This window comes from Erythrolamprus reginae, chromosome 1, assembly GCF_031021105.1.
Source record: "Erythrolamprus reginae isolate rEryReg1 chromosome 1, rEryReg1.hap1, whole genome shotgun sequence".
NCBI lineage: Eukaryota > Metazoa > Chordata > Lepidosauria > Squamata > Dipsadidae > Erythrolamprus > Erythrolamprus reginae.
The window spans coordinates 266682520-266747458 of NC_091950.1; the positions used below are offsets into that span (position 1 = coordinate 266682520).

At 43.0% G+C, this 64939-nt stretch overlaps 2 protein-coding genes across 2 annotated transcripts; one reads left to right on the plus strand and one right to left on the minus strand.

Annotated features, from left to right (window-relative positions):
• Nucleotides 1–18467: 18467 nt before the first annotated feature.
• On the minus strand, nt 18468–29011 carry CMPK2 (cytidine/uridine monophosphate kinase 2). Its single transcript, XM_070738810.1, has 5 exons — nt 28096–29011; nt 26198–26312; nt 23158–23359; nt 20183–20416; nt 18468–19041 (listed from the first exon to the last, which is right to left on the minus strand). Exons 1-5 carry the CDS (start codon nt 28768–28770, stop codon nt 18918–18920), a joined length of 1350 nt encoding a protein of 449 aa, XP_070594911.1. The 5' UTR covers nt 28771–29011; the 3' UTR covers nt 18468–18917.
• A 1497-nt stretch (nt 29012–30508) lies between these two features.
• Nucleotides 30509–57431, plus strand: RSAD2 (radical S-adenosyl methionine domain containing 2). Its single transcript, XM_070738823.1, has 6 exons — nt 30509–30904; nt 36621–36782; nt 38221–38450; nt 52186–52335; nt 54070–54102; nt 56292–57431. The coding sequence occupies exons 1-6, from the start codon at nt 30619–30621 to the stop codon at nt 56454–56456; spliced, it is 1026 nt and encodes a 341-aa protein (XP_070594924.1). The 5' UTR covers nt 30509–30618; the 3' UTR covers nt 56457–57431.
• The last annotated feature ends 7508 nt before the right edge of the window (nt 57432–64939 follow it).

Below are 64939 nucleotides of genomic sequence, written 5' to 3' on the forward strand. Positions count from 1 at the left end.
TTGAATGTAGTTGCACATTCAAAGATTGGTACTGAGACCTTCTAGAATAGCTGTGAATCCAGAACCCATTGCCTGCTTCTCATGCTGAGATATAGTGAGTAGCCTAGGCACAAAGTAACCCAGTTAGCTTTGTGCCTAGAGTTGGACTAGAATTCTAGCCTGATGTTGTAATCAGTGCATTAATAAGTGAAAAAGTACAGACTCTTCTGACACCACATAATCCAGATTTTTGGAGTACCAAATATTACAGCCATACCTTCTCCCTCTTTATAAACCCACACACGTAATAGGGTACTCAGCGTTCTGGGTTACTAAATATATCCAGCTGCAGACACGTTCAATTTTCCTTTCTCTCCCCACCCTGTTTTCCCCTTCCTTTAAGAAAATGTCCTCCAGAACTGGGTTATTACACTAGTTAATCTTTTTAACCAGAGGCGAAACCAGAAATCCGATTTGGAATGTTGCTAGCTGTATTAAACGGCTAACTTAAAAGCTGTACTTTTGCAACAACTTTCCTTGGAAAAACACATGCACCTCCTCATGTCCTCCAGATGTGTTTGACTATAGCTCCTATCATCTCCACTGGGTGCCTCAGGTAGAAAAATTAAATAATAATAAAATCATGATGCCATGACAAAAAATAAAAGACGAGCAGGACATGTTCACACCATAGGTAGATGCAAATAGGGAGGAATGCTTGGCTGCATAGCTAGAGGTATAACAAGCAGGAAGAGGGAGATTATGATCCCGCTATATAGAATGCTGGTGAGACCACATTTGGAATACTGTGTTCAGTTCTGGAGACCTCACCTACAAAAAGATATTGACAAAATTGAACGGGTCCAAAGACGGGCTACAAGAATGGTGGAAGGTCTTAAGCATAAAACGTATCAGGAAAGACTTAATGAAATCTGTATAGTCTGGAGGACAGAAGGAAAAGGGGGGACATGATCGAAACATTTAAATATATTAAAGGGTTAAATAAGGTCCAGGAGGGAAGTGTTTTTAATAGGAAAGTGAACACAAGAACAAGGGGACACAATCTGAAGTTAGTTGGGGGAAAGATCAAAAGCAACATGAGAAAATATTATTTTACTGAAAGAGTAGTAGATCCTTGGAACAAACTTCCAGCAGACGTGGTAGATAAATCCACAGTAACTGAATTTAAACATGCTTGGGATAAACATATATCCATCCTAAGATAAAATACAGAAAATAGTATAAGGGCAGACTAGATGGACCATGAGGTCTTTTTCTGCCGTCAGACTTCTATGTTTCTATGTTTCTATGAATGCAATTACAGTGGTACCTCTACCTAAGAACACCTCTACTTTCTAGATAAGAACCAGGTGTTCAAGATTTTTTTGCCTCTTCACAAGAACCATTTTCCACTTACAAACTGGAGCCTGCAAAACTGTAACTGGAAAAGGCAGAGAGAAGCCTCCGTAGGACCTCTCTAGGAATCTCCTGGGAGGAAACAGGGTCTCCACCCTCCCTGTGGTTTCTCCAATTGCATGCATTATTTGCTTTTACATTGATTCCTATGGGAAAAATTGCTTCTTCTTACAAACTTTTTTACTCAAGAAACTGGTCACAGAACGAATTAAGTTTTTAAGTAGAGGTACCACTATATTCTATTGTTCCTAGTTGTTCCAGCTCTACTAAGTGACAGTACTACAACTCCTTCCTTGGCCCTTATGGGACTGATGTTATTGTCCATTGTGGTAGCTGGAGCTGCTTTTCGTTTTGCTTTTTGTTTCCGACAATTTTGACACTTTGGGATGAATGCCTTTAAGAATGAAAGAAGCATCTTTATCATATGGTTGAGGATGCTCAAAGAAATTTCTTTTGCAAAAGGAAGTACAATAGCTGCTTAAGGAGAATAAACAATGTATTCTTTCTGATTATAATCTTATCATTTCAAAGTCTGTCCTGTAGAGAAAAGCAGAAATACCATTTTAGAAAATTATAGCCTAGAAACATGCATTTTTAAATATCCTGCTTTAGACTTCTATTTGGACCCCAGCCAAATAGATGACATTCTGGCCAACTACCATATTATTTACATAAACCCAGTTTTATGCTATTAATAGCCTGCCCCACATTCTCCTAGGAAGACCTGGCTGAATTAATAATTAATTTTAATTCATACTTTTTTACGCGTGATTCATTATGGTTTTAGGGTAATTAACAGTTAATTAAATGGTGCAGTCACACCAGGTAGAAAGGTGGCACCCTCAGCTTCCAAATTGCCCAAATAATTTAAGCACTATTTGACAACTGGGAGGCTGGGAAAACAAAGAAACAGTGGAACTCAGCACTTATTTTTAAAATAATAATAATAATACAATGGGGGAGAAATAGGAAGTTATTCGGAAGGGGGGTGGAATGGAGCATTAGCATCCCAGGCTGGAAAACTATAAGCAATATGTGGTATCTGAAACAGAATATGAAACTCTTTGCAGGAAAGTGAAGGAATACAAAGAGGCAAAGTAGGTTAAATTCCACAGAAATTAGTGGAAAGGTATTTAAATTGCTTTCTTTTTAAAAAAACTGAGTCCCTCCTGTCCCGTCCCCCCCCCCCCATTTTCCTCAGAACTGGAAATGTCCAAAGATACTTCACCAGAAGAGCCCTTCACTCCTCCACTCGAAATAGAATACCCTATGAGACTAGACTTTCAATCCTGGGCCTAGAAAGTTTAGAACTAAGACGCCTTAAACAAGATCTAAGTATTGCCCACAAGATCATATGCTGCAACGTCCTGCCTGTCGGCGACTACTTTAGCTTCAACCACATCAACACAAGAGCACACAACAGATTTAAACTTAATATTAACCGCTCCAAACTTAACTGTAAAAAATATGACTTCAGTAACCGAGTTGTCGAAGCGTGGAACTCATTACCGGACTCCATAGTGTCATCCCCAAACCCCCAACACTTTATCCTTAGATTATCGACGGTTGACCTATCCAGATTCCTAAGAGGTCAGTAAGGGGCGAGTACAAGTGCACTAGAGTGCCTATTGCTCTCCTATATCTCCTATACCTTTCTTCTATTCCTATATCTCTTCTTCTATTCTTTCATTGATACGTTCTATTACTATATCTTCTTTTCTATTCTTTCTTAGATATATTTTACTATGAGTATCTCCTCTATAACCTTCATCATGTATTTTACTATGTGTATATATATATGTGTGTGTGTGTGTGTTTTCGTAGATTTTCAAGGGTATATGTACGTAAAATGTTCTGAGTTCGGGTTTTGCCCCGTGTAATATTTTGCATGTCTATGCGACGTTTCAATGAAATCACATTCACCATCATCAGGCTGAAGTTGTAAGCTTCGAGCTGCTGTAAATATAGTTTTTTTATATTTACAGCAGCACAAAGCTTACAACTTCAGCCTGATGATGGTGAATGTGATTTCACCGAAACGTCGCATAGACATGCAAAATATTACATGGGGCAAAACCCGAACTCAGAGCATTCTGCATATATATATTCGACACAAAAATATGTAACCCTTCCCTGGTACAGAGCTGAAGGGATTGGATACTGTAGCCTAGAGGATAATTCTCTGCCTTACAAGGCAAAGGTTGCAGGTTCAAGTCCCAGTGGGTATGGCTAGCTGATGAGGCCAAAATAAGGCTGAAATAGATCTATCCTAGTATCCCTTGATTTTCAAATTCAGCAAAAAAACACGTGACACATACAGATAGAATTGTCGGCTATCAATAAAATTAACTGCCTTGGAAATGGCCCTGGGTTGGGCCGAGAGGCAAATATGGAGCTGTGATGTTCTTTCAATGCACCAGGGTGATCTGACCCAAAAATATGTAACCCTTCCCTGGTGCAAAGCTGAAGGGATTGGATACTGTAGCCTAGAGGATAATTCTCTGCCTTACAAGGCAAAGGTTGCAGGTTCAAGTCCCAGTGGGTATGGCTAGCTGATGAGGCCAAAATAAGGCCGAAATAGATCTATCCTAGTCTCCCTTGATTTTTAAATTCAGCAAAAAAAACATGTGACATATATATAATAATAATGATGATGATGATGATGATGATGATGATAATAATAATAATAATAATAATAATAATAATAATAACAACAGCTCACGTGCCACCTGTGACACCCTTGACATAGGTTCGCCAGCACTGGCTTATAGTGTGCTTACTACTAAAAACTACATGAAATATGGGGCCGTGTTATACACAGAAAAACATGGCACATATAGTCATCTCAATCAGTAGATGGATTGCATGCATCCCAGCTGAATTGCAAGTACCACGGGGAGATATTTGACAGATTGGCAGGACCTGATCTTATGTGAAGATAGAGACAGTTTCATTGGTGTGAGAGCTGTGAGATTTGTGGGGGATTGTGTCTGCAGGCTCGGCACAGTAAGAGCAAAAGAAACAAGCCTTCGCTTCAAGTAAAGTCAAAACCATTTAGGGCAGGGACACTGCTCAAAAAATATCCTTTACTACTAAGGGTAAACTGGTCTGGCCATTTAAGTTGCTTAGGTGGTAAGCATAGATATGGAGAGCGTGAAAGCAAGAGAGCAGAACATGTGTACATAGCTCTGAGTCGTTTGGCATGAGAGGAGGCCATAAATGTGATGGATGCAAGAGAAAAAAAGCTGCAGAGCACTGGAAACATTATTTGTGAGCTGTAGTGGTTGAGGGTCTGAAATAATGGCGCTGTGTGTTTGATTTGCCACTGGACCCTCCTTTTTTTGTATAGTGTTTCCATCACCAGGTCCTTAAACTACACTGAAGAAACGATACACCAATCACTCTCCATCCAGGATACACCTTCTCTCACTAATTTAACTGCAAAGATAAAATACAGGTAGACTCTGATTCATGATCACACTTGAGCCCAAAATGTATGTTGCTAAGTGAGATAGTTCACTGAGTTTGGCACCACTTTACTAGCTTTCCTGCCACTGATGTTAAGTGAATCCCTGCGGTTTTTAAGTTAATAATGTGGTTGTGAAGTGATTCCGGCTTCTTTGTTGATTTTGCTTGTCAGAGGGTGTTGTGGCTCACCAGCAGCCTGTGCAGCTGATAGCGGATCCCTTTCAAGAGGAGACCAACTTGGTGATGCGCCAGCAGCCCATGCAGTTGGCATCCGAGTTGGATAGTGAGAATGGCAAGGATTCAGTGCTAGAGGCAGAGGTTCAGCCAGGGCCTTCAGAACCTCCAGCACCTCAGAGCAGTGATGAGGAAGAAGAGGTCTCTCCTTTTCTTGATGCAAGAGTCCGCAGAGCTCCCAAGAGACAGGAATGGTTACTCCAGAAGAGGTTTCTTCAAGAGTAAGACTGGGGGCTAATTGGCCACTCCTCTAGTCTACTGAAGAACAATAGAGGAAGCTGAAAGGGTGCAGGAAACAACCGTTGACTTTCATGTATCTGTCGTGAATTGTCTTGTGAATCCATTTCTCTAATCCCGATTTCTTATCAAGGAAGACTCCTGGGAATTTTGCCAAGCCCTTGCCTATTACAAGAACTAACTGCATTGTTTTGAGTTAAGACTGTCTGAATTTACATCAGCTGCTAATGAAGATTAAACTGATTTTCTGTAAGAAAGGATTGCTTTCTGATTTGTGTGTGTGTCTCCAGTGTTAAGCCAGTTATTAGCAGTGGTTCATTAATTAAACTAAGTTCATTCAAACGGTGTTTGTGATACGTTCGGATAACTGGAGGAGAACAGAGGTTCACAAAGGATGAACACATAACTCCAGGACACTACAACCTTTATAAATACGAGCCAGTTGCCAAGTGGCTGGATTTTGATCACATGACCAAGGGAGAGGCTGAAATGGTTGTAAGTATGAAAAACAGTCATAAATCATTTTTTTCAGTGCGGTTGTAACTTTGAATGGACACTAAATATAGTAAGCTCAGGATTATGTGTAGAAGTCTCTTCTTTTAGGTACGGAATGGCTTCAGACTGATAGAGACCCCAAACTGATTAAACCTATGCTGTCATTCTCCATTTGACAGACGTTAGTTAAATTAGTGACATTCTTCAAAAAGGATCGAAGAAATATGGAACCCCATGTGTTTGGAAGTTCTAAGGATATTTGGATTCAGAGATCCAATCAAATCCTTTACCCAAAGCTCTTTTATTCCTGGAGCCAATGTCAGCTAAAGACTATATTTAACCTGGCACAAAAGATCACATCAAAAAATAACATTGAATGCATATTGTATTAACAAATTTGTGGTAGAATCTAATGCCTTCTACCGCACGAATCCCAGCGGATGATAAGGTCCCACAGAGTTGGCCTTCTCCAGGTCCAGTCGACCAAACAATGTTGCTTGGTGGGCCACAGGGGAAGAGCCTTCTCTGTGGCAGTCCCAGCCCTCTGGAATCTACTCCCCCCGGAGATTAGAACGGCCCCCACCCTCATCTTTCACAAATTACTCAAGACCCACCTTTATCGCCAGGCATGGGGGAACTAAGACATGTCCCCCAGGCTTTTATATTTTATGTTTGGTATGTATGTGCTGTATGGTTTTTAATTATTGGGGTTTTATATATCTTTTTATTATTAGATTTGTTCTATTGTTCTATTGCCTTTGTATTACTGTTGTGAGCCGCCCCGAGTCTTTGGAGAGGGGTGGCATACAAATCTAATTAATAATAATGATGATGATGATGATGATGCAGGTTAAGCTGCATTGATACAGAATTTCAATAGTAAGATTTTGGAGATGTTCCAAATTTTGAAACCGTATCTAATCTATAGAAGTGTGATGCCCTTTAAATAAATGCCAAGCATCCTAGCCTGTATGCACAAAAGATATGAATCATGATGTTGCACACAAGCATACACATACACAATGATGATAGGTCCCCTCAAAGTGGAAGATCACCTCCAGGGCAATGTAAAGAGGGATGAATGCAGGTCATAATTCAATAGACTTACAGGTTACAGGCTGTTATATTAGAACAAAATTCAATTTCCCAAGAAGCTCATATTTATATAACCAGTTTTCACCCCTTTACGGCTGTAAACACATGCTGTAAAATAAATACACTTGTGGTTGTAACTCAAGGGTGAAAACTCGAATGCTCACACTCACCAAAACATTATTGGTGGCCTTTCATCACATAGAAATTGTGCTGAAATTTGGTAGCAAAGTGCCCAGATTTCAAGGGGCATTTTATTTTCCAGAATGAAAGATTGAAAAAAAAAACATTGGGTTTTTCCTTATTTTAAATTTTAAAACGTGCCCCCGTCATCACTCCACAGACCCCTGAAGGGGCACCCCGCTATTTGAGAACCACTGCTTTAAGATGAGTATATATTAACATTCAACTTCATGCCTATTATACACCAGCAGAGTAGAGACCCATCATGCCAAGGAATTGAGTTTATTTTCCATTGCCGTAAGGCAGAGGGTAAGAAAAAGTAGGTGGGTCCCACTTCCGGGTGTCTCAGGATGCTTCTGGGGATGGCCACAATAGCAGAAGCAACAGCAATGCAAAAAAAATATAGTAACAAATAAATGAACTGAATGTCAACACTCACTAAAATAATAAATAGGTAATGAAATTTAGTCTATTAGTGGATGCTATGATCCCCAGTGGATCAATGTTGTTATTTTTCTCTCTGCAAGAAAACAGGCATACACAATAAACATACAAAGGGATTGCTCCATTGCAACGTGTAATTTTATATAAGTGTTGATGACTTTTTACATGAATAAACAAACAAGACTTTGTTGCTTCTTCCGTCCATCTCCCTTCTATGCACTTCCACTCATGTGCCCACGTGTTCTCCAGCAAGTGGAGACCAAGTTAAATATGAGAAGTATTTTCCCAAAATAGCTCCTGTCAGATTCGTTTTCAAGAAAGCAACAGCATTTTTCTCTACAATTTTATTTTATTTTTTTTAAATACCCCTGCCAAAAAATAAAACAACCGAGGACTATCTGGTATGCAGAACTGGCTATGTTTTCACATATTTCTATATTAAGGTCTGAACTTCCCATAAACCATTTTAAAGCACTGATTGAAATTTAATGTGGTGTAAATTATGTGTTTCCTGTTTGATTAATAGCAAGACTGATTTGTTCTCTTATTTGAATAAGTTTTAAAGTCAGAACTAATTCATCCTTTCGTTAATGCAGGTGCTAATTTATGCTAAGAACAACCCTCCCTTCCATCCAGATCTTTGGAAGGAAAATCATGGATCTGTACCTCCTGAGTCCTTATTTAAATAAAACTGAAGCTTCTTGGAGCTGGGCTGGAATGGGGGAATGCCTCTTAAAACTTTCCCATACGAAACAATGGTCAGCTGTAGTCAGAAAAGTGTATTTATGTATTTAGGCTTTTTATACCAACGTGTACTAAAATTTCTTGGCAGTATGTGGCACAAATTAAAAAAAAACCAAGAATATTAAATATCTTATTAAAGCCTGATTAAAAGCCAAAAAAAATTCACCCAGGCCAGGAACACATTTCCAAGATTAGGAATGGCTGCAGCTCATCCAAGAATCCCCATTATATAAAACCTGCAAGTGAATTTCTTCATTTGACTTTGGTGCTATCATTTTGTAACTTTAATCCTTGCAAAATTCATTCAGCTGACTTCAGTAATGTGGTAACTTTCATCCTTGCAGTGTATCTAGCTTCTTTATCTTTTCGGGACATTCCTTCCTTATGAAGCAAGGAATCAGGAGTTCAAGTTTCATTTGTATGTATGTTTGTTTGTTTATATGTCACACAACCTGAGTGGCATTTACAGTATTGTTTCATGTAATTCAACATATGAGAACCATGTCTGGCATTGTTCTTGCTCATTTTATGAAATTGGACTTGTGTAACAGCTTTGTAATAGCTTCAATGACTAAGCAGCCCACCAATGACTACTTCTGCTGAAATACACAAAAGTACTGAGTAACGTTGTTACGTTATATATAGGCTAACTTGTTTGAATAAAAACTGCTGTTGTCAACCAAGTGCAATTGCTTTTTAGATCTCGATTCTCATCCTGGTTTGTTAATCGACAGTAGGCTTCTTAGTATAACAGCTGGTTTCATTTTTATTTTTCCAGGGAACTCTCCACAATTCCTCTGCCTTTCCAGAAATAACCCTTTGTTCTCTAGTACCAATGTCCGTGGGCTCATCGGGCATCACAGGAGACAAGGCATTGAATCTTAATACAGTGGTACCTCATCATACGAACTTAATTGGTTCCAGGAGGAGGTTCGTAAGGTGAAAAGTTCGTAAGATGAAACAATGTTTCCCATAGGAATCAATGTAAAAGCAAATAATGCGTGCAAATCCTTCAGGAAAATCCCAAACTTTAGAAGGGAGGCGAACAGAGGGCAGGGAGGAGCAGCTAAAGGGGACGGGTGGAAGAAGCCAGGCTAGGCTAAAGGGTGAGTGGGAAGGAAGAAAGGCAAGGGGGGCGCCCCTCCCTTTTCTTTCTTAAAAAGACACCCTTTCAGTTCCTTTGCAAGCATGTTGTTCTCTGCAAAATGTTTCCTCCCCCAAGCTGCCCCTCCCTCCTCCCTTTTCTTTCTTAAAAAGACACCCTTTCCATTCCTTTGCAAGCATTGTTCTCTGCAAAATGTTTCCTCCCCCAAGCTGCCCCTCCCTCCTCCCTTTTCTTTCTTAAAGACACCCTTTCCGTTCCTTTGCAAGCACGTTATTTTCTGCAAAATGTTTCCTACTCCAAGCAGCCCCTCCCTTTTCTTTCTTCAAAAAAGGGGAAAAAAAGAAACCCTTTCATCCCAGCAGCAGCTGCTTGGGTTCGTAAGGTGAAAATAGTTCGGAAGAAGAGGCAAAAAAATCTTAAACACCAGGTTCGTATCTTGAAAAGTTCGTTAGAAGAGGCGTTCGTAAGATGAGGTACCACTGTACTTATATGTCGAATGTCATATTCAGGAACCTGCTTACAGCAGCAGCACCCTTTATTGATATGGCACTGCTAAAATAAGTTGTGTTATTGCAGATCAGAAAGATCATACATGAAGAAAAGATTTAAATCTTGCAGAACCCAGAAATCAAGACATACAATATAAATCTAGGTGTTATACAGATAAATTCTGGGCTTTTGCCCCCCACCTTTTTTGAATCAAATGGCTTATATCTGTTGTTTCTCCAGCATTGAGAATCACATTTTTTGTTTGTTTGTTTACCTGACAGTTCTAGAGTGCTGCCTGCGCTTGTTGTTTGAGTATTGATGCTTTTGAATATTGGTGTTGGAGAAGGCTCTTAAGATCACTGATAATCAACAAGACAAATAAACAGATCATCAAATAAATCAACTGAAGAGTTCTCAATTTAGGCAAAACTGACCAAGCTCAAATTATGCTACGTCAGATCAGAGGGTTCCACTTACCTTCGCCACCAGTTTTCATGTCAATGTTTTGCGCATGTGTGTAAGTGGAGCGAGCGCACATGCACATCAGGCAGGGTTTGCAAAATAGCTCCACTACCGGTGCGGATCCGCGTGTAGCTCCCGGTGACCAGTGGGCGCGTGTGCTCATTGGAGCAAGATTTGGCTTCTGTGCATGAACAGGAAGCAAATCTTGCGAGAAGACACTTGGGCGCATGAGATTTCAGATTTTTTTTGCTTCCGCATGCACGGAAACAAAATAATCACCAAAAATCACTGAAACCTTGTGCACCCCCACATCCTGTCACAAGATTTTGCTTCTTGCGCATGCACAGAAGCCAAATCTCCTTCTGACGTGCATGCCTGCTTGCCAGTCTCCCGGAACTGTTCATTCAGCTCCATTGTTGTTCCAGAACACCGTCCCCCTCCCAGTTAGGAACCCAATACTGATACACATTTCCCCTCATGCAATTCTGCTTCCGTGCATGCTCAGTAGCTATAATCAGCCCGAAACATAGCGGAGGAGCTGATCAGCTGTGTTTTGGGAGAACGAATAAAGGCAGTGATGGGCTCCTATGGGCACGGTCAGGTACGCAGTATCGGTAGCAAAATTTGTAGCTCCATTCCGGAGCACCCAATTTGCACTGAAAGATGCTGAAACAAAATGCATAAGCCACACCCACAGTGTGGTAATAAAAATTTTGGTAGCCCATCACTGAATAAAGGTAAGTATAAACCCGGAAGTAGCAGGAGGAGCTTTTTCCAAGCAGCAGCAGAGGAAAAAACTTCCAAACAGGAAAAAAAAATAGGAAAAAATCCCCCCCCCCCCAAAAAAAAATGGCGACACTCACAGACCAGCACCAACCAAACCAGATCTATGATGCCATCATGACACACTAGTGGGCTGCTACCAGTTTTAGTGATCTGGTCCAAACCGGAAGGAACCCACCCCTGCCTCAAGTACATTATGTGAACAAAGTCCTAGCTCTCTCGAGTAAACTATAATGCTGATAAAAGTAGAAGGAAAGAGAAGAAGAGTATGATCAACAGTATCAATGGGTACGCCATTGTATGAATGAACAGTATCAATGAACAGTATCAATGAACAGTATCAATGGGTACGCCATTGTATGAATGAACAGTATCAATGAACAGTATCAATGGGTACGCCATTGTATGAATGAACAGTATCAATGAACAGTATCAATGAACAGTATCAATGGGTACGCCATTGTATGAATGAACAGTATCAATGAACAGTATCAATGGATACGCCATTGTATGAATGAACAGTATCAATGAACAGTATCAATGAACAGTATCAATGGGTACGCCATTGGGACATTTGAAGGCCACATTAGGGTTAGATTGTCGTGGAGAAAATGAAGGCACAAAAGTAAGCAAGCAATCTCAACTACCAAGCTGCAAGTGAGCTTTTTGTCCTAGGTTCCAGGGTTCTAGGTCAAAAAATAACAAATTCCTAGCCAAAGAGAAAATAAAACTCTTTCAGGATTACATTATTATGGAGCACATGTCTTTTCCTTAATGAACCAATTTGGCTTTTTAAAAAATGCTTTAAGGCATTCATAAAAGCTTTAAAAACAGCAGATCCTCTGGTGTATATTATTATTAATTGGAGTTATATGCCGCCTCTCTCTGTGGACTCAAGTTGCAGTCAATAGAGACATTTGATTGACAATCGAGAGGGGGAATAATTTGCCACACCCCTCATTATACCAGTAAAAGCAAAATCCATTATAAATACATCAGAGACCCAAAGCCTTTTATATTATCGAGTCACAGGAATGGACCTGCTATTTATTGCATAGTTTAAGAGTTCCAAGGACCTTCATTTCTCCAGGCTGAATTAAAAAAAAAAATATAGAACTAGTTGAAAATGGGAATGGAGAAGAACAGACCGCTACAGGAAGGCTTTAAACAAGAATTGAGTAGAAGATTTCTATATATAAACCGACAGGTCTATGAACATAGCTATTACCCGTTCCTAGGAAAACTTGAATATAATCTGTGCACATATGCCTAGGAAAAAGGTAAGTGTTTGAAATAGACACAGGTCCCCTATATAGCAACTCTGCATATATATTGTTATATTTAATATTGTACTGAGTCACCTCAAGAAGGGCGGCATAGAAATATAATAAATAAATCAATATATTTGTATAGGACAATTTGTATGTAGAGATGCAAAAGAAGGCTAGCTTTGAAAGGGAATCTACAATCTCTTGATCTTTCTATTTCTGAATTTGTATTTTAACATTTTTGAATAAAATAAAATGATTACACACACACACACACATTATGAGCCTTGGTAGAGTGCAGTACTGCAAGCTGCTTTTGCTGACTGTTGGCTGTAGTTCACCAGTTCAAATCTCACCAAACACAAGGTTGACTCAGCCTTTCATCCTTCCGAGGTGGGTAAAATGAGGAGCCAGATTGTTGGGATCGATAGGCTGACTCTGTAAACTGCTTAGAGAAGGCTGTAAAGCACTATGACGTGGTATATAAGTCAAATGTTTATTGCTATAATATCTCTTGACATTTCATAATGGAGTTTAGCTAATTCACCTGACATGTTCCTATCTCTGATTACACCTCTCACTTTCTCCTTGGTCAGATGGTGTTTTTTAGGTGAGGCTAAGGGTCACATCTGGCTTTAGACTAGCATACCAACTTAAAACCAACATTTGATAGAAATTAAGTACAGTGTTTAAATTATCTCCTTTCTCGTAAAATTACAATCTGGCCGCACTTTAGGTACGTCGAACTCGTGCTAAATGGGGAGACAATGGGAAATGTTTGAATACATCCAGAAGATGCTATATTAAAGATAGCTGTTTTCACATTCCTATCCAACAATATAAAGATGATCGTGTTAAATTCAATTTCTGATGATTTGTAGACACAATAATGTCATTTTGCGAGCAATGGTGTCTCAGTATTTGATCACTTTCTATCAGGATGTTTTGACTTCCTAATCCTAGCATAAAACTTTCAATAAGTTTGAAATGGGCATGCATTCTCTGTGCATGCACTCTGTTGTTATTTTTATTATAATTTCTGGAGGCTTTTGGAACAAAACCCTTGAAGATTTCAGTAGCTTTACAGTAAAAAGTGGTCTTCAAATTGTTTCACCCACCCCTGGTGCCGTTTTTGGGCCTCAACTTATTATGATCTCTACGCCAACCAAAAATTAGATTCTTAAAAGTGTAAGAATGAAATGAAAGGGAAAAAAAATCAGGAAAAGGATGGTTGGTAAGGTCTTGCTGCAGACACTTTCATCATAAACTGTAATGGAATGTGTGGGTGACCTGGATAGTTTCAAAAGACAAAAAGAAAAATTAAAGGTCAACATAGTATCTCTAATGTTAAAGGCCACATCGCTCTCAATTCCAGTTTCTGGGACATGTAGGTGGAAGGGCACTAATGCACTTTTATCTACTGATAAAGGATAATGCTTGTAGCTCAGGGTGGAAATGAGGTCTCCTTGGTACTCTCTGAATCAGGAGTGTGTTCCTCCTAGTTCGGATCGCTTCACCCAAACTAGTAGCGACCTGCTGGTGATGTCATGATGTCACAGACCCAATTCAGTTGGTGCCGCTCCATGGGCACCACCATCTCTCTGTTTAATTTTTTTTTTGAATTTTTTCTTCTTCTAAGCATGCGCAGAAGCTGAGTTTTTGGCACTGTGCATGTGGTCACCATCTTGTTTTTGGCTTTTTTATTCTGGCTTTTTTGGCACTGAGCATGCGCACCCATGTGACGCATGAGAAAGCGAACCGGCAGCGAGATAAGTTAGAACCCACCCCTGCTCTGAACCTGCAAAAAAATAGCCAAGCTGAGACACCTCCCAAGGACTCTACACATTCTTGACAGGCTTCTAGGAGGCTGACCACAATGGGACTAGATTGCTGTGTCACGCTGAATATTGCCAGCCACAGAGACATTCAGTAATTAAAGAGTTAACATGTGTGCCTTGTCATTAATCACTCCCATATTTTATGTAACATCCTCCATGTCACTTCCGTCCTCTTGTCATTTTATGCTTTCCCTGTTGTTCTTAAGATTCCATGATGTGAGCTGTTTATTTTCTACTTTTATAATAAAAGAAAGCTTGTTTTGAAATAACAATGCTTGGATCTCTTAAATCCATCACCTCCACGATGTAAAGTTCAAACGGACTTTTACATTCGTGACATGCTGGACCAGACAAATCCAGCTCAGTTTTAATGTTGTCATTAATTCTCAGCATTAGTATTGAAAAGTGTAAACCATCCCAAATTCAGATATTTTAGATTGGAGGCTCTATTTATAACAGCTGAGACTCTGTTTATAATAGCTGGCACAGTGGTTAGAGTGCAGTACTGCAGATTACTTCAACTTACTGCTAGCTGCAGTTCTGCAGTTCAAATCTCACTAGCTCAAGGTTGAGCCACCATCCTTCCATCCTTCCAAGGTGGCTAAAATGAGGCACCAAATTGTTGGGGGCAAAATGCTTTCTCTGTAAACTGCTTAGACAGATCTGTAAGTCTAAGTGCTATTGCTACAGTATTTTCTTCCAGACCTGGGTAAAGGCTTTGGCAAATGATTTTTTTAAATAATTAGAGCCAACTTTAAATCGCAAAGATTTCCGCTGACCATAAGACTTTAACCATTACCATTATTCAATAATTGGAATGTATCATGTTTTTTTTAAATGTTGACAAAAAAATCTTTCAAAAAATTTTCTGGCCAATGTGCAAAAGTGTGCATGATGTTCTGAAACATAGGCACAAAGCCTCAAAAAGGACATAATTTCCAATAAGTATTTTGCATGGTTGTTGTTTTTTTGTTTACTAATTATAATTATGTGGCCTTTGAGCAAAACAGAGACTAAAAGGAAATGCTTTCAAGTCAGAGCATTTCATTTTAGAAACTTGGCACAGTTTGTCTAAGTTTCTCATGTTGTTTATTTTATTTTTATTTTATTCATTTGTCCAATACACAAATACATAGGAAGAAAAAGAGACATGTGGTAATATATATAAGGGTAAAAGTGAACTTAGAGGAGAGGATATATGAAAGGAAGAGAATATATACGATATATATATGTGATAGGTGAAAGAAAAATCTTCCTAGAATTGTGCCAGGCTCATCTTCTTGTTTGGTAGCATGACCCAGAGTCCTACAGTGAATGGGATACTTTTTGTACATCTGAACCTTCTAACTCTTGTCATTTACCCTCCAAGGGAAGGGCAGAAAATATTTGTTAGAAGGCAACTGCTGTTGTCTGAATTATTAGATACTGACATGGCTAGTTCTGTCCTGCCCTCTAGTGGGCTTATTTACAAATTTATATAAATTCAAAGACAACTGGGGTGCTTTTAACTGTTTCGTATTATTATTGCTTATTATATTGTTTATTATTGTTTATTTTGTATTGTATTATTTATGACTGTACAGTGCCCAGAGTCCACAATAAGTTGGGTGGCTTAAAAATTAAATAAATTTAATTAATTAAATAAATTAAATCCTTTATATGTACTAATCTGACATCCTCCACTTTTGTTCTGCTTTGAAGCTAATTCATGACAGCCATTTCCAAACCACAGAACAAACTGCATCAAGAATTGCAAAACTTAGAATTGCAATTGGATTGTCAATTCTATAGATACTTGTATGACGTTCAAAAAAGTATAAACACTCTCGTTTTTAGCAACCACAATTGGCATTGCCAGCTTGGTTATCAAGGTAAGTGAAACTGCAACTGTGCTTGCAATCTTACTTTAGCTTTCTTTTGCTTTACACACCTGCTGAGGTCATAAATGTGAGGACTAATTGTAAAGTTACTTCTCCATCACTGTGATACCTGCAAATAGTCACTAAACAAGGACTACCTGTAACTCGTATTGTACTTATAAGCTTATTCTCAGCAAAGTAAAATATGGAGTTGCTAAGTTAATTGCCTTGTTACAATGCAGCACAACTGTTAACCTTGTTCATTTATAAACTGTGGAATGTTGATGGTGGAAACTAATTAAAGGGAGACAGTGACAATCTGAGTTTGCTCTATTAGAAGAAAACATTCAACACATAGGTGCGACCAGTAGAATCTCTCTAAGTAAGGTATTCTAGGCACCTACCAGTACATTTATTATCTTTTATGCACAAAAGGCATTTATATTCTATCACTTGTTTAAAAGTGGTTAATGTGCCACCACTTGTGGCCATTCTGTTTCTGTTTAGGTTTTTTCCGTTTTATCTTTGAAACAATGACCCAGCAGGCCACAGGTTATCTAATAATAATTAATCCTTTTAATCTTAAAACACATAACATCTTCACAGTACGCTAGAACTTATTTAAAATTTTGCACAGGTGTTCCTCTACGCAAATTCTTCCTTTTAAAAATGAGAACCTGCACTTCTTTCTCCTTCCTGCCGTGTGAAGTATTTTCAACAAATATAGCAAGAAAATGGAAGGACTCAGGGATGGGTTCCTTCCGGTTTGGACCAGATTGCTCGAACTGGTAGCGATCTGCTGATGACATCACTTAATTGGATTGCCCAGTGCCAGTCCTTGTGCACTGCCATCTTTTTTTTTTTTGTTCAGCTGCTCAAAAAAGGGCCCTCCCACTCTCCCCCGAGTTAATACTTACCTTTATTAATTCTTCACCCAAAGCACAGCTGATCAGCTTGTGTGGAAGACAAATTGCATGTAAATATCATGATGCGAGCCAGTGGGAAAGCTAATGTAGGAAGTTAGCACCTATCCCCTTCCTACAGGAATAAAATATTTTAGGAAATATTAAAAAGGCAGATTACTATATACCATGCCCGACTGAGAAACATGCTTTCAGGCAAGAAAAAGACTCACTCTTAGTAGCCCCCACATTTGTCAATATGCCATCAAGGAATGGCCCAGCTCATTTATCCCCACCCCCTTTGTTAATAGCGTGGACTAGTCTATTCTACATAACAAAGATCTACCTCTTTCAGGCAGACCTATACAGTGGTACCTCGACATACAACTCGACTCCCCCCGGAGATTAGAACTGCCCCTACTCTCCCTGCCTTCCGTAAAGTTCTTAAAACCCACCTTTGTCGTCAGGCATGGGGGAACTGAAACACCTCCCCCGGCCACGTACAATTTATGTATGGTATGTTTGTGTGTGTGCTTGTTAATATAGTGGGGTTCTTTTTAAAACTATTTTAAATACTTAAATTTATTGAATCAATTTGGATTTGTACGATTGTTTATATTTTTGTTGTGAGCCGCCCCGAGTTCGCGGAGAGGGGCGGCATACAAATCTAAATAATAAATAAATAAATAATAAATAAATAAATAAATACAAGTTTAATTCGTGCCAGAGCAGAGCTCGTATGTCGATCAATTCGTATCTTGAACGAATGCATTTAGATTTGGCTTTTCGCGCCAAGATAACTGGACGCTCGGCTCGTATCCCGAATTTGAGCTCGGGTGTCGAACAGACATTTTGCTCGCGTCTCAGCTCGTAACTTGGAATACTCGCATGTGGAGCAGCTCATATCTAGAGGTACTACTGTATTAAGAATTCCCAAAGTCCTTTCTGTTAAGTCCTCTCACAGTTATGACCGCTCTGCTGCTAGTTGAGTGGGGACTTGGAGCTCTGTCATTGGTCGAGAGTTTGACAGCTCCAGTATAAAAGGAGATTTCAAGTCGCCTGTTCTCTGTTCTGTTTCTGTGGTGTTGAAATAAAAGTTGATGTTTTCTGTTCATTTCTGAAGTCTGCCTCCGTTCCTGTCAACTTCACCCACCGATTTAATGCTTTCATTACACCAACACCCTGGCTCAGCCAAACCTGAACTCAAAAACACAGCCTACAGAGTTCCCCCTGCATAGCCCCATGGGAGTCTGACTACCAGAGTGCATTTCTTATACAGGAATAGGAAACTCTGGGGCATAAAACCAAGGGACTCAGCAGCTTTTTTGCTTTTTTTCTCTTCACCCAATATCTGGAAGCATGTGATTCACCTTTCCTGTTCAGGAGCTCAAGCCATTTGGAACTTTATTTCCTTACAACAGTAAGTGGAACCCACCCCTAGAAGGACACAAAAAGACACCTGGACAGCATTTATTTTTCATTTTGATTCAGGATTTTATTTCCAGTGACAATAATAATTTACGTTCAAGTGCTTAATTTGTCTACCTTTTGATAAGAACACTTCATTAAAAATTCACTATAATTTGTCTATGTGATACTGTTACAAAGTTATTTCAGACTGAGAACAAGAAGAATATTTTGGAAAATCTGCACAAATTTAGCACTAATACAATCAAAGTTTGCATCATGAAAGTGAACGTAGATATATATTTTTTTAGTTATGAAGAGTAACAATTACATTCCTTTAGCAGTAGTACATTGCAGTATGATTACGTATTTTTAAAATTAGTGTGTCCATATTAAAAATTATTATCTTGCATATGCCTTATGCTTCTCATTTGTTCAGAAAATATTAACATCTGTTTTCTTTGGGAAATTTTGATTCTGATAGTTATTGACAATAGTGTATACACAAACAGCTATGGGAAATGGCAGTGATTTTTAATCACATTTAGAGCAGCATTGGCAACATCTTCTTGAGGAGGATTGGCATCAAGGATATAACATATTGGATTTTCCATTCTTCTATAAGACTCTTCAACTCTATTTAAAAAAGTACATAGCATTACCAAGTTTAGAAAAACTTTGCATTCTACTAAATGTCTATGCAAAACTTTCAGTATAGTACAGTGGTACCTCTACTTACGAACTTAATTCATTCCGTGACCAGGTTCTTAAGTAGAAAAGTTTTAAGAAGAAGCAATTTTTCCCATAGGAATCAATGTAAAAGCAAATAATGCGTGCCATTGGGGAAACCACAGGGAGGGTGGAGGCCGTTTCCTCCCAGGAGATTCCTAGAGAGGCCCTACAGAGGCTTCTCTCCACCTTTTCCGCCCCTATTTCCTCCCAGGAGATTCCTAGAGAGGCCCCATGGAGGCTTCTCCCTGCCTTTTCCAGTTACAGTTTTGGAGGCTCGGCTCTTTAAGTGGAAAATGGTTCTTGAGAAGAGGCAAACAATCGTGAACACTGGGTTTTTATATAGAAAAGTTCATAAGTAGAGGCATTCGTAGGTAGAGGTACCACTGTATATATTTCAGAAGCTATGAATTGTCATTTAAATACTGCACTAGAAGGATTCAGATAGCCATTAATCCAAAACTAAAATCCCAGGTTGTCCAAAACGGAGATTTTTAATAGGGCTTTCTGATCTGAAAGTGAGCCAAATTGCCTCCTTGGAACTGAATGCATCAATTAACTTCAAATCAATTCAAACATTTCATGAAGTTTTATAAATATGCATAGACACAATTATTAAAAAGAATCTCTGAATCAGAGCTTGGCTTAGTTTTTGTACTTCATATATTTGGATATGCTATGGAGTCCAGCTAAGAACCTAAGATTTCACATCCAGCTACAATTACTATGGAGCACAATTGCATCTAAAGATACAAAGACTTATCTTACTGAAGCAGTTACTATTTGCAGCTAGTCTACCTGGTATTTTAGGACCCCTTATACAAGGCAGCAGACTCTGCAAAGTGCAATGTCACATAGGTACCCTTTTAAGGGTCTTCTTTGTTCACCCAAACCAGCACATAACTCTCTTCCCTAAAATATTCATAATTAATTTCCCATAATTAATCAACCTCCCGTTACACTTTTACCTTAACATAAAAAGAGCAACATTTGCATGGTTTGCTAACAAGGAATATAGTGGGGGCACGTTTTGCATTTTAGTACCTACTTTTGACGGAAGGCATCATTTGCTTCCAAATCTACCTCTTCTCTTGTTTTCTCAATTCCACGTCCCCGTAACCTCTGGACTCTTTCTTCAGGGCTAACAGTCAACAGCAAGACGATATCTGGACTCAAAAGATCATCAGGCCAGTGATACACCAGGTGATAAGGTGGAGGAAGATTTTGCACGTTCCCAGTTATTTCAGTTGCAATTGCGTATGCTGCAGTGCTATGCCAAAATCTGTCCAAACAAAGGTATTAATGTGAGTTTCAGACCAAGATTGTCAATTTATCATTCTTTGCTTCTAGAACCACCAATTTTTGCATATGAAATGAACTGTGAAGACAACTCTGCCTCCCACAAAATGGTTATAGGGAAGGGTGGGCTCTTCCTGGGTTCTTTCTCTTATAGGATGTCATCTTCAGGGATCAGAGGACAGGTCTTCTCAGCTGCAATTCCATTTTTCTGGAACATAATTCCAAAGACTAGAATTCACACTACTCACTTTTCCAAAAGCTAATTAAATTAGTTTTACTGGAGTCCTTAGAGAGCAAAATGATAATGATGGGGAAGCCTCTTATTGTATTGTGAGTGTGACTATGATGTGGGATATTGGAATTTTAATGTTGCTTTTTTGTAAGCTGCCTTGTTGGATGGATCAGTATGTACATTTTAACTTTTCATTTGATCTGAATGGTTTTAAGAAACTTAAACTCTCACTTTCTCTTCACAAGGTTCTTTTCATACAGAGCTAACTAAGCAAAATGATTTTCTCAAAACACAAACTAAGCTCTGTGAAGACTTGGGGTATTTCGCAGCACCATCAACTTTTCCTTAAAATTTTATCAGAAAATAACAGACTCAGTTGTATAGGTACTTTTCTTCAGACCTCAGTATGAACACCAGCCCCAAACTCAAAGTGATACAAGAATACAATCCATAAATATGGGGAGATCTTTAAAAGTTCATTTTCTGATATTTTAAAAAAATCATTTTTCTTGTAATATTAAGTTATTTGAATGTAATGTGTATGAGTGATTCACAGATACAAACGCCTACAGACACGATAAATTACATAAAGATCAGAATTGGCTATTCTGAGTAAGCAAGACTGAAGAAGATAAATGGTTTTAAGTCCTCTTGTATCTCTGCTACTGAATTTATCTCTCCAGCCAATTGATAAACAAATACCACATTAAAATATTTTCTTACAATTCAATTTTTCTTTTTTGTTTTGTCAATTTAAAGGATGAGTCATTCTGTGATTCACTAAGTTTTGAAAGTTAAAGTATTGAAAGATCAGGCACGGTTTTTTTTTTTCTTTCTTTCTTTCGAAAATGTATATTGTTGCCTATTCACACATGGTGACTCAAAGAGTATCTGTATTTTGACTTATCTGTATCTTATCCATATAGATGCCAATATAATACTAATATTAAATATAGTTACCCTTTTCATGACTGATGAAAAAAATAATTTGGATGGCTGATATATTTTAGAAATAAATTGAGCTCTGCATTCTCAAACGAGGTCTAAAAATTTACTCCTTTAAAAATAATTTGAAAATTTTAAAGAGTCCAAAGGAGCCAAATTCAAGGTATCAGCTGAAGAGCCATTATATCCTAATTTTAATAACACACATATGGTAATCACAGCATCCATTATATCACTGGTTGCTTTGGAAGTTCCTCAGTTTCATTCAATACGGGAGCACAAATTAAAAGCACAAATACAATCAGCAAAGTCCAGAGTTGCTTTGGTCCCATTAATTGAAAATTAAGAGTGATACTTTTCTGCTACTGATCATTCTCCTCCTTCAAGTAGCTTTTTTTTTTGGAGGGGGTTTCTTTCACTCTGACCCCATAGGACTGCGTAGATTAGTCCCTGCAGTCTTCTTGACAAGACTTTTCAGAAGTGGTTTGCCATTTTCTTTTTCTAGCATATACATACCCACTGATTATTCCAAAGGTTCTGAGCTGTGATAGAGTAAAATAACCATAGGCAATGGACCATTATAATTCATGATAACTTTCCATTTCAATCTTTTTTAAAATACAGTGATACCTTGTCTTACAAACTTAATTGGTTCTGGGACGAGGTTCTTAAGGTGAAAAGTTTGTAAGACGAAACAATATTTCCCATAGGAACCAATGGAAAAGCAATTAATGCGTGCAACTCCAAAATTCACCCCTTTTGCCAGCCGAAGCACCCGTTTTTGCACTGCTGGGATTCCCCTGAGGCTCCCCTTCATGAGAAACCCCACTTCCGGACTTCTGTGTTTTTGCGATGCTGCGATTTCACTGAGGCTCCCCTCGCTGGGAAACCCCACCTCCGGACTTCCGTTGCCAGCGAAGCGCCCGTTTTTGCACTGCTGGGATTCCCCTGCTGGGATTTCCCTGCAACATCACAAAAACACAGAAGTCCGGGGGTGGTGTTTCCCATGGAGGGGAGCCTCAAGGGAATCCCAGCAGCGCAAAAATGGGTGCTTTGCTGGCAATGGAAGTCCGGAGGCGGTGCATCACAGTGGTGGCGGTGGGTTTGTAAGGTAAAAATAGTTTGTAAGAAGAGGAAAAAAATCTTAAACCCTGGGTTGGTATCTCGAAAAGTTTGTATGATGAGGCATTTCTAAGATGAGGTATCACTGTACTAGAAACACAACTTATACAATTAACGAGGTGGCACATTTTTCAACAAAGACACTTTATTTTCGTTGAGTCCTTGATGCTTTCTGAGCTTGGTTGTTTTCTTGCAATCGCTTTATTTATTTAAGCCGCTCACTTCAAAAGGACTCTAATGCTTCATTATCCATCTATGTAACATCATCTATGTAGGCAAATGTGGACTTTGCTCCTTGTTTATATGGAGTAGCTTGTCTAGCTAGTTTTGAAACATACTGCAAACAACCAAGCTCAAATAGTCCCAAGGACATCACAGTTAATCTGTGAGCTACATTTTCTTCCATTGGGAATATTTTTGCAAACCTGTCTAGAATCACTGGGGACTTAGAGGATTCTTCGGCTATTTCAGAAGCCACAATGTAGTTACTCAGTGCATAGAATGCTCTCCGTATGAGTGGTGGTTCATCGTCAAAAATCTTCCGCCACTGGCTAACGCAAGATGGAGGAGTCCTCAAGAGCACAGCATTCAGTGAGTCTTTCAAAAAACGAGTCACTGTTGTTTTGCCTACATGTGGTATAGGAAGGAAAATCACCCTTAGTTATGACGCAACAGGGGGATTGATCAAGTTTGCAAGAATTTAGTTTAGAACGTTGGTATCTTAGGCAATAGTCCCTTGTGTTTCGATCACTCCCTGTCTTCTCTGCAGATAAAGCACAGTTTTGTGGAGAACTATCAGCCATTCTCTTGGCAGAGCCATGGTGGCGTGGTGGTTACAATACATTATTGAAGGCTAATTCTACCAACTGCCAGCAGTTCGATCCTTATCGGATCAAGATTGACTCAGCTTTCCCTCTTTAAAAGGTCGGTAACATGAAGACCCAGGTGGTTGGGGGGCAACATGCTGACATTGTAAATCACTTAGAGAGGGCTGTAAAACACTATGAGGCAATATATAAATGCTATTGCTAGTTGCTGTGATTCAAATGAATAAGAGTTGAGGATGGAATCCCTTATTTCCTTGGTAACACTGCCTCATAGCTGCCACCAATTCTGCTGTGAAAATATGTCATGAAGGCAAGAAGCAATTTTCTTGTACCTGCACTGAATGAACTGGGATTAAGATAGACAGGATCTAAACGTCCCAACAGAGTTTAATCCACTATCTGCATGAATCCACCAGCTTCATTCACAAATCACACATTCTGCTAAGCCATAAAATGATCATATTTGCTTTAATATGCAATGTGCAACCAATCATGGTTTTTCACAAATTATAAATGTTCAAATTCAGCCATGGTATTATTCAATAAACCATGATCAAATAAACTATGGCATACTGCAATGAAGTACTAGAATGCATTATCTACATATTGTTATAAACAGCAAGCATCAGATGAATTACTAAACAAGGGGAAAAGAATGCTTAGTCACCTGACATTACTTTATGAATTAAAACAGATTAATGTATGTCAGCCTTCCTCACTCTGTGCCCTTATGCTATGTTGGCTTACAATTCTTACAATCATCACAAAAATGGCAAGGGAGCTCTGAGGGAGGTAGAAAGATGGCTGGCTATACAGTGACCCCTCGATTTTCGCGAGTTCAAACTTCGCGAAACGGCTATACCACGGTTTTAAAAAAAATATTAATTAAAAAATACTCCACGGTTTTTTTCTATACCACGGTTTTTCCCACCCGATGACGTCATAGATGTCATCACCAAGAGTCACTTCTTTCTCTCTTTCCTGTCATTCTCTGCTTCAATCATTTTCTCATTTCTCTTTTTTTCTCCCCTTTTTTCTATCATTTCTCCCCCCCTCTTGCTCTCTCCACTCTCCCCCCTCTTGCTCTCTCTCTTTCTCACTCTCTCTGTCTCCTTTCTATCTCGCTCTGTCTGTTGCTCTCTCTCTGTGAGAATGCCTGCCCCACCTCTCCTGCAGCCCCCTCGCTGAAGCTGGGACGAAAGCGCTCTCAGCTAAGGGACTGCAAGAGGGGTGGGGCGGGCATTCTCAAAGCGCTCAGAGCGGCTAGCGGCCAAATGAGGAGGACGAGAAGCCGTAGCCACCAGCGCTGCTGCAGGAGGACCTGTGCCCCAAGAAAGCTGGTGAGAGGGGCAGATCGGCTGACGGGTGTAGTGGCGAGGGGGGCAGAGGCGCTGGGGGCGGGGGCTGCCGACATTCAAAACAATCTTTGCCGGCCTCCGCACTTTCCTCACTCCCCACCCCCAACTTCAAGCCCGGCTCCTTGCACGGCCTTGGAAAAGGGTGCGCTGGGGTAGTTTTTGGCTCTCCATAGCCAAAAATTGTGTTTTTACTTCCGCATCTCTACTTTGTGGAAATTCGACTTTTACGGGCAGTCTGGGAATGCAACCCCTGTGAAAATCGAGGGATCACTGTATTTGCAGACTATATTTAATCCATACAGTCAGCTATCCAACTCTGTCATATGACAAAGATTTCTGTTTTCTACTAACCTTAATGACTGTTCACTAGTCCTCAAATTACTATCAAATAAGCTTCACTTTTATTTCATTTGTTACCATTTTATTTTCTTGTTAATTTGGACCTCTAATTATCTACAAAATAACTAATCACCTGCAAACAATTCTGGGCAGTATGTCACTTGCATGCCTTATTTGTTTATTGCTGTGGCACAATTAAAATGTATTTAAAAAAGATCCATCACTCTCAAGCCTGGTGACATTGTTCTAAGGGCAGTGGTGAAAAAGTAAACGAGTACATATAAGAGCTAAACTGCTGGTATTTTCAAAGGGAAGAATTACTTTTTAAGCAAGTTAACCCAAATGTATTCTATTTAGAAATTGAGGTCCTATTCATTAGGATCTGCAACAAATTAGGATTGCATGTCAGATTGTCAATCCACATCCCCCTTAGGAAGCTATATTGTTGGTTACACAAAAAAGGAGACACTCTAGTCTCTCCCCTCTGCTGAAGAGAGAAAATAACTGGTCTTTTTAAGACAAAGGGAAGAACTCCACTGATCTGTTGAACTGGACTTGAAAAAAGCATGGAGCTTTTGATTGTCAAGAGGCTTCTGAGTACAATTTAAAATAGTTGTACTAAACTATAAAATCTTACTAAATTATCATGGACTGTGTGAATAATCTTGAGCAGGGGTCCCCAAACTTGGCAACTTTTAAGACTTGTGGACTTCAACTCCCAGAATTCTCCAGCTAGACAATAAAACATAGTAATGTACTCAATTGTCTGATCTTAAACTTGATTTTTATTCAGTTTTAAGATGTTGCACAAACCCTAACCTGTTTGCTTTCACTTAGGTGCAAACCCACAAAGTAAGTTGATTTAATATTATTTGAAATGTGACAGTCAAAGAAAAGCTTGTGCCGTCTTAAATATATACATATAAAATATGTTTTCTTACCTGTTGCATCTAGTCCTTCAATAACAATTACAGGAAAATTTCCTTTCTTGGGATGCTTAGGACACTTATCCACAAGTTCTAGAATCAGTCTGGATTCAGGAAGTATTGAAGTGCACTGTAATGAGAATATACATTGATTCTGAAGGACTAGAAGCAGAACCTAAGCAACAATGCTTGTGAAGTCCACTTGAAATGCCAAACAGATTAAAGAACAAGACTCCTACATCCTGAGCAACATTTCTGTCACCTGATAGAAATTCAGATGACATTCACAAGAGGCAGATACTGAAATTTCTGTCTTCCATACAGGAGCTATACCTTGGCAATTCAGCAGGTAGATCATAGGAAAGCAACACTTAAAAAGACTTAAGTCGATTGGCCTAATTTAAAACATATTGTTCAATTAAACATGCACATTTTACAAGTTTCTTTGGAATATGTATCTATGTCCCCCCCTTTATCCATTTTTTTCTTCAAGAAAACATACATAACCCCTGTTCAAACTCTAGAGTACAAACAGAATTGAAAAACAAAGTTTGATCAACGTGGTATCATTTTCTACATAGCGGTAATGATACACAATTTACATTCTCCACAAGGATTGTTCATACATTTTCCCTTTAAATAAACAGTTTATTCTTCAAAAACAAAAATCAAAAGGCCTTGGTAAAGTATACTATTCTAACTGTTTTAAAAACATACCATGGCAATGAAGCTAGCCCATTACAGCTGTAAGTCATGATGAATGTAAAGGCAGGTCATTCACACCGCTAACCCAATTTTATGACCCTTTTTACAGCATCATAAAGCAACCACTGTGGTCATAAACAAAATCCCATGGCCCTTAAATAACCTCCACAAATTAAGCCAAAGACAAGTGTTTGCTATGGGGCATTTTTGTGTAGAATTGGAAGTGAAAAATGGTTTCTCATAAAAATGGTCTAAATCACAGTCATGTGACTGCAGGACATTGCAACTGGTTTTAAATGTGGGCCAATTGCCAAGCACTCAAAATGCAGTCATGTGGTGTTGAGAGGGAACAGCCTTTAGAACTGGGTCATACATACATTCTTGGGGGAGCCATTGTATCTTCAAATGGTTGCTAAGCAACCAAGGATAACTTATGCACCAAACTGGCTCTCATAATGTATTGGGGAGCATACAAAAGTCAATTAACTCCAGAAACCAAGAGAGACAACTTTAGCTTACAACAGAGCCAGAACCAAGTGTGAAATGCTCCTGGTTCGCTCGTGCCTGTCAGTCATCTAAGAAGAGCCAGTCGGGAAGGGAAAATCATTAAGTGTTGTACCTCACGATTCTTGACAAATGTGCATGTTCTTTTATGTACACTGAGAGCACATGCACCAAGACAAATTCCTTGTGTGTCCAATCACACTTGGCCAATAAAGAATTCTATCTATCTGTCTCTCTGTCCGTCCATTTATCTCTATCTCTCTATCCCTATCAACCTACCTACCTACCGAAGTTGACCTCAGCTTATGACCAAAAGTTTTGCTGCCAAGTAAGAGTCATTGAGTGACATTTACCCTGTTTTATGACCTTTCTTTCCCAGTTGTTAAGTGAATCGTTACAGTTAAAATTAGTAGATTGGTTGTAAAGAAAATCTGGCTTTCCTTTCAGACCTTCAGAACTTTCAGAAAGTTGCCAAAAGTTGTCACATGAGCTTTGAACACTGCTATACGAACCAGTTGCCAAGCTCCTGAATTCACCTGACTCTTAATGGTCCTAAGTGTGAAACAGAAGTCATTTTTCAATGCCGTTGTAACTTTGAACCAGTCACTAAACGAACTGCTGTAAATCAAGGACCAACTGGGCTTCAGCTATGTCCAGAAAAAGAGGCCTGGTTCTGCTGAGCTCCTCTTTATCCTAACACTTACTTCTTCCAGCACTTGCTGTGCAGCTTCCCGAGACCTGAACACTGTGTTGCCCAGAAGGTGAGGAACGGCAGGGTGGAATTCCGCTTCTTCCGCGGCCATCACATCAGCTCTGCCCAGCAGCTCGCTCTCCTTTCCCGCCCCCTTCAAGTCCCACAAGGCGCAGCCGAGCCGGCCGCCTTCGCCTTGCTCGTACACCCAGAGGTGGGCCGGCGCTGGAAGGAGGCCCCGCAGGAGCTCTTCCAAAAAGGCCTGCGTCTCCCTCAGGCCTCGCTCGTCCTGAACTAAGAAGCCCTTCTCCAGCAGGGCTCCGCCGCGGCGGCTGTAGCAGAGGAGCGGCAGGACCCGGCCCCGAGCGCCCCACGGCGCCTGCTCGAGCCGGCGCTGCAAAGTCCCCTGCAGCCGGGCAGCCCGTACGCGCTCCCGCAGGGTTGGAGCCACGGGGACGCCGAAGGAATAGCATCTGCCCGGAGGGGATAGAAAGCACCGGGGCCTTGCGCGGTTGGCTGGCTGCTGCTGCTGTTCTGCGGCGTCGCTCAAGGCGAAATAGACCACCTCCGCCCCGGACGATTCGGCCGCGAAGGAGCGCTCGAGCCAGCCCATGGGGGACGCAGAGAGTAGCTTGTCCACGGCGAATTGCTGTAGCCGGAGGGAGCCGGCGCCGCCGCGGGGCAGCATGAGGAGAAACGAAACTGGGGAAATGTTTTTGAGAAGCCCGCCAGGGGGCGGGGCCCATTCGGCCGCGGGGAAACCAAAACCGACCGCCGGGCGCTGTGCTGTTATCGCCAGGAGGAAACCGAAAGCGACCTGAGGAGAAACGAAACCGAACCGCCGCGCCTCCTCTTTGCCTCTCCCTTTTTGCGACCTTGCGTAGCAAACCAAAACGGGAGGCAGTTACCATGGAAAAAAAACTGTGTCCAAACGTCTATAGAAAAGGAAACCGAGATTTGGGAAATGAAGGCGACTTTCACGAAAGCGAACGTTTAGAGAGTTCTGAGTAATATCTTAGAGTATGTTAATACTATTAATATTAATAATAAGAGAAATAAATAATAGTAATAATAATATTAATTATTATATTAAGATAAGTATTAATCAGTGGTTCTCAACTTGGTGGTCGAGACCCTTTTGGGGGTCAAACGACCGTTTCACAGGGGTTGCCTAAGACCATGTGAAAAGACAAAAGCTTCTATTCTGGTGCCTTGGAGCATACAGTATATTTACATTCTGATCAATCAGGCGTTTACAGTGGGGGTGTCCCTCTGACGTTCCTGCTAATCACCTTAAAGCTCTCTTGGGAGAATTAGCACTAGACTTATGGTTGGGGTCACCACCATGTGGGGAATTGTATTTTAAGGGGTCCTGACATTAGGTTGAGAATCACTGTTTTAGAGTGTCTACAGTCGACCTCACTGCATTCCTAAGAGGTCTCTGAGGGGTGTGAATAAGCACACCTTTGTTTCCACCCTCGCTATCTTCCTGTCCTAATTGTCCTAATTTACCTGTACCTACTTTGTATGTTTATGTATATACCAATACTTTCTATCTTGTGTGAAAAATAAATAAACAAATAAATAACCGAAGCAAATGCAAATAAATTGTTATGGGAGTGAGTTTGGGAGATGGTACAACATTATTTGGTGGGGTTTGTTGTGCACATCGGTTTAATGTTTGTATATTCTAGAGAAAACGTTAACATACAAAATAAAAAAGTTATGTTTTTATACACAGGTGTTTATTTGAATTAGTGGCCAAACTGCCATGGACACTGATAGGCAAATAAACATTATTCTTCTTCACAGCAACATCTGCAACTATATATGCCTAAAAGGCCATAGTCATAGATGGGAAAAAGAATCCCTGTGGAACTTGATTTATGACCAATTTCTGCTAAATTGAGATCAGGTGGATTTCCAGCTTGGTGGTTAGGCATGTTGAGTGTTGTGTTTTTACTTGATTGGTTGCCAACACAATACATTTACATTTTTTTAAAAAAATTCTTAAAACAACTTCCAATCTGGCTCTTATCCTAAGTAAGTAAATGGCTTGTTCTGCAAATACAGTATACAGTATATCAATAAAATATATTGTACAGCCTCAATAAAATGGAAGTCTCCAATACTTTAAAAAAGCAGGAGTAAGCAAGCTGGACCTCAGGAAGAGCAGTTTCCCAGTTCATTTTCTGTGGAACCCTCCCCACCAACTAGAGATATTTTAAAACTGAGATCCTATAATAGATGAAACAGCAAAGAAACCAAACAAGACTTTACTCCAAATATTCAGGAAAGCCTATTTGCCATTTCCCCTAGTATTTGCTCTGGGAGCTCCGCCTGGCAATAAACACACACTCACACAATAACACACGCAGTGTCACACATCTTGGACCGAGCAATTTCTTCGTAAAGGAAACAGAAACTTTGCTCAGCCGAGCGGTGTTCCCATGGCACGCCGTTATCTCACCGTTCAAAAGCCGCGCTCCCCGCCCGAGCGCCGCAATCTCGAAGCAGCAGGAGAGCCGTGAGAACCATGAGTTTGCCTCCCCTCCAGCTCTTCGGTCTCCTGCTCCGGGCTCTGGCGGCTCTCTGCAGCCGGCTGGCCATCCTCTGCCCTTGGGGCCCGTTTCGCCGCCGCGTCTCCCCGGGCTCAGCTCCGGACGCGGGCGCCGTTCCCCCGCCGGTGCCGCTCAGCGTCAACTATCACTTCACCCGCCAGTGCAATTACAAGTGCGGCTTCTGCTTCCACACCGCCAAGACCTCGTTCGTCCTGCCGCTGCAGGCGGCTAAGAGGGGGCTCCGGTTGCTGAAAGAAGCGGGTGAGTGAGCCTTTTCCCGGCCGCGGCAGGGGATGGGGGTTGAGCCGAGGGCGGAAGGGTTCCTTTTCTCGCTCTGCTCGTTGGGGATAGTAGAGTGCAATAGTCATCCCAAATAGAGCTGATTTTGGAGGACATAAGATAGCCTCTATCTTTGCTTCAGGTTTGTAGGGTACCAAACTTCTTTCTTTCTTTCTTTCTTTCTTTCTTTCTTTCTTTCTTTCTTTCTTTCTTTCTTTCTTTGTCAAACATGTACAGGATAGTAGTTGTTTGCATAAACATAACATAAGCAAAAAAAAAGTATGGATAAATGAGGACAGTAGGAACACTGGTGCGCTTATGGACGCCCCTTACAGACCTCTGTTGACTGTAGACAGTCTATGATTAAAGGTTAGGGGTTTGGGAAAGAAACAAGAGTCAAGTAGATGGAAGTTTAAGATGCAACTTTTATTTTCCCTCCTCCTCCTCCTTCTTCCTCCTCTCCTCCTCCTCTTCTTTTTGGTCTTCTTCCTACTTCCTCCTCCTCCTCCTCCTCTTCTTCTTCTTCTTGGCAAAGATATTAATGCTGCCTTTTGAATATTTATTTAATATTCAGTGAATATTTGAATATTTATTCATTAGATTTTTTTTAAAAATCCCCCCTTTATTATTTTTGTAAATAACTGAAGGCGAGGAACTTATACAACACATGACCTCGATGATGGAGAATTTCCATAGGCATATCTTTTCCACACTCTTATTTTCCATAGAAGAACTGGGTGAGGTGAGTTGGGCTGAGAAAGAGTAACCAGTCCAAAGTTACCCAGCCAGCTTTCATGCCTAAGGTGAGACTAGAATTCACAGTCTACCTGGTGATTGATTATTAATCAATTGCTTATTGAGGCCAGTTAGCCATAATTCAGCTTTTAAAACCCTGGGGGTAAATAACAATTCTGACAATGTAAGCCATGTAAAATAAATGCCGAAATGCATGTATTTACACCCCGGGCCCGGGCCCACAGCTCTGGTGCTGGATTTACAAGATTTCCTTGTGAATATTACAGAGAGCTATATGTGGGGACCAGTGCAGAGAGTCTCTTTTGAAATACTTACCTCACTAGATTAGTATATTAAAGGATACCAGCACCTTTTCCAGCAAAACAAAAGAGATTTTGCTTGCAAAATCATCACCTTGAGGCTGGACTACTGTAACGAGTCTGCGGAGAGGGGCGGCATACAAATCTAAATAATAAATAAATAAATAAATAAAAACGCTCTCTATATGGGGCTACCTTTGAAAAGTGTTCGGAAACTTCAGATCGTGCAGAATGCAGCTGCGAGAGCAATCATGGGCTTCCCATGTTACACCAACACTCCGCAGTCTGCATTGGTTGCTGATCAATTTCTGGTCACAATTCAAAGTGTTGGTTATGACCAGAATATCTCCGGGACCGCCTTCTGCCGCACGAATCCCAGTGACTGGTTAGGTCCCATACAGTTGGCCTTCTCCAGGTCCGGTTGATTAAACAATGTCATTTGGCGGGACCCAGGAGAAGAGCCTTCTCTGTGGCGGCCCGGATCATCTGGAACCAGCTCCCCCCAGAGATCAGAACTGCCCCCACCCTCTTTGCCTTTCGTAAAGTTCTTAAGACCCATCTCTGCCATCAGGCATGGGGGAACTGAGACATCTCCCCCCGGGCCTATACAGTTTATACATGGTATGTTTGTGTGTATGCTTGCTTTTAATAATGGGGTTTTTAGTGTTTTTTAAATTATTAGATTTGTTCTTACATTGTCTTTGTTATTGTTGTGAGCCGCCCCGAGCCTACAGAGAGGAGCGGCATACAAATCTAATTAATAAATAAATAAATTTATTTATTTATTAATTTCAAAGTTTCACCATATCTTTTGTTACTTTTGTTGTATTAAATTAAGCTGGGTTGGAGTATGACTGCTTCTGCATTTCATACATTTCTTAACAGGAGTAAGTAACTGTGAAACAGAAAACTGTACTTAAATACTGGACATCCGGATTTGATTTACTGTACTTAAGAACTAGAGCAGCGTTTCCCAACCGGTGTGCCGCAGCACACTAGTGTGCCGCGAGACACAGCCAGGTGTGCCGCGACAGCTGGGCGGGGAGCTGCCGGTGCCTCCGACCTCCCGGCTCCTGCCCGATGCCGCGGTTTCTGGCGCTCTCCTGCTGCGCCCCAAAGAAGGAATGCAGGAAGAAAGAGAGCTTCATTCTTCCTGCCTTTTTCCCGCCTTCAATGGCGTCGGCGGCAAGTGTCCTTTGGGGCCCGGTGGGAGGGCACTGACAGCGGAAACAGGCTGCCGGCTGCAGCGGCCCCGGGCACCGTTCCCTGTAGGCTGCGCACGCCAACGCACCCCAAAATGCCCCCCCGCGCACCCTTTTCCAGGGGCGCACAGGGAGCCGCGGCCACCCGCCCGCCTGCCCGATTTCCCTCCGCGCGGCTGGGGACGCAGATCCACCGCCCTCGCCAGCCCGATCTCCCTCCACCCGAGTGGGGAGGTGGATTCGCCGCCCCTGCCAGCCCAATTTCCCTCCAGTGGCTGGGGACGCGGATCCACCGCCCTCGCCAGCCCGATCTCCCTCCACCCGAGTGGGGAGGTGGATTCGCCGCCCCCACCAGCCCGATCTCCCTCCACCCAAGTGGGGAGGTGGATTCGCCGCCCCCGCCAGCCCGATTTCCCTCCAGTGGCTGGGGACGCGGATCCACCGCCCTCGCCAGCCCGATCTCCCTCCACCTGAGTGGGGAGGTGAATTCGCCGCCCCCGCCAGCCCGATTTCCCTCCAGTGGCTGATCTCCCTCCGTGTGGGGGGGGGGCCGACGAACCGACGACCGGGGGCTGTCCGTCCGTGTTGGGTGGTGCAGGGCAGGCACAGGCAGCCCCAGGGGAGAACAAGGAAGGGAGAGAAAGGAAAGAGAGAGAAAGGGAGGGAGAGAAAATTGAATGAAGGAGGGAGAGAAAGAAAGAGTAAGAAGTAGAAAGGATAGAGAAAAAGGAAGAGAAAGGGAGGGGGAGAAAGGAAAGAGGGAGGAAGGGGGAGAGAAAGAAGATATGAAGGAGGGAGAAAAAGAAAGAGAGATAGAAAGGAAAGAGGGAGAGAAAGGAATGAGAGAGAAAGGGAATGAAAGAGGCAGAAGGGGTGAGAGATAGAAAGGATAGACAGAAAGGGAGAGAAAGGAAAGAGAGAAAGGGAGGGAGAGGAAGGAAAGAGAGATGAGAGAGGAAGGAGGAGACAGAAAGAGAAGAAGGAAGGAAGAGAGAAAGAAAGAGGGATGGAGAGAGAAAGGAAAGAAGAGAGAGAAAGAGGGAGAGAGAAATAGAGCGAAAGGGAGGAAGAGATATTTTTTTTATCCAAACTTTTTTTAGCGCCCCCCCCCAATGTTCCCCAGGATTTTGAAAATATGAAAAATGTGCCGCGGCTCCAAAAAGGTTGGGAAACACTGAACTAGAGAATTCTCATTAGTCTATCACTTAGCTGACCATGGTTGATGAGATAGATAGATAGATAGATACCGTGTTTCCCCGATAGTAAGGCCATGTCTTACTTTCTTTTTACCCCCAAAAGCCCCACTATGTGTTACTTTCGGGGTATGTCTTACATTACCATCCCCGGAAGCGAGCCAGTTTATGCCCTGGAAACCAGCTACTCTTCCAGCCAAGGCACCTTTTGAGCGGCGTTGCAAAAAAAAAACCCCACACATCTTACGTCTCCCCTTCCCCCAACCCCGGCCTCTTTCACACAACCCGACCTCTTTCTCCTTCTCCGGCAGATCGAGCGCGCGAAGAGGCACCCCTCACCTTCCGCCGCTGCTGGCCGCCCGCCCTCTTTCGCCCAGCGCCGCTTGAAAGGACACCCCCCCCTGGCTTCTGCGATATGCCGGAGAGCCAGAGAAGGGGGCGTCCGGACCTCCCCACCCCCAGCAGAAGCCAAGGGAGGGGGGTCCTTTCAAGCGTCGCTGGGCGAAAGAGGGCGGGCGGCCAGCAGCAGAAGGCGAGAGGTGCCCCCTTCTCCGGCTCTCTGGCATATCGAAGAGTCACCTCTCACCTTCCGCCGCTGCTGGCCGCCCTCTTTCGCCCAGCGTCGCTTCGGAAGCCGCCGAACGCCGTCAGGGAGGTGCTTGGCGAGCGGAGAGGCGGTCACCAAGCGCCCCCCTGATGGCATTCGGCGGCTTCCGAAGCGACGCTGGGCGAAAGAGGGCGGCCAGCAGCGGCGGAAGGTGAGAGGTGCCTCTTCGCGCGCTCGATCTGCCGGAGAGCCGGAGAAGGAGGCACCTCTCGCCTTCTGCTGCTGGCTGCCCGCCCTTTCGCCCAGCGCTGCTTGAAAGGACCCCCCCCCTTGGCTTCTGAGATATGCAGGAGAGCCGGAGAAGGGGGCGTCCGGACCTCCCCACCCTCAGCAGAAGCCAAGGGGGGGGTCCTTTCAAGCGGCGCTGGGCGAAAGAGGGTGGGCGGCCAGCAGCAGAAGGCGAGAGGTGCCCCCTTCTCCGGCTCTCCGGCATATCGAAGAGGCACCTCTCACCTTCCGCCGCTGCTGGCCGCCCTCTTTCGCCCAGCGTCGCTTCGGAAGCCGCCGAACGCCGTCAGGGGGGTGCTTGGCGAGCGGCACTTGGCGAACGGAGAGGCGCCTCTTCGCGCGCTCGATCTGCCGGAGAGCCGGAGAAGGAGGCACCTCTCGCCTTCTGCTGCTGGCTGCCCGCCCTCTTTCGCCCAATGCCGCTTGAAAGGAACCCCCCCTTGGCTTCTGCTGGGGGTGGGGGGGTCCGGACGCCCCCTTCTCTGGCTCTCCGGCATATCGTACCGTGTTTCCCCGAAAGTAAGACATATGTCTTACTTTCGGGGTATGGCTTATTTTAGCCGACCCCCCTGAAACCCCCCATATGTCTTACAATCGGGGGGGTCTTACTATCGGGGAAACACGGTAGATAGATAGATAGATAGATAGATAGATAGATAGATAGATAGATAGATAGATAGATAGAGACAGACAGACAGACAGACAGACAGAAAAATGATAGTCAGGCAGGCAGGCAGATGAGATAGATGAGAGATTATAAATTTATTTATTTATTTGTTTATTTGTTTATTTATTTATTTATTATTAGATTTGTATGCCACCCCTCTCCGCAGACTAATGATAGATGGGTGGGTAGATAGATAGATGGATGGATGGATGGATGGATGGATGGACGGACGGACGGACGGACGGACAGACAGACAGACAGACAGACAGACAGACAGATGAAAATGGATAGAGTTCTTAAGACAGCAAGAGATGCACGAAATAAGCTCAGTGATGGGACACATGCTTGGCATGCCAGTGACTTCACCTTTGAGAAAATGCCTCATTTAAACTCCTCACTGATCCTCAACCTGTGGTCCGTGGAGTCCTGGGGGACTACGATGTTATCACATGGTCCATGAAGATTTGAAAAAAAAATGTTATGATTTAAATTTTGAGTTAAGTTTTGGGAGTTCCATGGCCATGTTTCTTGGCCACAAAATATACTTAAAGGGGGTTTGTGGTGAAGAAAACAGCATATTAATGATACCGAGTTATGGAAACCATCCAATTTGATATTCACATGTGTAGGAGACAAATAGTTTAGAGAACCTAGTGGATTTAAAAATTGTTATTGTTAATTTTCTTGCAGTATATGTACTGCTTGAATGTTCCTATCACTTTCTTGTTCTCTCTGGCACATCCCAGGTATGGAGAAAATAAACTTCTCAGGTGGTGAACCGTTTCTGCATGAGCGAGGCGAGTTTGTTGGCAAACTGGTCCAATTTTGCAAGGAGGAGTTAAAGTTGCCGAGTGTTAGCATTGTGACCAATGGCAGTATGATTAAGGAGAGATGGTTCAAATATTATGGTAAGAGAAATTATATAATCAGCTCTTCTAGCATTATATAATAGGAATAATGCTCAGACTTGTATACCTCTTCACAGTGCTTTTACAGCCCTCTCTAAACTGTTTACAAAGTCAGCCAATTGCCTCCAACTATCTGGGTGCTCATTTTACTGTCTTTGGAAGGATGGAAGGCCAAGTCAACTTTGAGCCTGATGTGATTCAAACTGCCAAATTGTTGGCAGCTGGCAGGCAGCAGAAGTAGCCTGCAGTACTGCATTCAAACCATTGTGCTACCACAGCTGATAATATATCTGTTGTGCTGATTAACTGGACAAAAGAATAAAAGGAATGTAACCATCAAATGTTGTGGCCCGCCAGCACCCTGTGCAGCTGGTAGCTGATTCCAACAGAGATGAGGTTGGTATGGTAATTCGGCAGTGGTCTGTGCAGCTGGCACCTGAGTTGGACAGTGAGGAGGCTGGAGAAGACTTGGTGCCAGAGGCTGCAATGAGTGAAGAGGAGGAGGAGCCTGTTCTCAATGTGCGTGCTTGCTGAGCTGCCAAAAGGCAGGAATGGCTCCTCGGGAGAAAGACTACTCGAGAGTAAGGCTTGGGGATAATTGGCCACTTCCATAGCATATTAAAGTGAGAAAAAGGACTGGCCAATTTGCAGGAAACAACTCCATTCATTCCATGTTGGCCTTAGATTGCAAAACTCCTGTTTGGCTTAGATATAAATGTTATCATTAGCAATATGGGGGAAAGAGATAGAATATTTGTTTCATATTCATATTTAAGAGAACCCAGGTTAGGTCATTCATTCCATGTTGGCCTTAGATTACAAAACTCCTGTTTGGCTTAAATATAAATGTTATCATTAGCAATATGGGGGGAAAAGATAGAATATTTGTTTCATATTCATATTTAAGAGAACCCAGGTTAGGTCAGCCAAAAAAAAGCAGTTTCTTGTCCTTGGAAAATCTGAGGTTTCAAAATTGGGAGAGCTGCTTTCAGTTACTACAACCAATATTGTATTGAGTTTAATACACCAATTGTATGATTATGGAATTAGACAGCTTTCAGTGAAACTTTTAAAAGTTTGTTTACTTTCACAATGAAGCTATCAGAAAGCTGCATATGGCCAGTTTTATTCTGTTAAGCAATTGGCACACGTTACTAGCGACAAATTATTTGGGATCAAACCCTCTACTAAAATCTGAACTCTGAGACTGTTGTACTTTAAATGATTATATTTAAGGCATTAGATTTTAGGACATGTTCATATCCTGGTGTTCATGTTATGTTTTATTGTAATACTCAGTAAGCCAGCAGTTTAAACATGGAATAGTACATTATGTTTATGTTTATAATCAAGGGAATGGTTATTCACCTAGAACTTGATAAATTTAGATGACAATTGGCTAATGGTATTAAACTCTAATGAACTCTTTCTGCTTTAGGAGAATATCTAGATATTCTTGCTGTATCTTGTGATAGCTTCAATGAAGAAGTCAATGTTTTAATTGGCCGTGGGCAAGGAAAGAAAAATCATGTCGAAAGTCTTGAAAAACTGAAGATGTGGTGCCAAAAATACAATGTTGCTTTCAAGATAAATTCCGTGATCAATCGTTTCAATGTTGAAGAAGACATGAATGAGAAGATCAAAGCTCTAAATCCTGTCCGCTGGAAGGTAGGAGCAGAAAATACACAGCATCACCTTTAGTATTGTGAAGTGGAAAATATTAGCTATAATGGGTAGAACCCCCTAAAATAACTCCTTCATATTCTAAAAAAGCTGGGGGGGGGGGCATGAACCTGGTTCATTTTTTACCATTATCCCGACCATTGTTTTTCTGACCTCTTGGAAAAGTTAACTTCAGTCCCTTAAAGGAATCTGGACTTGATTCAAAGAAATATAATTTAAATTAAACGATTTGGAATCCAGCATTTCCTCAAAAGTACCTGAGGACACACGTATGGATATATACTGTATGTAGACACATCCATTCATTCATTTTTTAAATCACTCCCAGAATTATTAATTTTACTTTCAGGTTTATAATTTGGCCTGATGAAGGAAATAAACTTATGGTTACTATTGCTAAAGTATTAAAAATCAGAATCTGTTGTAGATCACTTGGGAATTTATACTAGACATCAATTTACTGCCAAACATCTTTATTCAATTGCTATAATTTAGGTTAATATAAACCATTATGAAACTATAGTGATAGTGTTAATCTAGCAGTGGTTTTCAATCTTTCTAATGCCACGACCCCTTAATACAGTTCCTCATGTTGTGATGACCCCTAACCAGAAGTCTAGCGCCAATTCTCCAACAGAGCTTAAAGCTGATTGGCAGGAAGGTCAGAGCGACACCCCCCACTGTAAAGGCCTGGTTGGTAGGATTGTAAAAATATGTTCCAAGGCGCCAGAATAGAAGTTTCAGTTTTTAACACCATGGAAAATTTGTCTTTTTCCATGGTCTTATGTGATCCCTGTGAAACGGTCATTTGACTCCCAAAGGGGTCCCGACCCCTAGGTATCTTTACCCCTACAGTCTGCAGAATCCTAAAGTAAGACATTTTTAACTATTTTGCATTTAACAGTTATTTGCCTGTGACATTTTGGCAAAGGATCTTTAGAAATCCCTATTCATAATGCATATACTGTACTACAATGTCTTCAGCATCCATTAGATGGCAGTAAGTTAGTTGATTATAAGGATCTACATCTTTTGAAAAACATTTTTTTCATCCTTTGCTGAACATATATGGGCATACTGTATTTACTTATTCCAAATATAACATAATTTATTTGTCTACCTTTTTGTTTTTGGATCTATATTGTCACCAAAATGGAATTCTATCTAAAACTCAAAATTTTAAATCTTTTTTTTACACCTCCACTTCCTAAAATAAATCTCTGATCTCAATACTTCTAACAGATGCCCACTCTATGAAACAGGATGGTCACTCAAATTAGCTTTGCTTGTGGCTAATATAATTATTCCTACAGTATTTGATAGCTTTAATTAGAATATTTGATTAAACAGAAAGATGAGCCCTATATCATGGTTGTACAGAAAATTGTAAATATTAAAAATAGGATGTTTCATGTAACCTGGGCACTGGTTCCCACTATATGCAAAGTTGTTTCACGTTTCCAAAGTACTCAGAAGAGCTGATCCAGACTTGGGACAATTTTCTTGCACAGACACAAAATATTTTGAATCTGGAACAATATGCTTTGAGCTCAATTCAGAACAATTCAAGTCTGAAGCATTTTGCACTTAAAACCTGATAATATGGCAATATAAAAATAATGGAGTCACTCTATGAGGAAGATGGAGGGGGGTATCTAAATATGGTTAATAAACAAATATGCCATGATAGCATTTTCCTTCATTTTTAGGAAGATAACATTGAGAAAAATAAGAGCAGTGCAGGTCCCCAATGTGCAGTAGTTAAACAGTGATATATATCAAGGACCTAGGACTGTGATTGCAAACCTATGGCATGTGTGCCACAGGTGGCATGCAGAGCCCTCTCTGTGGTCATGTGTGTCATCTCCAGCTGTACTTCCAGATTCCATTGTGTGCATGCATGGCAGATAGTTGCTCTCTTCTGGGTTCCAGAAGAGCAGCTAGCCACCACACACATGTACACTATTCAGTAGCTCTTCTGGGTTCTGACTCTTTGGCATGAATGCACATGCACACACATTTTAGTTTTGGCACTTGATGCCAAAAAGGTTAGCCACCACAGACCTAGGAAGTATAGTACTTCCTCTCTGACCTGTACCCCACTCTCAGTAGCAGCACTTCCTCAGAAATCAGCCCAGCTCTCATCTTGCAGATGTTCCTCAAGTCCAGAAAGACTCTGCTCCCAGGTTTGGGTTTAAGATGGCTGTGGATATTGTTAGCTTTCCTTTGATGTGCTGGGTTGTTGGTTTAGATGTATATGTCTTCCTTCTTTCATTGTATTATTTTTAACTTCTGATATGTAAGCCAATTACCACACCCATTCTAAATGGCTGACTAGTGATCAACTATAATCATGATGATGATGTTATTAGACTCAGATGATAACTTAATAATTTTAGGTTAACTAACCCAGTTAGTTAACTGGGTTTCTTAACCTTGGCAACTTTAAAATGGTTGTGAAGAGGACCCAGAAACAGGATTCAAGCAATCGGTACTTTTATTCAGCTCAGAGAACAAGTGACAGCTCAGCAAGGCAAAGTGACAATTCAGCGAGTACCGACTGACTCTGCTTGGAGAAACCGCTCCTTTTATACATTTGCGGTTCCTGCCAAAGCTAGAGCCAGCCGCGTCTGAGCCAATCAGGAGCGACTTCCTGCTTCGGCTCAGACAGCGCTGGAAAGAGGAACAAACTATTTACAGGAATTACAAGGTAGCCATTTCAGGATACAACACCCCTCCCCTCATAGTTGGACACATCCATCATGAAAGCCATGTGACAAAGTCGTCCAATCGGTGGGGCCTCCGTGGAGCTCGCGCTGACCTGCGCAGTTCAATTTCTCCTTCGACACCGACTGTGGAGGATGGCTCGCCGCTGTTCTCCCGGCGCGGCGGACTTGGCCTGGCGGGCCCAACGAAAGCTTCGGAGGATGAGGATGGCTCGGCGTCGCTGGATGGTTCCCCCTGGCCCGATAAGTCTCTTTGCGTGTTTCGTAACTCGGGCAATGTGTTAAAGTCTGTTGAAGGGGGAGAGTCCATGTCAGCGGTTTGTGGCAATTGATTTTCTGTTCGCTTCCGAATGTGGTCTATGTGTCGTTTCCACAAACGACCATCCTCTAATTTTACAATATAAGTCTTTGGTGCATTTTGCTTAACAACAATTCCTTTCATCCAGTTTACATTTCCATCAAAACTTTTTACATATACATTTTGTCCCAAATACATTTCTCTTTCAGGTTTTACACACATTTGGTTATTATTAACACAGAACCTTGGGTTCAACCTATCTAGTGGTGACCTTAATTTCCTTCCCATCAATAACTCTGCAGGGCTTACATGTGTGTGCGAGTTAGGGGTAATGTGTTGGGTGAGTAAGAATTGGTCCAAGTTTTGTTGTACATCCCCAGGGCCTGACCTGCGCAATGCCTCTTTTGCCACACGAACGTAACGTTCTGCCAATCCATTAGCCCAGGGCGAATAAGGCGAGATGAGGGCATGCCTGACCCCTAGGCCATCTAGGAACAATTCGAATTGCCTGGCTGTTAACTGTGGCCCATTGTCAGACACTAAGATATCTGGGCAACCATGGGATGCAAACAGTCTACTCAATACCTTGATGGTGGCACTTGTGGTTATGTTGTTCATTGCTATTATTTCCACCCATTTGGAGAAAGCATCAACCACTATTAGAAAATACTGGAACCCCACTGGACCAGCAAAGTCAATGTGGATTCTTGACCAAGGACCAGCAGGCTGCTCCCACTCAGCCGGAGTTGTTTTGGGGGGACTAGGCCGTGATTCTTGGCATGGTTCACACTTCGAAACCCAACTCTCAATGTCAGCATCCAGACCTGGCCACCATAAATGCCCCCTTGCTAGGCTCTTCATCCTGACAATCCCAGGATGGCCCACATGTAACATTTTGAGTACCTTTTCCCTAAGGCTTTTGGGGATGATCACTCTATCTCCCCACAACAGACAACCCTTTACATACGATAACTCAAGTCTTTTGTTTTTAAAGTCACACAATTCAGGTTTCACAGCATCATTTTGCCATCCCTTAAGTACACAGTTTACCACTTGTTTAAGGATTTGATCTTGCTGCGTGTGTGCAGCTACCTCTTTGGCCGTGGTTAGTGGGTTATCCTCAAGTTCTATCATTAGTACATCTGTGGAAGGAACAGGGTCCTCCACTAAGTCTGTTATGGGGCACCTGCTGAGGCCGTCTGCGTGATTGATTTCCTTCCCCCCCTTGTGGGTGAGATCATACTGGTACCCTGAGAGGAAAAGAGCCCATCTGATCAGTCTTGGAGACATAAAAGGCGGAGTGGGCTTGTTGGGGGCTAGCAGACCTAGTAAGGGCTTGTGGTCAGTGACTAGTTCAAAACTTCTTCCAAAAATGTAATTGTGAAATTTCTTTACCCCTGCCACTAAAGCTAGAGCCTCCTTGTCTAACTGGCTATAATTCCTCTCTGTGCTGGTCATGGTTCTTGAGAAAAATGCTATTGGGGCCTCCGTCTTATTAGGCAGAACATGAGCTAGGACTCCTCCTATGCCGTACGGTGAAGCGTCGCACGTGAGCCTAATGGGTAGTGAAGCACTATATTGGACTACTACACTTTTAGAAGTTAATAATTGCTTTATTTGGAAAAAAGCTTCACGTTCAGTTTCCCCCCAGGTCCAGCGGGCTTCCTTCTGGAGTAAACGATGTAGAGGCTCTGCTACTGTTGCCTTCTGCTTTAAAAAAACGGAATAAAAATTAAGGAGGCCTAAAAATGCCTGCAGCTCATTCTTATCTCGTGGCTCTGGGGCTTCTCTAATGGCTCTCAGCTTCTCTGTTGTGGGGTGGATACCTTCTTTGTCTATTTTATATCCTAGGAATTCTATACTGTTGGTTCCCCAGACACATTTGTCAGGCTTGATTCTTAAACCTTTGTCCTGTAACCTCTTAAGTACTTCCCTTATTCTTTTGTTTACTTGTTCCTGGTTTTCCCCTGCAATTAAGATGTCATCAAAGTATGGAATGGCCCCATTTACCCCTGACAATAGGCGTTCCATAATGCTCTGAAAAATTCCTGGGGCTATGCTTACCCCAAACTGTAACCTCGTGCATTTGAACGCCCCCCTGTGCGTTACAATTGTTTGTGCGTTTGCTGTTTGTTCATCGACCGGGAGTTGCTGGTAAGCTTGCGCGAGGTCGATTTTTGCAAACCTTTTTCCTTCCCCCAGGGAGTGTAGGAGTTGTTGTACAACCGGGATGGGGTAGGGGTGGTGTTGGAGTGCCTTATTCAGGGTGGATTTGTAGTCAGCGCAAACCCTTAAAGAACCATCTGGCTTCAGAGGCGTAACTATGGGAGTTTCCCATGGCCCCTGTTCCACAGGGACCAAAATACCTTGGCTTATGAGTTTATCAAGCTGCAGGTCTAGTTTGGGGAGAAGCGGAAGGGGGACCCTGCGAGGTTTTAGCCTGACTGGTGGGACCTTGGGGTCAATAGAAAATGATATAGGGGGCCCCTTATACAAACCTAAGGTGGGGCTGAACACTTCAGGGAACTCTTTCACAAAGTTAGGCATATTATCACAGTTTACATTACACACACCCGAAATTTCGATCCCCAACGGTTCCATCCAAGCTAACCCCAAAAGAGAGTGCTTAGCCCCCGTTACAATAAGCATGGGTAGGGTACATTTAACATTCTTGAATGCAATAGGTACATTTGCTGTTCCCAGGACCGAGATTACCCCCCCTTGAAAATCTCTGATCACTAAAGAGGTTTGATTTAGATCAGCTTTAGACATATTAGGCATATACAGTTTAAACTTCTCCCAAGGCATGATGGTATATCTAGATCCCGTATCAAGCTCCATTGAGCAAGGTTGGTTATTTAGTAACAGTGAGATAACAATTTTAGCCCCCTTTTTTGTTGCCGTGTTATTCACGGAAAATTGAGTGTTACCTCTATAGTAGTCGCGGTTAGCGGTTGAGTAGTTTCTTTGACCCGAATTGCGGAACGGTCTCTTTTCTCGCGATTGGGGGGTCTGGTTTCGTGGTCATTGGTATTGCGGTGTGGCGAATGTCTCTTCTGGTGCCGTTGCTCTGCATGCGATGGCGATGTGGCCTCGACGGTTGCAGCGGTGGCATGTAGCGTCTCGGAAAGGGCATCGATGGCGCTGGTGGTTTCCCCGGCAGCCCGCGCAGGGGGCTGGGTGAGTAGCTCTGTGGTGTCTCGGCTGGTCTTGTACCAGGAAGCAGTTGTCCCCGTTGTGAGTTGGTTGGCTGGGGTCGTCTGATTCCACGGCTCGGGGAGACGTGGAGTCAATCTTGGCAATGAGTTCTCGCCTTCCGTGTTCTTTCAATTCTCTCGCTGCTGCGTCGGCGGCTTCTGCGGTTTGCGCTAGTTTGATCACAGTTTGTAGAGTCGGCTCTTCTTCGGTGAGGAGTTTGTTTCTCACTGTGGCGCTTTTCATGCCGAAAACCAGGGCGTCGGTGAGGCGAGCTTCTCCACTGCAGCTGGAAGGAGAGTCCAGCATGGGTTATTAACCAATCCCATTGGTAGAGACTGAGTAAAAAATTTACATAATTATTAGGCACCGCCCCCACACTGCTCCCATGAGCCCAGTTTTAAAAACTCAGTCACAGTGTAGAGACGTACTGAGTTTTGCTCTAGGAGCAATGATATGTTAAATCTGTCTTTTACCTGTTTAATGTTTTTCTTTTTGTCTCCTTACAGGAAACGAAGACAAGGAGGACAGATGGGGTTGCTACCCTCCGCGGGCAGCAATCCCCAACGCTCTCCTCAGGGGTCGCTTCCCTCCGAGGGAACTTCCCCGAAAAGGAGCACCCAGCCTGGGGTCCCTGGCCTCCGTGGCCAGACCAGGGCTGTGAGCCAAAGGTGGGGGGGTCCGCCCCCCCCCACTGGGAGGCTCAGGAGCGCTCGTGGAGGAAAGGCTCCGGGAGGACGGAGCAGCGCTCATCAGCTGTTCGGCGGCCGGGGAGACCGCCGCCGCCGCCGCGAGCCGCCGCTAGGGACGCTAAAGCGCCCGACGGGGCTGGGAAGCCCCCCCCGCCGCTGCAGACACCAAAGGAGCAGCCGAAAAGCCGAAAGAAGCGGCTGAGACTTGGCGGGGACGCGGCGAAGAGCGGCCAGATGCCCGGAGCGGCCATGCGAAGCCGCGAGCGGCATGGGCAGCGCCATATTGGGGCCGCTTTGAGCGCGATTCCCCTATTGGCGCCAACCGGAAGGGCTTCCGGCAGCTGCTTGGCGCGAAGAGGCCATGGACCTCAGGGCGCAGGCGCAGAGCCTCTGCGAGGCGAGACGCCATTTTGAAAGCTGAATTTGGTGACGAGGCTTTTTATTTCTGGCTACCGAGGAGTCTTTGGATTGCAAAGGAGCTAGATTGACAATGGAGGACCAACCTAGCAGCGAGAAGACTGCATCCCCGGCCAGGCCAAAAGACAAGCCTAAGGGGAAGGCTAAAGATAAGTCCAAGTCCTCGCATTCTCCTGCTTCAGCCTCCTCTCTCAAGGAGGCTGAAAAACACATCAAGGCCCTTGAGCAAAAATTGGATGCGGCCTTGCATAGCTCCCCAGCAGCGGTCCCTCTGACTCAGAGGCAGGCCTTCACACCAGACCCAATGACTCCCTTGTCACCACTTGGCCTATCTGGGGCTAGACATGAAGGGGACTGGTACCCAGACCAACCATTTACTGCTATGCCACCTGTGGCCCCTTCTCCAGCCTCCTCATGGGCCAGGCCTGGGTCATCAGGACATCCCAGGAGAGATCCACAAGGGCCATCAGCCACGTTCACGCCCACAGCGGCAGGGCTGAGGACACAGGCGGGTACTTGGCAGGACATGCCACCGGATTTGCAGGATTTAATTGCAAATGTATACTCGCAAGGCATAGCGACTGGAGCCCACCAGTATGCCCCAGTGCCAACACAAGCACCAAGAAATGTGTGGTCAGCACCGCCCCCCTCGGGTTTGGGGTCCCTTTCCGAAGAACCACTATTGGGGGAGGACAGTGAGAAAGAATATGACTTTTCTGAGGATGAGGCTCCCCCAGAGCAACCAACTCCTGCAGGCTTGTTTAAGCCAACTCTTTTTCGAACACTGCTATTTAAGGCCAAGCAGGTAATGAACTTACCTGGGGCGGCCAAAGCAGCTGAAGACGCAGGCAGGACCTCAGCTACTCTCCTCAGGGAGCCCCAACCCAAGTCGGACCATTTCCCAGCATCGCATATCTTCGTAGAAGGGGTCAAGAAGCCTTGGCAGTACCCGGCAGCGGCCCAAGGACCGTTCAATTTAGAGCGCAAATTTTATACCTTCGATGAGGAGGTTGAAAAATTGCTCGAGTACCCCCCAATTGATGAACCAGTTGTAACCTTGGTCTCCAGCGCCCTGGTTCCCTCGGAGACAGGAGAAAACCTGAAACCAGAGGAGAGGAAGGCGGAGACACTGCTGCGGAAGATCCACCAGATGGCTAGCTGGGGATTCAGGGCAGCAGCAGCGGCATCCTTCCTGAATAGGGCATCCCTTCTGTGGCTCCAGGAGATGCAATCTCGCTTGGGCCCGGACGAGGGCAGACTTCGCCAGGATCTGAGTAAGCTGCAGGCGGCAGCTGAATTCTCCGCGGACGCCACCTTGCATGCAGCCAAGTTCTCCAGCAGGGGGATGGCCACTGCCCTATCGGCCCGTCGCTTGCTGTGGTTGAGAAACTGGCCAGCGGACCTGAAGTCCAAGTGGCGGTTGGCATCGGCACCATTCCAGGGTGCGACACTCTTTGGCGATATCTTAAACAAGGTCCTCGTGGAGGACAAAGACAAGAGGAAAGTTCTTCCCAGGTCGGGCAGAAGGCAGGATCGGAGGTCCACCCCTTATGCGAGGCGACAACCGCCACGATGGGATAACTCTGCAAATACGGCACAGCAGCAAAGACCCTTCAACCAGGGTCAATTCACGCAGCACACCTACAGAAGCGACCGGGGGTCATTCCAGGACCGACCCAGGGGATACCAACAATCCCGGCGGCCCTTTCGGGGGGGCAACCAACGAGGTTTCCGCCGATCCAAATGACTTGCCCAGCCAGCTGCCGATCGGGGGGAAACTGCAGCACTTCAGTGCCTCCTGGCGCAGCACGTCTTCCGATCAGTGGGTCCTCGCCACAGTGTCGGGAGGTCTACGGCTGGAGTTCGTTGGGCGACCCCCCAATCGAGTTATACACTGTCCAACGCTCCGAGACCCTCGGAAGAGACTACAACTACAAGAGGAAATTTCACACTTGCTAGAGATCCAGGCCATAGAACCGGTACCGCCCCAGGAGAGGGGCAGAGGTTTCTATTCAAGGATCTTCATCGTACCCAAAACCTCAGGAGGCTGCAGGTTAATCCTCAACCTCAAACAACTAAACATCTTCATCAAATACCGGAGATTTCATATGCACTCCCTGCAGACCATCCTGGCCTCAATCAGGTCTCGCGACCTTCTGACTTCTATCGACTTGAAAGAGGCGTATCTTCATGTGCCCATACACCCGGAGCACCGAAAATACCTGCGCTTCTGCTCCGAGGGAGTGCACTTCCAATACAGAGCTATGCCATTTGGCCTTTCCTCCGCCCCACGAACTTTTACCAAGCTTCTGGATGCTCTGACGGCCCACCTGCGAGGGCACGCCATAAGGTTGATGGCATACCTGGACGACATCATTATTTTGTCCAGGTCCCAGGTGCAGGCGAGGCAGGATTTGGTTCAGACCATACAAACACTGGAAGACCATGGCTTCACCATAAACATGGAAAAGAGCCAACTGACACCCAGAACCAGGCTTCAACATCTGGGGGCCATTATAGACACCCAAACCAATACGGTGTCACTCTCCCCAGAGAGGCTAGAGAACATCCAGCGTCTCATCGCCAGCCTCAGCCAGCACAGAAGGGTTCCCCTATCGCTACTTTCAAAGGTTCTGGGGACCCTGGTGTCGGCCATCGGAATCGTGCCATGGGCCAGGCATCATATTCGGACCTTGCAGTGGTTCTTACTACCAGCCCAGAGGACAAAGGTCAGCCACTCCCATCGGCAGGTCAAATTACCTCGGGAGGTCAGGGAGTCCCTAAAATGGTGGCAGTCGCAGGCAATTCGCAAGGGATCGCCATTCCACATGCAGGACAAAGTCATCCTTACCACAGACGCAAGTCTTTATGGTTGGGGAGCGCACATAGGTCATCACATGGCGCAGGGCATCTGGTCACCGACAGACTTAAGCCCCATAAACATCAACTTCCTCGAGCTCAGGGCGGTTCACTTAGCCCTTCGGACTTTCCTGCCGATCGTACTGAACAGACATGTCTTGATTTTAACAGACAACGTGGCGACCAGAGCCCACCTGAACCACCAAGGGGGTACGAGGTCGCAACGCCTTATGGAGGAGTCCAACAAGCTGTTCAACTGGGCCGAGGCACATCTAGCCTCTCTGTCTGCGGAACACATCGCTGGGGATATCAACACGCAGGCGGACTGGCTCAGCAGGACCACCTTGGATCCATCAGAATGGAGGTTGGATCCAGAAATCTTCCAGCAGATGTCTCACAGGTTCGGGGAACCCTCGGTGGACCTGTTCGCTACTCGGCAGAACGCTCAGACGCCGAAGTTTTACTCACGCTTTCCGGAACCGGGAGCAGAAGGAGTCAATGCCTTACTGACACCATGGCCAGCCGGCCTGCTTTACGCATTCCCTCCAGTGAACCTGATTCCAAGGGTAGTGGAGAAGATTCTGAGGGAGCGGGCGGAGGTGCTGATGATAGCACCGCATTGGCCACGTCGTCCGTGGTTCGCCGACCTGACAGCTATGTCCAGATCACCACCATGGAGGATTCCGGACCACGTCATCTCCCTCAGCCAGGGGTCCCTGCAACATCCGGATCCCCAATGGCTACAACTAACCGTATGGCACTTGAGCAGCACAGACTGAGACATCTAGAGTTGCCGGAGAAGGTCATTGACACAATACAGGCTGCAAGGCGCCCTTCAACTTCTCGGATTTACCAGGCGTCGTGGGCGGCCTTCTGCAGATTTTGCGACAAGGCAGGCAGGAATCCCAGAGATGCTTCCGTAATCACGGTGTTGGAATTCCTCCAGTCAGGGATAGATCGGGGGTTAGCCCCCAACACCCTGAGGAGACAGGTAGCGGCACTTGCCACCATGGTCCAGACATCAGAAGCTCGATCTCTAGCCTACCATCCACTAGTTAGAGACTTCATTCGGGGTGCTACAAACAAACACGCACCTCCGGTTAGGAGGTTTCCATCTTGGGACCTCACACTAGTTCTACAAGCGCTCACGAAACCACCCTTTGAGCCATTAAGGACGATTCCCTTAAGGATCCTTTCCATAAAAACGGCCTTTCTAGTGGCGATCACGTCGGCACGCAGAGTTTCGGAGCTTTCAGCCCTTTCTGTGAGGCCGGATTTGTGTATATTCCATCCCGACAGGGTGGTGCTCCGTTTGGACCCCACCTTTATTCCAAAGGTGAATACACAGTTTCATAGGAAGCAGGAGTTGATCCTGCCGGACTTTTGCACACATGGAAATCACCCTTCCGAACTGCGTTGGCATAAGGTTGATGTCAGAAGGGCCTTAAAAATATATATTAGGCGAACTGAACCATTCAGGAAATCAGAGAAACTGTTTGTCTCCTTCTCTCAACATCACATGGGACTTGGAATCTCAGCCAAATCCATTAGTCGTTGGCTGAAGGATTGCATCACGGAGGCCTATAGAGCGGGTGGACACACCGCTCCAGCAGGACTAACGGCCCACTCGACCAGGAGTGCAGCCGCATCGGCAGCCTGGTCCACGCAGGCTTCTATCGATGACATTTGTAGAGCAGCTACCTGGGCAGCACCATCTACGTTTATTAAACATTATAAGTTGGATTCGTTTGCTTCAGCGGAGGCTGCATTTGGCAGACGTGTACTACAGAAAGTTTGTGCATCTCCAACGTCCCTTTCAAGACCTTCTCCCTCCCATGGGCCTTAAAACTTTGGCATATCCCATGCTGGACTCTCCTTCCAGCTGCAGTGGAGAAGACCCGTTGTACCTACCTGAACGGTCTTCTCGATGCACTGGAAGGAGAGTCCAAACCCACCCGGCATGTTGAGTTCAAGGGTCGCCGGAGATGGGAGTTTATAGTTATGTTATGGCAATAAAATTTGGTTATCCTCTTACATAGTTTTTTCGTTTTTAAAACTGGGCTCATGGGAGCAGTGTGGGGGCGGTGCCTAATAATTATGTAAATTTTTTACTCAGTCTCTACCAATGGGATTGGTTAATAACCCATGCTGGACTCTCCTTCCAGTGCATCGAGAAGACCGTTCAGGTAGGTACAACGGGTCTTCCGGGTCTTTAAACTTGCATTGAGCAAGTACCGTCCGAAGTCGCGTTGTAAACTGGTTGATTGATTCAGTTTCCTTCTGAGCCATCATGGAAAACTGATGCCGAAAAACCATGGCTGGTTTGGTCGGTTTGAAATGGCTCGCTAGCTTCTCCTGTAGGACGTCCCAAGCTACGGTTCTTGCTGGCTGCGGGTCGGTGAGAGTCTGGGCAAGGCCACGGATTTCTGGGCCGCAGTAATTGAGAAAAATAGCCCATCTGCGATCGGCTTCGGCGTCCTGTATTCCCGCCGCCTCGAGGAAGATCTCGAAGGTGGCCATGTATTCGTCCCAGGACGTTTTTTCGGGATCGAAGAGTTCCGGAGCCTGGCCGATCTGGACTTTGTTCATGTTGCACGCGATGTTTCTTCCGTCCGTTCGTCGCCAGTGAAGAGGACCCAGAAACAGGATTCAAGCAATCGGTACTTTTATTCAGCTCAGAGAACAAGTGACAGCTCAGCAAGGCAAAGTGACAATTCAGCGAGTACCGACTGACTCTGCTTGGAGAAACCGCTCCTTTTATACATTTGCGGTTCCCGCCAAAGCTAGAGCCAGCCGTGTCTGAGCCAATCAGGAGCGACTTCCTGCTTCGGCTCAGACAGCGCTGGAAAGAGGAACAAACTATTTACAGGAATTACAAGGTAGCCATTTCAGGATACAACAGGTTGGACTTTAACTCCCAGGATTCCCTAGCTAACATTGTGGGATGTTAAAATTCACACATTTTAAAGTTGTAAGATTCAGAAACACTGCTCTAACCAATAATTCTTGATTAGACTTAATTAGTTTTCACCAGTCTTCTTTAATAATTTTATTAAGTTTAACAAGATATAAAATACAAAAGAAAATGAAAATACAAAATGAGGGAAGGAAAAGGGAAGTGAAAGACGTGTAGGTCAAAGACAGAAAATGAATTGAAAGCATTGACTCCTGATTCCTTTTACTACAGTAGACTAAAATATTGACATTTCAGACTCAACGTTTTATTTTTACATAATATGCATTAGCCATTTCTACAACAGCAAACTTATCTAATCAGCAAAACTCAGAATCAAAGTTGTATTTTCTTCCATCTCAAGCACAAAATCCAGAGGGTGAAGTTTTCACCAGTGTTTGACTATGGATATAATTGCAAATTACCCATACAGTATAATAATAGTACATGTATATTCTGCCCGACATCTGGTTTATAGAATTAAAAGCTTTCATTAAATTTTCTTGGTAGCATTGTTTTATTGTACAATAATTGTGATCAGCAAGAGTTTTCTCTTAATCATACACTTGATGCTTTCTAGATATTTCAGTGCTTGCTCATTGAAGGAGAAAATACAGGGGAAGAAGCTCTGAGAGAAGCTGAAAGATTCATCATCAGTGATGAAGATTTTGAACGATTTGTGCACCGTCATAAAGATCTCCCATGCTTAGTCCCTGAATCTAATCAAAAGGTAATCATGTTGATTGTTCGTACACTTTGAAAGCAATATATTTATTGTTTAGCATTAGATGGCTTACAGCAAAATGCAATTATCCAAGTTCTTTTTTCTATTGCTACAAGAAAGCTTTTTTAAATTGGGATTTGTTAGAATGCTTGCAATTTATGCCCCCTTGGCATTTTGGATTTGTATTGTTGGTAGTCTAGATGCCCAGTATTATACCAAGTTGAATTGCTTCACATTTCGTATTAACACTGTTGCAAGCAATTGCATCAGAAATTAACAGTCATGACTTCATTATTTCTTAAGCACTGGTCCACTACAATAATTATTACTGCACCATGATACAGTAAAAATAATCCAATGCATCACATTACTATTGATCGTGAATAGTCTCAATAGGGACACTCACGAGGAAAAAAAATAGATTTTGCAAAACTACAAATTAACGTTGGGTTCAACAAAATTTTAATTTTTCTAGGATCTCAGTTTGTTTCATTTTAGACTTATTAAAGGAATGAAAATAAATCTCCCCATTTGATTCCCCCTTTGCAATTTGGATTATATTTTTAAAAATTATTTGTTATTTTATAACTCAGTAGATCAAATGGAGGAAGCTGTATTAGGTATGTTTGCTGCTGACTAGAGTTGTTTATTATACAGATAGTCCTTGATTTATGACTGGTCACTTAATATCTGTTTGAAGTTATTTTTTTTTATTTTTTTGAAGTTATAATGAACCTCCCAAAATACTTTCAATCTTGATTCAAAGTTTTGATTCCTGTCCCTCCCCACACATCACAGTCAAAGGACCAATATTTATGGCTGCATCCTACAGTCAGATGACTGCAAATTATAACCATATTTTTTTTGTCAGAAACTGTTGTGGTTGGCTCTGGCCCAGCTCCTGTCCCAGGGAATGTGGAGGTAGAGGCAGGGGAAACATCAACATGTCCTAGGCCTGTTTTGTTGCCGGCAGAGTCAGGGAGTGCAGTTTCTTAAAAAATAAAATATATCTTTATTTAAATACAAACACACAAACACAAATATTTAAAAATGTTGGACAGCGTGTGACATACCTAATTTATATTTCTTAGTATGTTCATTCCCTGTTACCACTCTCAACTATTATTATACATAATATATACAGTATGTATACATTGATCTTGCTTTAATTTAACCCTTTGAAAAAGGTTCACACTTACGACGGTTGCTGTGTCCCTTTTGCAACCTTCTGATAAACAAAATCAATGGGGAAACCAGAGTCACTTAACAACCTATTAATTTATCAACTGTGGTGTTTCATTTAATAACTGAGCAAGAAATGTCATAAAATGGGGCAAAACTCACTTAAGAAATATCTCACTTACCAACAGAAATTTTGGCCTCAATTGTAGTCACAAGTCGAGAATTACCTCTAAATGAAATCTGCTCTTGGTTTTTAATTTATGCATTAGATTTTTATCCTGCCTTTATTACAAATAATGCAAGATGGCAAATATATTGTAAGCCACCCTGAGTCTTAGGAGAAGGATGGCATGCATGCATGCATAAATAAATAAATAAATAAAATATCTTACACACCACTCTCCTATTTTCTCTTCTAACAACAGCCCTGTGAGGTAGGTTGAGCTAAGAGAGAGTGACTGGCCCAAAGTCATCCAGCCAGCTTTTATGCCTCATTCTCTAAATATATAGTTATATATTATGGTAACTTAAAGTTTTTGCTTTCCCGTCTTTTCACAGATGAGAGATTCCTACTTAATTCTGGATGAATATGTAAGTCCTTTTGTTTGTCATTTTATTTGCTCTATACTTTGAAAATATTTTTTTTCTGAAATCAAGAGCTTTATTTCAGTGCTTGCCACAGGGGGATCACAACTTGTGCTTCATGCAAGTAAAATCCCCTGAAATCAGCGAAGCTTATATTGCAGTTTAATATTATAAACATAACTAATAAAATATTAGTTATTAGGTATGAGTCTCTGTTATGCTGTGAAAAACTGATTTGGTTGACCATAGAGCCAAGATTTTGGATACAACAGATGAACATGTCCATTGGGTTTACATCATTTTATATTTATTTATTTATTATTTGGATTTGTATGCCGCCCCTCTCCGAAGACTCGGGGCGGCTCACAACAAGTGCAACAAATCATAAATAATCCAATTAATAAATAATAAATAATATATCATTTGGGCAAGGTCGTAAATGTGATGCAATGATGTCATTTACATCACTTGTATGATATTGTTTCTGTAAATAATGTATTCTTTCAATAAAGGAGAAAATGTGTGGCTCAAGGTTGAACTGAGGAGTCCTTGGTGCTCTCTAAGCTTCGTTGTTTTCTTGCAGACATTTCATTACCAAGTGCTAGCCTACCACTGATGATGTTACCTAGTTTGGTAAAGAAATATCTGTAGGAAAATAACCAAGCTTAGAGAGCACAAAGGACCCTCAATATATTATTTAATTTAAAATAGATTCATGAACTAATGGACTCTTTTCCTCCCTGTCTCCCCAAGTCCATTAAATTAAAAAATCCTGTATTTGTTTATTCAATAGTGAGTTCACTGCATGCAGTGCAGCCCACTGCATTGGAATAAAAGTACATTCTATAATGTTTATAAAAGTCTAGCTGTACACATATGTGCAGTACAACTGTACATTTAATGCACATACAGTGGTACCTTGGTTCTCAACCACAATTCGTTCCAGAAGTGTGGTCGAGAACCGATTTGGTCGAGTACTGAATGTATTTATCCCATAGGAAATAATGGAAAAGGATTTAATTGGTTCCCAGCCCCTGTTAACTTGCTGGGAACCAATTAAATCTATTTTCTTTATTTCCTATGGGATAAAAAAATCTGAGGAGCTCTATAAGCGCTCCAAGCTGCAGGAAGGGTGGGGGCGGCTGCAATCCCGGCAGCTTCGGGGGGCTCCTTTCCTCAGTGCTTCATCTTGTTACCTGTAGGCAGCTGCACCAACTTTCTCCTTCCCAGAGGCGGCAACGGCGGCGGCTTCCCTTCAAGGAGCAACAGCGCCCAGAACGTCACGTAATGAAGGGAAGCTGCTGGAGTGGCGGCAACTGCTGAGATGGCTCCAGCGGCTTCCCTTCATCACGTGATGTTCCCGGCGCTGTTGCTCCTCGAAGGGAAGCCGCCGCTGTTGCCGCCGCCGGGAAGGAGAAAGTTTTTGCAGCTGCCTACAGCTAATAAGACACACTGAGGAAAGGAGCCCCCCGAAGCCACCGGGATTGCAGCCGCCCCCACCCTTCCTGCAGCTTGGAGCCCTTATAGAGCTCCTCAACCCCCTGAAGCCGCCGGGATTGCAGCCGCCCCCGGCGGTAACATTTCGGATAATGAACAAAATTTTCTGTGGCTGTTCGGTATCTGAATTTTTGTTCAGATACCGAAGCAAATTTTTGCTGAAAAATTTGTTCGGTATCCGAAATGTACGAGAACCAAAGCGTTCGAGAACCGAGGTACCACTGTACTTAAAACTCAGGCATTTTTGCTGTTTTTGTTGCTTTATTTGTATTCCTCAACAAATAACCGTTCACTCAGTGACTGTATGAGTGGAATGAAGGGAATTATGATTTGTTACTTGAGAAGTCTTTACACATGAGCTACAAACAAATACATTGTGGTTTTTTGTATCATTCAGCGCATGAAATATTAATAACATTCCCATGTACCCTGTTTTCCCCAAAATAAGACAATGCCTGATAATAAGCCCAATCCTGCTTTTGAGTACATGGCTATAAGGCCAAGTGCTTATTTCGCGGTTCAAAAAAAATATAAGACAGGATTTTAATTTCGGGGAAACATGGCTATATAATTACATGAAGTCATTTGCGGGATTGGAATTAGGCACTAATTTCAAGCGATTCGGTGGTTTGGCAAAACAGCTGTACACAGGTGTTAATTCTTTTCTGCTATAATTCTTTTCTTTGCGTTTTTCCCAGATGCGTTTTCTCAACTGTGCAAATGGCCGAAAAGAACCTTCTCGGTCAATCCTGGATGTAGGAGTAAAAAATGCTATACAATGCAGTGGCTTTGATGAAAATATGTTTTTCAAGCGAGGAGGCAAATATGTCTGGAGCAAAGCAGATATGGCACTGCAGTGGTGATCCAACAAATTATTTGCTGGAAACGTCAAGCACAAACTCCACTGACTTTACTCTCCTCTTTGGAGAAAGATGCTTGATGTTTTGTTGTTGTTTTTAGAAATAAACTGTCCTGGTGGATGATGCTGTGTCAATGTTGCTTTATGCAGAAAAAAAAAAGTAGTAGTAATATTTTGTTCACAAAAATTGTACCAGCATAGAATATGTTGGTTTTAGAAAGACACTTGCCCAATAGTCAAACATGGAATAGTGGGAAACAAGACGTTTTCTGCTTCTATACTGTAGGATTAATTTTAAAATATTTAATGGCCATAGGACACTTCTATATAAAAGATTTTTTTATATATAATTGTCTTTTTTCAACATACAAATGTATAAATACCAGTTTACATATGTAAGGTCAAGATAATCCGGAGAGGGGCGGCATACAAATCTAATTATTATTATTATTATTATTAATAATAATAATAATAATAATAATACTTTGGGACTAATTATTAGTCAACAGAAGGTACAGTAGAACTCTAAGTTGCCATGATTATCACAAGCGCATTACTAAAAATAAAGTCAATACTTTTCAAACTGAGTGGGCAGTTTTCAAGTGACCCAAAGTTGCCTTAATGTTTCTAGGAGAAGTATAAGAGTAGGAAGATAAAATAGAGGCCAGCGTGAATAGGGCTACCTGGTGTCAGTATTATTTGCATTTTTTAAAAGTACTTTTGTTTGTGGGTGTGAAATGTGACTTTCATTTGCAATAATGCAAAAAGACAATTTTAGACCTTTTCTGTGTTTTTTACCTCAAAATACTATGTAAAAGTATGGCACTGGCTTCTGCAACTTCATTTGCGAATTCTGGAAGTGAAATGAGAGGGCTCTTGATTTCCACTCCTATCATTTTTTAACAGAATTTACTTATGACTAATGTTAGTTAATACATCTTTCAAATAATCTGTGAAAAATAAAAGAATATATGTTTTATTTTGGGATATGGTTTTATGGTTCATATTGTTTTAATTGTTATATAAATAACATTGTATGTATGTGTATGTACAGTATGTACAGTATATGTAACATAAAAAACAGGCACAGTGCCAAAAACTTTGCAGAAAAAATATTTTTTTAAAAAATGGAAAAAAAAATGAAGTTAAATTAAATTTAAATTAATTTAATTAAAATTAAATTAAAAGCTACATCTCTGGTGAACAAAACTACTTCAATCCTACAGGAATTTATAATGTAATGTAAATATAAAAATTATATATATATATGCTGTTTTCATATTGTTTTTAACAGTTTGTGAGCTCCTGAGAATCATATATGGAGGAAAGTAGCTATATAAATTCAATAAATATGATTTTAAAAGTATTCAAGTATTTTTTTTTTCCTGCAAACTCATTCATTCATTCATTCTAATTGATTTATCCAACCAGTCTATATTCATAGGTGGCTGTTTTTTGCAGGATGCTAGAATTCAACTGATCTGTTCATTAGTAATAAAGAAGTTCTTTTCTAACACAGGTTTAAAAGCTGCCTCTTGTTTGCTTATCCCCATACTGTTGCTTTTGTGGAGACATTTCTGTTGCTATGCAGAATTACACAGGCAGTGTTGGACTGATTAGAACTTGGTAGAATTAGGTAGGAAAGGCCAGAACTTCAGTCTAGACAGAAAAGTCAACAAAATTCCTAATAAAAGGCAGTGCTGGCAATGGTAAATTGAGTTGTTTTTTGCAGGGGGGGGGGGAAGCTATATGAACGTCACCAAAAAATCGAACTTGACTGAAGAGAGCGTTCATATTTATCCTTACATTGCCTTCTGGGATGGATTTTACATTATTTTCAAAGTTAGCAAAAGGAGATAGTAAGATCTGACCATTTCAGTTTTCCCTATTCTTTTAATTATTGCGATTGCAATATTTATTTATCATAATATATACAAATAATGTTTACTGATAAGCTACATCCCTATTGAACAAAAATACTTCAATCTTTTACAGGAATTTATAATGTAATGTTTTTGTATATGCTTTGTGAGTCGGTGTTGATTCCTGGAAATTGCCTGGACTACTCCAGAGTTTTCTTGGCAAGATTTTCAGAAATGGTTTGCCCTCACCTCCTTCCCAGGGCTTACGGAAGAGTGACTGGCTCAAAGTCACCCTGCCAGCTTTCATGCCTAAGCAGGACTAGAACTCATACTTTCCCTGGTTTCTAGCCTGATGCTTTAACCTCTACATTAAACAGGTATTTCTTACATACCATATTTTTTGATCAAGTTAAATGTTTGGTTGATATTTGGAAAGAAAAATCTGATTTATATTGATTTATATTGTTATAAATGTGGTTTATCAATTTAATACAGTATTTAGTTTCACAGAGAGTGAACCATGTGCGTGTGTGTGTGCTAGCATGCGTGCATGTGCCCACACCCCTTTTCTCCCCCACACGCATGTGTGGCCCACACCACTCCAGGCCTTACCGAAGCCTAGAACGTGAAAAAACGCCCAAACTGGAAGTTCAGAAAATACACTTCCGGTTTGCCTGTTGTGCTGTTCTTTTTGTATTCTGGGGCTTCAGGAAGCTTCCCTGAATCCTCCGGAGTGCAAAAAACAGCACAACTAGCAAACCGGAAGTGCATTTTCTGAATTTCCGGTTTGTCCTTTCCGGTTTGTCCTTTCAGTGGGGGGGGGGGGTTTGCACTCCAGGGCTGTCCAGAGGGCGAAATGGCCTTTCCCAAGGGCAAAAATCAGTTGGCCACACCACACGTGTACTGTAGCTGACATAGGGCAAGGTCTTGCGTGCCCTCCGAAATGGCTCCGCATGTCACCTGTAGCCTACATGCATCACGGCCCTAGACTGTGGTGCTTAAAATATTTGTCATATTACTGTATTAGTCCTACCATTATTCGATAATTATGCCACCCGTCTTTATTCCTTCCTTCTATTATTCCTTCCTTTTATTGTTCCCACAACCTATGAGGTGGATTGGACTGATAGAGTGACTGCCCCAAATCCCTCAGGTGTCTTTCTTGCCTAAGGCAGGTCTAGAAATCAATTGTCTCCTGTTTCCTAGGCCAGCACCTTAACCACAACCGCAAATTGGTTCCCTTATCCCTTTTATTTATGTTCATGGGTAAGGCTGAAAACCCTTCACTCCACATCTATCTTTAATAATTTTAGTTTCTGCACTAACAAACCTTTTAATAATAATAATAATAATAATAATAATAATTATTATTATTATTATTATTATTATTATTTATTGGATTTGTTTGCCGCCCCTCTCCGCAGACTCGGGGCGGCTAACAACAATAATAAACACAACATGTACAATCCAATAATAAAAACAACTAAAAACCCCTATTATAAAACCAAACATATACACAAACATACCATGCATAACTTGTAATGGCCTAGGGGGAAGAGCTATCTCAACTCCCCCATGCCTGGCGGTATAAATGAGTCTTGAGTAGTTTACGAAAGACAGGGAGGGTGGGGGCAGTTCTAATCTCCGGGGGGGAGTTGGTTCCAGAGGGTCGGGGCCGCCACAGAGAAGGCTCTTCCCCTGGGGCCCGCCAAATGACATTGTTTAGTCAACGGGACCCAGAGAAGGCCAACTCTGTGTGACCTTATCGGTCGCTGGGATTCGTGCAGTAGCAGGCGGTTCCGGAGGTAATCTGGTCCATTGCCATGTAGGGCTTTAAAGGTCATGACCAACACTTTGAATTGTGACTGGAAACTGATCGGCAGCCAATGCAAGCGTATTTTGCCTATTGTAGAGTAAAGAGCGGACTAAAGAGATCATTGTTGATCACAGAAAAGGCAACCACACACCTCTGTGTATTAACAATTCACCTGTAGAGATGGTTAGCAGCGTCAGGTTTCTGGGTGTGCAGTTAGAGAAGCAGGCCAGCTTGGTCGCTCAAAAATGAGACACTGGTGAAACAAGCACAATACTGTTGAATACTCTGTAAATAGCTGTAACCAGGGAAAATATGTAAATAAGGTTGCGCCTGATTGGTTGAGGCGCTGACAGCTCGTTTTAAGCGGGAACCAAAAATGTATAAAAGGAGCGGTTTTCTCCTTGCCCAGCTGAGACGCGTTCCAGCTGAGAGTCACTTCCTAAAGAGCTGAAAATAAAGAACCGTCTCGTTTACTCGCTGTCTCGAGTCACTTCACCTGGTGACGACGGAAGAAAGAGCCTTCACTTGCCGCTATGGATTCCCTGCCTGTCGGGAGAGCTCCGGAGTTCTTCGACCCGGAGAAATCTACATGGGACGCCTACCTCGCGAAATTCAAAATATTCCTCGAGGCTGCCGGCATGAGAGAAGCCGACAATGATCGGAAAAGAGCGATCTTCTTAAACTACTGCGGCTCGGAGATGTTCGATCTCGCCCAAACGTTGACAGACCCGGTACCGGCCAACTCCATCGCCTGGGACTCGTTGAAGGCAAAGCTGTCTGCCCATTTTAAACCCACGAAGCCGGCGATCATTTTCAGGCACCAGTTCTCGCGAATGGGGCAACTAGAGTCGGAGAGCATCAATCAATACGCTACCCGCCTACGAACGGTGCTGTCCAAATGCCGTTTTGACAACCCGGAAGCCCGCCTCATAGATGCACTCATCTTCGGGATGAAAAATTCCACCGTCCGCAACAAGCTCCTCACCGAAGAGGAGCCTACACTACAAACTGTCATCAAATTGGCCCAGACTGCTGAGGTCGCCGAAGCCGCTGCACGAGAGCTTAAACAAAACGACAAAAACGAAGTCGTTGCTCAAGTCACTTCACCTCCTCGCCTCGCTGAGTCTCCTAGCAACTTAGCTCCATCCACACCTTCCGAAGACGACTGCTTCCTACTCCAGCAAGACCCGGCACGCTTTTTAAGGCAACCTCGCTCAGCATTTCCAGGCCCAGGCTGCCGGGGAAACCATCCCCGCCAACGCTGCCCATTTCGGGATGCGATTTGCCACCGCTGCGGCCGCCGGGGCCACATCGCCGAAGCCTGCAGAGCCCCCGTGCCGGAGGAAATGTTCTTCACACAACGGGCACCAAGATTCCAAAACCAGCAGCCTCCACACCGCGACAACAGGGGATTTCGATCTTTCGGCCGAAAGAATCACTCAAACTTTAACCGCGATTACCCAAAAGGTAACCGGGACTTTTCAATCAATCACACGGTAACGGCAAACAAAACCAAAATTACTATTTCTTTACTCCTGAACTCTCACCCATGCCAGATGGAGCTGGACACGGGGTCTTGGTATAGTATAATGCCTTGGGAAAAAGTCAAAATGCCTAATGTTGTCAAAAATGATTTAATATCTACTAATTTAATTATTAAGGATTTTCAAGGGGGGTCAATTCCAGTATTGGGAAAGCTAATCGTGCCAATTGTGTTTAAACATATAACCACTAATCTTCCATTAGTCGTGGTATCTGGTCCTAGGCACTCCATTTTGGGATTAGAGTGGATGGCTCCCCTAGGAATAGAAATCTCGGGGGTTTGCAAAATAACAAATAACCTTGTCCCAAACTTTTTAAAGGAATTTCCAGAGGTGTTTAGCTCAACTTTGGGGTCCTATAAAGGCCCACCAATCTCATTCTCTCTTGATCCGAAAGTGCCCCCTGTTCGCCTCAAACCGAGGAGGGTTCCCCTGCCACTACTTCCTAAATTGGATATTCAATTAGATAAACTTATACATCAGGGCATTCTAGTTCCAGTAGAACAAGCTCCTTGGGAAACACCCATAGTAACTCCTCTCAAACCAGATGGCTCCTTACGAGTCTGCACCGACTATAAATCCACCCTAAATAGAGCCTTACAACATCACCCATACCCCATACCTGTAGTACAACAGCTATTACACTCCTTGGGGGACGGGAAGGTGTTTGCAAAGATTGACCTGGCGCAGGCTTACCAGCAATTGCCTGTCGATGGGCCTACATCCCTGGCACAAACCATCGTTACCCATAGAGGGGCTTTTAGATGCACCCGGTTACAATTTGGAGTAAGTGTAGCCCCGGGAATTTTTCAAAGTCTAATGAAGAGGTTATTGACAGGAATTGGGGGAACCATACCATACTTTGATGACATTTTAATTTCTGGGGAGGATCAGACACAGTTAAACCTAAGAATAAGGGAGGTTTTAACAAGATTACAGGACAAGGGACTTAGGATCAAGCCAGAGAAATGCGTATGGGGAACCAGTAGTGTCGAGTTTCTGGGATATCGAATAGATGGCGAAGGTATCCACCCCACTAAAGAAAAGGTCAAGGCTATCAAGGAAGCCCCCGAGCCCAAAAGTAAGGCTGAATTACAGGCATTTTTAGGCCTTCTAAATTTTTACTCTATTTTTTTGAGACAGAAGGCCACAGCAGCGGAACCTCTACACCGGCTGCTTCAGAAAGGAGTTCCTTGGACGTGGGGGAGAATTGAAAGTGAAGCGTTCTCACGAATAAAGAATCTGTTAACATCCACAAGTGTAGTGGTACAGTATAGTACGTTGCTTCCCCTACGTCTGACGTGCGATGCTTCCCCCTATGGCGTGGGTAGTGTCTTGGCTCATGTGCTGCCTAACAACACAGAGGCCCCTATAGCATTTTTTTCAAGGACTTTGTCCAGCACTGAATGTAACTAAAGTCAACTGGACAGAGAGGCTTTAGCATTAGTAGCGGGAGTGAAAAAGTTCCACAACTACCTTTTTGGGAGGAGGTTCGAACTTGTTACAGATCACAAACCCTTGTTGGGCCTTCTGGCCCCAGACAAACCAACTCCCCCCTTTATGTCACCAAGATTAATTAGATGGAATTTATTCTTGTCAGGTTACCAATATGGATTAACGCATAGGGGAGGAACAACCATAAACCATGCAGATGGCCTTAGCAGGTGCCCCATTCCCGAAATAGTGGAGGACCCTGCCCCTTCCGCTGATGTATTACTTATAGAGTTAGAAGATAACCCCCCTGACCACTGCCAAGGAAGTGGCCGAACATACTAAACAAGACCTGAGGCTAAGGAAAGTAATAAATTGTGTCCTAAGAGGGTGGACTAATGAACCTGATGAAAAATGCCTGTCTGAATTTAAGTGTAAGAGATTTGAGTTGTCTTATGTTAAAGGATGTCTTTTATGGGGTGACAGGGTCATAATCCCTGACAGTCTGAAGACTAAGGTTTTAAAAATGTTGCATTGTCAGAATGAAGGGGTTAGCAAGGGGCCATTTCTGGTGGCCCGGACTGGATGCTGAAATTGAAGGTTGGGTGGCCAAATGTGACCCCTGTCAGGAGTCAAGGCCAAAGCCCCCCAAAACTACACCCATGGATTGGGAGCAACCCAAGGGCCCATGGTCCAGAATACACATTGATTTCGCAGGCCCCATTGGCTCACAGTATTTCTTAATTGTTGTAGATGCTTATTCTAAGTGGCTCAAAATAATTGCAATGCATAACATTACCACATGTGCTACTATAAAAGCGCTTAGCCATCTTTTTACAACCCATGGCTATCCAGACGTATTGGTATCGGATAATGGGCCCCAGTTGACAGCCAGGCAATTTGAGCTTTTCCTAGACCAGCTAGGGGTCAGGCATGCCCTCATATCACCTTTTTCGCCATGGGCTAACGGATTGGCAGAGAGATACGTACGTATAGCCAAGGAGGCCTTACGTAGGGCTGGTCCTGGGGAGGTACAAGCCCATTTAGATAAATTCCTATTGGCCCAACATATAACTCCAAATGCAGCAACCCACATGAGTCCTGCAGAAATTCTCATGGGGAGGAAACTCAGGTCAACCCTTGATAGGTTACACCCTATGTATTGTAAAAGTAATTTTATGTCTGAAAACGCTGAAAGACATATGTTTTTAGGGCAAAGTATTCTAGCACGAAATTTTGGTGGAGGCCTAAGCTGGCTAAAGGGAACCGTGGTCCAACAAAAAGCGCCTAAAACATATTTAATAAGATTAACTGATGGCCGGTTATGGACTAGGCACATTGATCATTTAAGAAGGGGCCCGGACTCTGAACCTAACCAAAATCTTAGGACCGACTGTTTTACCCCGCTTGAAGTCGACGCACCACCAGCTGAAATAGATTTAAATATGGACTTACCACAAAGAAGCTGCTCAACCAGCGCCGCAGAACCATCTTCGTCAGCAGAGGTCGGTGATGTGCCAGCCAGCTCGACTCTGGGGGCCGGAGCTCAGCCTCGGCCCTTAGAAACCAGAGGAGGTACCGATGAACCGACCTCCTCTTCTGCCGACGACGAAACCCCAACTGAACTGCGCAGGTCAGCAAGGAACATACAAAGACCGCACCGATTGGATGACTACATCACATGGCTTTCTGATTAAACTGTTTTTTTATAGAGAGGGCGGGGGGGTTGAATACTCTGTAAATAGCTGTAACCAGGGAAAATATGTAAATAAGGTTGCGCCTGATTGGTTGAGGCGCTGACAGCTCGTTTTAAGCGGGAACCAAAAATGTATAAAAG

Bases quoted from the DNA above. Each gene is read 5' to 3' on its own strand.
- RSAD2 (XM_070738823.1), top strand. From the start codon at position 30,619: ATGAGTTTGCCTCCCCTCCAGCTCTTCGGTCTCCTGCTCCGGGCTCTG. The intron at 30,905-36,620 runs GTGAGTGAGCCT...GGCACATCCCAG, and splicing joins CCGGTTGCTGAAAGAAGCGG to GTATGGAGAAAATAAACTTC. The intron at 38,451-52,185 runs GTAGGAGCAGAA...GATGCTTTCTAG, and splicing joins TAAATCCTGTCCGCTGGAAG to ATATTTCAGTGCTTGCTCAT.
- CMPK2 (XM_070738810.1), bottom strand. From the start codon at position 28,770: ATGCTGCCCCGCGGCGGCGCCGGCTCCCTCCGGCTACAGCAATTCGCC. The intron at 26,313-28,095 runs GTAAGTGTTAGG...TTCTCATTACAG, and splicing joins CACAGCAAGTGCTGGAAGAA to TGCACTTCAATACTTCCTGA. The intron at 19,042-20,182 runs GTAGGTACTAAA...TTTTTTAAATAG, and splicing joins AATGATGCCTTCCGTCAAAA to AGTTGAAGAGTCTTATAGAA.